The following is a 72,089-nucleotide window of genomic DNA, read 5'->3' on the forward strand; positions in this document are numbered from 1 at the left end:
ATAGAGTAAAAAAAAGTTTTAAAATATGTAAAGATTTGAATCACCCACTCTGCTAATCCAATAAACTCAAAGTTATATATTTTTTAAATAACCATATTTTCCATTACTGTGTCTGTGAATATATAAAATATATTGACCCTACACTGTAAAAGCCGTAAGAATAAATTAAATGTCAATGCCAGAATTACCGTAGAAAAACAAACAACCAGCGCCTCCTAGTGTTGACCCACAGAAATACACAAGAAGTAGAGGTTCCATTTTACGGCTCATATCAGACAGTTGTGCTGTCGACACAAAAACAAAACCTACATCAGGATTCCACAAAGGAGTTCTGCTGCGCTTCTGCGCTTTCACTCTTTGTTTCATTGCAGCCATTTGGTAAATTAAAAAAGTTCATTTTTTCTCATTAATGTACACTCTGCACCCAATCTTGACTGAAAAAAACAGAAATGTAGAAATTTTTGTAAATGTAATAAAAAAGAAAAACTGAAATATCACATGGTCATAAGTATTCAGACCCTTTGCTCAGACACTCATATTTGAGTCACATGCTGTCCATTTCTTTGTGATCCTCCTTGAGATGGTTCTATTCCTCCATCTGTGTTTAATTAAACTGATAGGACTTGATTTGGAAAGGCGCACACCTGTCTATATAAGACCTCACAGCTCACAGTGCATGTCAGACCAATGAGAATCATGAGGCCAAAGGAACTGGCCAAGGAGCTCAGAGACAGAATTGTGGCAAGGCACAGATCTGGCCAAGGGTACCACAGAATTTCTGCAGCACTCAAGGTTCCTAAAAGCACAGTGGCCTCCATAATCCTTAAATGTAAGAAGTTTGGGACCACCAGAAGTCTTTGAAGACCTGGCCGTCCAGCCAAACTGAGCAATCGTGGGAGAAAAGCCTTTGGTGAGAGAGGTAAAGAAGAACGTCAAAATCACTGTGGCTGAGCTCCAGAGATGCAGTAGTGAGATGGGAGAAAGTTCCACAAAGTCAACTGTCACTGCCGCCCTCCACCAGCCGGGCCTTTATGGCAGATTGGCCGGACAGAAGCCTCTCCTCAGTGCAAGACATATGAAAGCCTGCATAAAGTTTGCTAAAAAACACATGAAGGACTCCCAGACTATGAGAAATCAGATTCTCTGGTCTGATGAGACGAAGATAAACCTTTTTGGTGATAATTCTAAGCAGTATGTGTGGAGAAAACCAAGCACTGCTCATCATCTGCCCAATACAATCCCAACAGTGAAACATGGTGGTGGGGGTGTTTTTCGGCTGCAGGGATAGGACGACTGGTTTCCATTGAAGGAAAAATGAATGCGGCCAAGTACAGAGATATCCTGGATGAAAACCTCTTCCAGAGTGCTCTGGACCTCAGACTTGGCTGAAGGTTCACCTTCCAACAAGACAATGATCCTAAGCACACAGCTAAAATAACAAAGGAGTGGCTTCAGAACAACTCTGTGACCATTCTCGACTGGCCCTGCCAGAGCCCTGACCTAAATCCAGTTAAGCATCTCTGGAGAGACCTGAAAATGGCCGTCCACCAATGTTCACTATCCATCCTAACGGAATTGGAGAGGATTTGCAAGGAAGAAGGGCAGAGGATCCCCAAATCCAGGTGTGAAAAACTTGTTGCGTTATTTCCAAGAAGACTCATGGCTGTACTAGCTCAAAAGGTGCTTCTACTCAATACTAAGCAAAGGGTTTGAATACTTTTGACCATGTGATATTTCAGTTTTTCTTTTTTAATAAATTTGCAACAGAATTGAATCAGAAAAAGGGGTCTGAATACTTTCTGTACCCACTGTATATACACAGGGGGAATCTCAAATCATGTTTGATATGGTCTCCCATTCTCCTCCAGCCGCAGTGGAACCTGCTCAGCGGAGACGTCGGTCCCAGCGTCTGACTCAGACTGATACTGTGCAAACAGTTACTGTTGCCTTTCCAGGCTCTGCCATTGTAGCCAGCACTGGTCAGCGGCAAGCAGGCTTTTCTGGGACCAAGTCCTGCTTTTCACGCACTGAGCATGCCCACGGGAGGACCTCTCATTGGAGGTCAGGGGTCACACGCTCAGGCCCTGTAGCAGCTCCTATTGGTCCACCAGGAAGGTCTTGAAGAGCTGCAACTATTAAAGGTTCGCATGGCCGCACGGCCATGTGCTAGTATCAAATGTGTTTGGCTTATGCTAGTGGATACTATACCACTCTATACATATGTGGTGTGAGGCTGTAGCTTTGAGACTGTACACTCAGGCAGGCAGCTAGCGTCAGTGGGGGCAATTAGCCTTGGCTTAGCATCTGGTTCCTTCATGTGTGCGGTTAGCACAGAAGAGTTCCAGAGCAAGCACAACCCATAGTTAGGGTAATAGTTTTGTGTACAGTGCGACTCTGTGAGGCAACAGAGATCGCTTCCAGTTCACACGGGGTGAAGTTTAACCCACTTGTGAGCTCAGAGTTTATCCGCCGTTACTTTGCAGCAGATATCTCTGCACGGTGGACCCCGGGCTGCGACCGCACCTTGTAGCTACCTATCTATACTCGGTGCGGTCCACTAGCCCCTAACAATATATATATATATATATATATATATATATATATATATATATATATATATATATACACTCACCGGCCACTTTATTAGGTACACCATGCTAGTAACGGGTTGGACCCCCTTTTGCCTTCAGAACTGCCTCAATTCTTCGTGGCATAGATTCAACAAGGTGCTGGAAGCATTCCTCAGAGATTTTGGTCCATATTGACATGATGGCATCACACAGTTGCCGCAGATTTGTCGGCTGCACATCCCAAAGATGCTCCATACAAGGCAGGATGGATCCATGCTTTCATGTTGTTTACACCAAATTCTGACCCTACCATCCGAATGTCGCAGCAGAAATCGAGACTCATCAGACCAAGCAACGTTTTTCCAATCTTCTACTGTCCAATTTCGATGAGCTTGTACAAATTGTAGCCTCAGTTTCCTGTTCTTAGCTGAAAGGAGTGGTACCCGGTGTGGTCTTCTGCTGCTGTAGCCCATCTGCCTCAAAGTTCGACGCACTGTGCGTTCAGAGATGCTCTTAGGCCTACCTTGGTTGTAACGGGTGGCGATTTGAGTCACTGTTGCCTTTCTATCAGCTCGAACCAGTCTGCCCATTCTCCTCTGACCTCTGGCATCAACAAGGCATTTCCGCCCACAGAACTGCCGCTCACTGGATTTTTTTTCTTTTTCGGACCATTCTCTGTAAACCCTAGAGATGGTTGTGCGTGAAAATCCCAGTAGATCAGCAGTTTCTGAAATACTCAGACCAGCCCTTCTGGCACCAACAACCATGCCACGTTCAAAGGCACTCAAATCACCTTTCTTCCCCATACTGATGCTCGGTTTGAACTGCAGGAGATTGTCTTGACCATGTCTACATGCCTAAATGCACTGAGTTGCCGCCATGTGATTGGCTGATTAGAAATTAAGTGTTAACAAGAAGTTGGACAGGTGTACCTAATAAAGTGGCCAGTGAGTGTATATATATATATATATATATATATATACACTGCTCCAAAAAATAAAGGAAACACTTAAACAACAGAATCTAACTCCAAGTAATCAAACATCTGTGAAATCAAACTGTCCACTTACTAAACAACACTGATTGACAATCAATTTCACATGCTGTTGTGCAAATGGAATAGACAACAGATGGAAATTATTGGCAATTATCAAGACACCCTCAATAAAGGAGTGGTTCTGCAGGTGGGGACCACAGACCACATCTCAGTACCAATGCTTTCTGGCTGATGTTTTGGTCACTTTTGAATGTTGGTTGTGCTTTCACACTCGTGGTTGCATGAGACGGACTCTACAACCCACACAAGTGGCTCAGGTAGTGCAGCTCATCCAGGATGGCACATCAATGCGAGCTGTGGCAAGAAGGTTTGCTGTGTCTGTCAGCGCAGTGTCCAGAGGCTGGAGGTGCTACCAGGAGACATGCCAGTACACCAGGAGATGTGGAGGGGGCCATAGGAGGGCAGCAACCCAGCAGCAGGACTGCTACCTCCTCCTTTCTGCAAGGAGAAACAGGAGGAGCACTGTGCTACCGAAATAATGATACTTGGCAATGCCATCGAATTAATAAATATTATAACATAATTCCAATTTTATCAAGATTCAACTATAAAACATTAAATATTATGCATCTCACATAGTTTTTATGCTGGACCTCGTGCACAAGCAACATACATATTTAGAGAAAAAAAAATATATATATATATAAACAAAACATGCAGCCACAGGAGATTTAGCTGATTGTGTCATTATTAAGCATGTTCAATATGACCATCTCTATATTAGAGGGATTAAATTACATACTTAAATCAAAAGATCTTTGTCAGGACTTTCTAAGCATTTTTGGACACACATTGTGGTGTTTTGTCATCTCTCAAGTATTTGATCCCTTCTTAATTAATATACCATGTCAATGAATTTACATCATTACCATTATTTGGCCGCGAGGTGTATATGATATACATTGTGACAAAGTCACTGGTAGAGTGCTGGAGGGGAGATATGTTTCACTATGCCTAATAGTGTCAGTGATATAAAACCCATAGTTTTTCCTCCAGCACACTGAAGTGTTGTGTGGGTTAAGCTCATTTGCATTATGGGCTGGCTTTTATCTGGACATCCATAGAGTGGGTGGGAGGGTGTCCACCTTATCTCCACCTGCAGAGACGGCACCGCCTTGTGCTGACGGGACTTGTGTGATATCACAGTCATGTGATCAGTCACATGAGGGAGGAGTCACATGGTCAGGGGCTTAAGTGATTGGCTTCCAAAGGCAAGTGGGTGTTAGTGGCTGGAGAGAAACACTACAGAGAAGTGGTTTGTGCTATTGTTCAAACCTGAACTATGTGTCTTGCTAACCCTGAGTGGGCTGATTCCCACTAATGCAAGAACTCTGCAGTGTTCCTGTGACTACCTCTGTGTGCAGCTGAGTGAGCCAACCTACCACAATACTTATATATCTTTTTCATGTGGTGTTCTTCCTGTAAACATTTATCTATACTAGTTTTGCTTGCATGCAACTTAGTGTTCAATACTTGGCTGTTGCTAATTTTTGCTTGAGCACAAGATTCTACACAACAAATTATGTGGGTATATTTATACTTATAATGTTTTTACTATTTACCTTTGTAGTATTGACTTTACTTAGTTTGGGTGAAGTTGATCACAAGTCTGGGCAGAAACTGTAAACCACAACTCACTGTTGTCAAAAATATCCATGGCTATTTTCCTGCAAATATATACAGTATCATCTCAAATCATAGAAGTGCCCTCACACCTTTCCTAGTTCTCAGAGTGTGGACATTGTAGGCTTCGCTTAAGTTCCTTTACTGGAGTCTCACCTACTGAAACCTCTTAGCCCTGTGTCTTATAAATCTGCACTGTACTAAGTGGTAGTATTAGCGGAATATAATGCATTATTCTCCTTCTTTTACCAATATTGAATTCTTCAAATATCTCCAAAATACTTTGAACAACTGATTACTTTCTTTTTCTTTCCACTTCTTTATGCTTTCTGCTGTCCCTCTGGTTTGTGCGATGTAACGTCCACAACAAATGACCTCAACATCCAAATGTTGCAGTCAAAGTGATGCATCATCCATGGTGATGCCTCCCCAGCAGTCAGTGGCTGACCATGATGATTGGACACTGAGGAGGTAACATTAGGCCTCCTTGTAACCAATGGTTGGTTGTTTACAGTGGTCATGGACTGACCATCGATAGAAAAATGGCATTCCTTGTGTAACAACCCTGCTGGCATCACTGCATGGCCTCCCATCCCCCACCTGCATTACACTCAACTCACTCACTTCTCTGGGCCTTGTTGTGACTTCTCTCTGCTGCCAGCTCCATGCTGTGTGCCTCATGTCTGCTGCTTGCTCTGTGCATGCTCTGTATGTGTGCATAGGGGGCCGGCGCGGCAACTCCTGTGTCTTATTGAATCTGTGTGCACCTTGCTAAGGTGTCCCCGGACAATCGCCATGAGGCTTCCTGTATTTAAGCCATCCCCACCCATTGGTGGAGGCCTATGCAACTTACTCCCTCAGTCAGTTCTTAGCTGCAGAGGTACCAAGCCCTGTCTCTGTTACTCTTTGTAACCCTGGTCTGTGTCCTGTGTTTGCCATCCAGAGGGGCTTTGTACCCTGGCTTGTGTCCATGTCTCTGTGCCCTGTCCTGTTCCTGACTTTGTCTTAGCCTAGTCCTGTTCCTGTGTCCGTTTTTATGTCTGCCTTGGTTTCCTTTCCCTTCTGTGCGTACTCTGTGTCTTGCTTTGCTCTGCTTTTGGCTCTGCTCTCTGTGACCTTGCTTTGCTCCTTGCTCTGCATTCTGTGACCTTGCTCTGTTCTCTGTGGTTTTGCTCTGGGTTCTGCACTCTGTGTCTTGCTCTGCACTCTGACTTTGCTCTGCTCTCAGCTCTGCACTCTGTGGCTTTGCTCTCAGCTCTGCACTCTGTGTCTTGCTCTGCACTCAGCTCTGCACTCTGACTTTGTTCTGCTCTCAGCTCTACACTCTGTGGCTTTGCTCTCAGCACTGCTCTCTGTAGCTATGCTCTGCACTCTGACCATGCTCTGTGGCTCCGCTCAGCTCTCACTCTGTGGCTCTGCTCCTTGTGGTTCTACCTGGCTCCGCTCCTTGCGGTTCTACGTCTCTTACTCTTGGCTCCGCCTCCTGTTTCTGCACTTGGCTCCGCCTCCTGCTCGTGGCTGCGCCTCCTGTGTTTCTGCACCTGGCTCCTTCTCCTGGCACCGCCTCCTACACCTCTGTTCTTGGCTCTAGCTCCTGTGCTTTTGCTCTGCATCCACTCTTGCGGTCTTTCGCTACCTATTCTTAAGTCCTCCTGTCTGAACAGGTTCTTACCTGTTTTACATACCTGCCTGCAGACCGGTCCCTACCGGTTCTTCCAGTGTACCAGCCTTGTCCGCCTGTCCTGCCAGAGAGCCAGCCGTGCCCGCCTGCCTGCCAGTGTCTCTCTTGTACCCGTCTGCCTGCCTGTGTCCCAGCCGTGCCCACCTGTCTGCCAGAGTGCCAGCCGTGCCCACTTGCCTGTCTATGTTCCGTTCTCCGGTGGGATCAGCAGCGACAGCCAGACACCACCCTGGAGTGGTACCTGGTAGCTTCCTGCCGCACAAGCCTGTCCTCACCATCAGAGGCTCCAGCGAAGACCAAGGAAGCTACTTAGTCATGCCCCTTCCAGGGAAGTCTGGTCTGTGGTCCAGTGGGGCCACACCCCCGCACACCAACCAGTCTAGGGCGCGAGCATGACACCTTGTTTTACTTTGTCTCCATTCCCTTTAAAATTTGCAGTTATTCTATCACATTAAGGCTTCAGCAGTTTCAGTATCTGATCATCTAATCTCACAATAAGTCACGTTAACTCAGATAACGATGTACCGCCATGTGAAACACTCCCACCAGAGACTCATAACGAACCAACCAATATTATACTACAAATATTCTCAGTAACACTGTGATGACTTCAGCCATTGAGAAGCATCATCTCTTCAGAAGGAGTAGGTAAGAGATCACTCATACTAATTTGGGTTATTAAAGGGATTCCTTCCAGATACAGCGCATCTGTCCATGGGTTGTGTCTGGTAGTGTAGCACAGTATTATCAATGTTAACAAGGCAAAGCTCATATAAAGGATTTTTGTGGATATTGTCCGTGCTGCTGAACAAATGGAAATCCAGACGTATTGATGAAAAGGAATGGTGGTTTTAGTCTACGCGTTTCAAAGTCTGTATATGACTTCTTCCTCAGGAAATACTGCACACATAATATGATATGTGTGTGGCATTGATAGGCATCAGGATTCTCCCGCTGCGCGGGAGGAATCCAAAGACATGTCTTCTGCACTCTTCCTTTCAATCTCAGCCACAGAAGATCCTGCTCAGCAGAGATGTCAGTCCCAGCGCCTTGCTCAGACTCGAGCTGTGCATCTGGTTGCTGCTGCCTCTACAGGTTCAGCTATAGCAGCCAGCATTAGACGGGGCGAGCAGACGTTCCTGGGACTAAGTCCAGCTTTTGCCATTCTGAGCATGACATTGAGGCAATCACTCATTGGTGGTCGGAGATCACCTGCTCAGGTTCTCAAGTGAGTCCGGATTGGCTCACTAGCAAGGTCCTTGCAGACTGGCATCTATAAAAGGATCTCAGGGCCACACGGCCGTGCACTGGTATAGTCAAAACGTGATGTGTGTACATGTCTCTGGTGCTAGCTCCTAATGATCCCCCTACTCTCTGGTTGTGTATGTGAATAGGATGATTGGAGTTAGAGATAGCGCCGAGTAGTGGCATCGCCAGTGCGATGCCGTGTGCACAGTGAGTCCAGTCAAACTCTACCCCCGTGTCCTAGGGGCTGAGTAAGCGACCGCACTCGTGCCAAATCTGTAGAGACAGCGCCGAATTGTGGCATCGCTAGTGCGATGCCGAGCGCATAGTGGGTCCAGTCAGACTCTAACCCCCGCGTCCTAGGGGCTGAGTCTAGCGACTGCACTCGCACCAAATCTGCTGTGCCCTGTGATAGCTAACAGGGAACAGCGTTATTGTATTTAGTTTGCTGCGACTCTGTGGAGCAACAGAGTTCGCTGCTGTTCACACTGTGTGACGTTTAACCCGCATAAATTTGGTGCCTTGCCACCATATAGTGTCCGCCATTTTGATCTCTGCACATTGTACCCCAGGTTGCGAACGCACCTTTTTATTATATTTTATTTGGTGCATTCAGCCAACCCTAACAGGTATTTTCTGAGAAAGAAGTCATACACAGTGTTAAGGTTGGCGGATCGTACTAAATAAAGATGCGATCGCAACCCAGTGTCCACCATGTGAAGATGTAAAACCGCAGCTAATGAACAAGGGCGGAACCGTGCGGCAAGCAATCTTGAAAGCACATGGGGTTAAATGTCACCCTGTGTGAAACAGAAAGGAATTACTCAGCTCTGTTAACTTCAAAGAGGGGTAGAAACAATAAGGCGCAGCTAGATGCTACGCTAGGGGAAATGGCGCTATGTGAAATCCCCTGTTACTTCACAGGTGAGCGCTACCCTCTCAGGGGCAAGGGAATAGGTAGTGGACACAGTCACAACATATGCACTCACATGAACTCCTCTCCGGAAGAGCCGGAATTCGAAAGGCTATACACCCACCATGAGCACACACAAACAAGTCCACACTGCGGTAGTCTTCCACACATGCACGTAATATAAATGATCTTAGTGCACTGACGGGCACGCCACAGATCCTTTTATAGATTGTGCCAATCAGACAAGACCTTGCTCACGGGCCAATTTGGAGCTGGCACAGGACCTGAGCAGCTGACGGCCAACCACCAATGAGAGGTCGCCTCACGAGCATGCTCAGTGGAGTGATTTCTGAACTTAGACCCAGGAACATCTGCTCGCTGCCGCCTATTGCTAGTTACTATAGCTGTAACTGGAGAGCCAGCAGTTACTAGGCGAACAGCACAAGTCTGAGCCAGATGCTGAGATTGACGTCTCTACTGAGCAGGCTCCACTGTGGTTGAAGAAGCATGGGAGACCGCAGAGGGAGACAAGGCTTGAGATCCACCATGTGCAGTAGGAGAATCCTGGCGCCTAACATACAGATTTTGAAACGTGTTGAATGAAACCACCATTCCTTTTCATCAATATGTCTGGACTTCCAAATTTTTCAGCAGCGCGGACAATATTCACAAATATCTTTTATACGGTTCATGATATGGTCAATCCTTGACCCGTGGATCTGTGGCAGCTGACGTTTATATGCCCTACCAAAAGGGCACTAGGTGGGCAGTTTTCTGAATGACAGATTCTGAAATTGTCAAATAAGACCCTATGTGCACTCTTCTCTCCTATAGTTTTTTGTTTAACAAGGCAGAGCAGCAATAACGCAATCTGTAGAAAAATGGGGCACTGCTTTATGAAGACAGCAAATTTGTTTTTCTTATAGTAAATAATCCCTTTAATTTGTTAGAATTTCAGGAAGTAAAGAAATTAGCAGGTCCTAGAAGAGAAAAAATATATATTTTTTTTAATATCAATCAAATATGCTCCAATGGCTTTGTTAAGCACCGTGATTCTTTCTCTGCACATGAAGAATCCCAAGCCTTGTCTTCTCCTGTGGTCCCCCATTCAGCCTCGACCACAGTGAATGCTGCTGAGCAAAGACACCCGTCTCAGCATCTTGCTCAGATCCAGGGTGTACACTTGGTTACTGCTGTCTCTCCAGGTTCAGCTATAGCAACTAGCAATACTCAGCAGCATGCAGTCACTCCTGAGACTAAGTCCAGGTTTCACTCTACTGAGCATGCTCTTGGGTTGACTTCTCGTTGGTGGTCACCAGTCACATGCTCAGGTCCTGGTCTGGCTCCAGGTTGGCCAGTGAGCAAGGTCCTGTCAGATTGACAGGAACTATAAAAGGATCTTTGGCGCGCTCGTCCGTGCACTAAGTTAATTTATGTTTGAGGAACCTAACGGTAGTGTGGACTCAGTTGTATTGCTCAGGGCAGGCTCAGTGCCTTTAGAATTCTGGCTTCTCCGGAGAGGAGCTTGTGTGGTTGAATTCAGGGCAGGCGCTAGTGCCTTTAGAATACTGTCCCCTCCGGTGAGGAGTTCTGTGAGTGCTTGGAGTCCACTGTCGGTTCCCATGCCCCAGTGGGGCTTGCGCACTCTTGTACGCGTACAGGATACGCGTTTAGCGCCATATTCACTCTGCGGCCGTGTGCCGATTAAACATGGTCTCATATCAGAGTTCCTTTTCGTGTTAGCATCTAATCTCTCTGTGGCTGTGTGCCTATAACACAGCTCTGCTGCCTCTGCTGCAGAGCATCTTTCCATAGATGTGTGCGATTGGCACAGTCACATGCTTCTCCACTGAGTGACGGTAACTCAGTGCGAGCCTGTTACACTCGCTGCAAGTCTCGCCATTGTCTTCTTAGCTGCAGTGTACCATCTCTGCACGGTGGACCCCGGGTGGCAAACGCACTTCATTATTATAATTTATTTAGTGCGTTCCGCCATCCTTAACAGGCTTCCCATAATTATCTGCCTCTTACAGCTAAATAAACTTTCTGCAAAATTAGAAGATATTTTGTCTTCCAGAATACAAAATAGGTGAATTTTTTTAATAAAGAAAAAGAAACACACCCATAGGTAATTTGTCATTTAATGTTGCTAGATTTGGACAAATAAATTGCTACAAATTGTTGATGAGAAAATATTTTATGTAAATGTTTATGCCAGGCTCTTCAAAATTGCAAAAAGTTGTCTAGAAGGAGGCTTGTATGCCTTGGTCTTGTCAACTTTATAAAAGTAAAAGGCAGAAAATGACAAATTTTTCTGAAGAAAAACTGCAGCCAAATTATTGGCTAATTCCACTATGTTAACATACTTAGCAATGTGCAAAGCAGTCATCAAAGCAAAGGGTGGCTACTGTACTTTGAAGAACCTCGAATGTAAGACATAATTTCAGTTGTTTCACACTTTTTTGTTAAGTATATAATTCCACATGTGTTAATTCATAGTTTTGATGCCTTCAGTGTGAATGTACAACTTTCATAGTCATGAAAATGCAAAAAAAATCTTTAAATGACAAGGTGTGTCCAAAATTTTGGTCTGTACTGTATATATAATATGTATTGTGACAAAGTGACTGGGAAAGTGCTGGAGGGGAGATATGATTCACTACGTATAATGACATCAGTGATATAAATCCCAGAGATTTTCCTCTAGCACACTAAGTGCAGTGAGGGCTAACAGCTAATTTGTATAGTGAGCTGAGCTTTATGTGGACATCCAAAGAGCAGGTGGGGGATGTCTACCTTATCTCGATCCCAAGGTGTGGTCTGGCATAAGTAGCTGGCTTCCAGAGGCAGTAGGTGTTCAGTGTCGGGAGAAGAAACACTCCAGAGAAGTGATTGTGTTGGAACCAAACTGAGCCATGTGTGTTCTACTAACGGTCCTAAGAAGTACTGTGCTTTGTTCTTCCATTTTGTTTTGTTTTACCTTTTTGCCCAGAGGCTGTGTTTGTTTTATTACACCTTAGTTTATGCTGCCTATTAGGGTTGAGCGACTTTTACTTTTTTTGTATCGAGTCGGGTTTCGTGAAACCCGACTTTGTCAAAAGTCGGGTCGGGTGAAATCGGCCGATTATTGCAAAAAGTCGGGGGCTGACTGAAACACGAAACCCAATGCAAGTGTAATAATTATAGGGGATAATTCAGGAGACTCTTTGCGTGGAACAAGACAACAGGACACAGTTTTATAAGTGGTAAAGTTTATATTATCACACGGTGATTCAAGCAGGTACAGAGAGAAACTCAAGTCCACAACACTTGGTGCAAATAATAAACGCAGCTTAGCAGTCAATAGGAAACTTCAGAGGTAGATGCAAACAAACAGAAAGTCTATGAAGCACAGTAATTCTTGAGGAAACTTGACACGAATAGATCCTTGACTTAGTCCAGACACAGATAGATATGCTATAAGGCAGTTCAAATCATATCTTAGCTCAACCAGGGAGGCCTGGTTAATAGTCTCAGGTTTTGCAGAGCAGAAACAGCTTACATGTCCAGCAAATGCAGATGGAAGTAACACGAGCAGCAGATGAAGGAGGATTACTGAACACTGGTGTATGCAGCAGGAACTCAGAGAAGAGTGGCAGGATCTCCAACACAGGTTCACAGGAGCAGGTGCAGGGCCAGGGAGTAATCAGGAGCTGGATGCAAAGCAGAATAATCTAGCACAGACTGAAGGCTGGGGTGGAGTTTTATAACAGGAAGACAAGTGCACATGAGACCAAATACGCCATGTTGGAAAAGGGCAGTAATGCACAAAAGGTAAAAAATGTTCAGAGTCCTGACAGCAAGTCAATGGGGAATCAAAGTCGGCAGTGAGTGGAAGACAGGAAAATACCTACAGTGCCCATTTTAATGCCAAAAACATAAATTCTTATTACTTAAGCTTGTCAATCTTAATTTACTTTATAATAATAATTAGGCATTGAAAACTGGAGGTCATTTGGCTAAAGTTGTGGGGGGGTAGGGCTGACTCAAGATTTTCGTGGGCCCAGGAAACGCGGAATACATCACGGCGGTGGAGCAGGGAGAGGTAAGTATTTCAACTTTGCAAGTGCTGTGATCCTGAGCAAGCAGGGGGGGCCCACTCGTTGGTGACGTCACTGGCACAGGGCCCCTCATAGTATGGCAGTGTGTTTGACGGCGGGTGGCGCCTCCCACTGGCAGAGACACTTTTGCGTACTATGAGGGGCCCTGTGCCAGTGATGTCGCCAACGAGTATGCCCCCCCACCTGATGAAGGAACCTGCACTTTCATCTGCACCTTCCTCTTTGTCCCCATGTAAGGTGATATAGTATGCGAAAAGGGGAACCTGACTTTCAGCAGGGTCAGATTCTTGCTGTGTAGAGTGCAAGGGGAATGTAGTGGTCTGGGTCAATGTACCAGCAGACTCATCTAGCAGTGGCTGGGCAATGAGCAGGATGAAGAGGAAACACAGATATAGGCCCAAATAATAAAGTAGGCTAAATGCAGTTCAAAACTGGTAACAGGACTAAACAGGTGGCATTGCCTTGTTCAGTGGAGGACAACTGTAATGAGTGGCAGACACAGTTATTAGGCCCAAATATTAAAGTAGGCTAAATACAGTTCAAAAATGGTAACAGGACTAAACAGGCGGCATTGCTTTGTTCAGTGGAGGACAACTGTAATGATTGGCAGACACAGTTAGTAGGCCCAAATATTAAAGTAGGCTAAATGTAGTTCACAATTGGTAACAGGACTAAACAGGCGGTATTGCTTTGTTCAGTGGAGGACAACTGTAATGAGTGGCAGACACAGTTAGTAGGCCCAAATATTAAAGTAGGCTAAATGCAGTTCAAAACTGGTAACAGGACTAAACAGGCGGCATTGCTTTGTTCAGTGCAGGACAACTGTAATGAGTGGCAGACACAGTTAGTAGGCCCAAATAATAAAGTGGGCTAAATGTCTGCCAAAAAACTGTTCTTAAATAAACAGGTGGCATAGCTAGGTACCGGGGTGGGCTCCTCTGCTGAGTAGCAGATAGGGGTAGTAGGCGCAAAGTATTAACTGGTCTAAATGGAGGCCAGGGCCCCTGTATATTTTAACTATAATCTATCATTTCAACAAATTTATATTGGCAGTGCCATTGAAGGATTTAACAGCACAGACTACACAGTGGTGGAGCAGGGAGAGGTAAGTATTGCAAGTGGTAGAGCACTGTTTGAGCTGGAGGGGAAGACTCTCGTGGGCGGCGGTACTGGCACAGGGCCCCTCATATTATGACGGTGTGTCTGACATTGGTTGTGCACCACCACCGTCAGAGACACTTCATTGTACTATGAGGGACCCTGTGCCAGTGCCGTCGCCCAAGAGTGGGTCCATCCACCTGTCCAGGCAAACAGCACTCGCACTGGTGCTTGCGCCAGGTGGTGACCATGGCCCTGTGGGGGGAGTCAGCCCATTTAGGGAGATATAAAAATGGCCTATGGTAAACATTCAGCAGCTGCAAATGGAGGAATTGGAGAAGTCAGTAAGAGGAGGCCAAAAGCAAGACATTTTTCAGGCAAGCTACGTGTCAGCAGGGGAAGGTGGGGCAAAATAATTTGAAATCCATGATTGGTTCATTTTAATGAAGGTTAGATCATCAACATTCTGGGTAGCCAGACATGTCCTTTTTTCGGTCAGTATTGAACCAGCAGCACTGAAGACTCTTTCTGATAGCACACTAGCAGCAGGGCAAGCGAGCTCCTGTAATGCATATTCTGTCAATTCAGGCCAGGTGTCTATTTTAGATGCCCAGTAATCAAAGGGGAATGACCTGTGAGGGAGAACATCGATAAGGGAGGAAAAGTAGTTCGTAACCATACTGGACAAATGCTGTCTCCTGTCTCTTTGAATCTGACTGCTTTGGCCTTGCGACGATACCTCCACATTTGCTGCTGGTGGTGTCCTAACCGATGGGCTTACAGTGAGGGAAGCAATGTAGCGTTGCTGACTACCTTCATTCTGAGCAGGTGCACCAATGGTACGGGACGTTTGGTAGTTAGTCCAGGCTTGCAAGTGCATGCTGGTTAAATGTCTACGCATGCACGTTGTATTTAAATTTTGAAGATTCTTCCCTCTGCTAAAGGTCTTTGAGCATTTCTTACAGATAACTTTTGACTGATCATTCGGATCTTGGTTAAAAAATTGCCACACTGCACTCTTCCTACTATGGAATACCTCTTCAGGCATTGCACGCTGTGCTACTTTCACCGGATGGCCACGCTGTCCTAAAACCGTTTTTGTTTTTGACAAACATTTTTGGCCTGATACGGGCCTGCCAGATGACAGCTGTTGCGATGTAGATGGCTGTTGTGGATCATCCTCCTCCGCTTCTGAGCTACTGGCAGCGGCACCCTCTTCCCCAATGGCTGCCAATATGGGTCAACAACTGGGTCATCTATCACCTCCTCTTCAATGTCATGTGCACCTTCCTCTGTGTCACCGTGTAAGGTGCTATAGCGTTCAGGACGGGGTCAGATTCTGGCTCAGTACACTGCGAGGGCAATGTAGTGATCTGAGTCAATTGAACAGCATAATAATCTAGCTGTGGCTGTGCATCAGTGCACTCCATGTCTGATTCATCTTTTAATTGGCAGTTAACAATTTCCCTTTATAACCCAGGCACGGTATGTGTAAAGAGCTCCATGGAGTAACCTGTAGTGTCGCCTGATGAATACTTCACTTTTTGTTTGGGTGAAGGACACAAGGAAACGTCTTGTTCCTGACCGGGAGCATCCACTGACGACTCGCTGCTTTTATATTTGGAACTTTCTGAAGAGGAGGTGAAAGAGCTAGAGGCTGAGTCAGCAAGGAAAGCCAAAACTTTTTCCTGCTGCTCCAGCTTTAAAAGCTGTTTTCCTACTCCCAGATAAGGGACCCTCTGAGGCCTTGTGTAGCCAGACGATGACGCTGGCTCAACGCCTCCAGCCTTAGGTGCTATTGTGCTTTTGCCACTACCACCAGATGCACCACCACCACCACCATCAGTACCAGCTGGCAACCACCGCCTACGGCCACGGCTCTTCCACCAGACTTCCTCATTTTTTGGAAAATTTAACCAAAATAACAACCGTTATGTGGTACTGTAAAACAAGGTAGAAGGTGTATATAAACTTGTTGAGAATTTAAATCTCCCTTTTTTTATGAGACTGAACCAAAACTCAGGCCCTGTGCATAAAACAACACAATGTAAGTGGCAGAAAGTGGCTGGCTGATATACAACAAACTAACAGGACTGAAGTATATCCACTTTGTGAGAATTTGAATCTCACTTTTTTGGGGGGGAGACTGAACCAAAACTCAGGCCCTGTGCATAAAACAACACAATGTAAGTGGCAGAAAGTGGCTGGCTGATATACGACAAACTAACAGGACTGAGGTATATCCACTTTGTGAGAATTTGAATCTCACTTTTTTTTGGGGAGACTGAACCAAAACTCAGGCCCTGTGCATAAAACAACACAATGTAAGTGGCAGAAAGTGGCTGGCTGATATACGACAAACTAACAGGATAGAAGTATATCCACCTTGTGAGAATTTGAATCTCACTTTTTTGGGGGGAGACAGAACCAAAACTCAGGCCCAGTGTATAAAACAACACAATGTAAGTGGCAGAAAGTGGCTGGAAGATATATGAAAAAATACAAGGACTGTAGTACAATTTCAATCTCCCTACAATGATCTCAGGACAAGTATGGCAGCAATAAAAAGGACTGCTGCACACAAAAGTGTGGACAAATAAACAAGATAACTGTGCAGAAAGGAGCAACAGGATTTTTGCTTTTAAAAAAGCAGTTGGTTTGCACAGCTGTGTGCAAACAGCAATGCAGCTATCAGGGAGCCTTATAAGGCAGCCTAATAAGCTACAGAGCTGATGCACAAAAATATAGCCTCCACTGTCCCTGCAAAAAAAGGTGGTGTTGGACAGTGGAAATCGCTACAGCACAAGCTGTTTCGGGGGTTAATCTTCCCTCCCTAACTATATCCCTTCTTCTGATGAAGCTGCAGCAACATCTCCCTATGCTAAAATCGGCAGAAGTAAAATGGCGGTCGGCGTGCACGCCCCTTTATAGCCCCTGTGACGCCGCAAAAAGCAAGCCAATCACTGTCCTGCCCTTCTCTAAGATGGTGGAGACCGAGACCTATGTCATCACGCTGCCCACACTCTGCGTCCTCCTTCATTGGCTGAAAAATGGCACTGAAAGCGTCATATGAAACGCGATTTTGGCGCGAAGATCGCCGACCTCATGACCGATCCCACACTAGGATCGGGTCGGGTTTCATGAAACCCGACTTTGCTGAAAGTCGGCAATTTTTGAATTTGTCCGATCCGTTTCGCTCAACCCTACTGCCTATAATAAACCAAAGAAAATTATTAAAGAGACAGTGTTCCCGTGTCTACCTCCATCTAGAGCCAAGTGAGTAAAATTACCACAGGTGGTGTTAGAAGTGCAGGAAGCGCTCTCAGAAAACACGTGTGACGGCTACAAGGGGTACCGCATGTCCTTCATGAAAGAGGCTACAAGCCAGCATACAACATCAGGCAAAATTGAGGACCTGCTTAAACATCTGGTACAAGCGGAGCAGCAAAAGCACCAACAGAATCAGCGCAATTACAGCAGCAACAGATGGTACAACAAGAAACCATTAAGCAGCTTATACCACAACTGCAAAAGCAGCACCAGTAGCAGATTGACTTGCTCGCAGAGGTAGTTTGTGGAAGGCCGGCAGACCTTCCCCCAAGTCCAGATGATGACAAATACGTCCAGAAGGTGGTAAGATGAGCGATGTAAAAAATAACCCCATGTGATGATGTGGAAGAATTTCTGACTGTGTTTGAGTGAGTGGCAGAGCCCTCTAGCTAACTGGTGAACTCCAAAATGCTTATTATGATCTGGCATTACAGGATGCTCAGGAGTATGTCAAATTTAAAACTGAAATTTTGGCACTCGCGAATGTGATCATGTTGGTCAGAGCACAAAGGGTTCCACTGGGCATATTATGGGGGCAGACCGCCTCTATCCCAAATGTTTGACTTACTGCATCTTGTGCAAAATGGTTACAGCAAAATCCTCCACTCCAGCCCAGATGGTTAAGCGGGTTGTCATGGACAGATTCGTTCACTTACTTCCTAGACTGGTGCAGACCTGGGTTACCCATGGATATCTCCGGAATTCAGATGAACTGGTGCATCAGCTGACTGTTGGTGATAGAGTTTCTCTATGGAGACCAGCCTTGCAGGAGCAGTTCTTTGGTGTCAGCCATTTCTGGTGTTTGGAGTCCTGTTGCTGTGCTTTCTGTGGTGTGGAGCTTGGCAGTGGTGTCTGGAAGCTAAGTGCTGAGTTTATTATTATTATTTAGTCCTTGTCCCTTTTGTGTTTGTCACTATCCCCTGTGTGGTACATCTGCATTGGTGAGGCTAATGCCCCTTGCCAGCCAGTGCACTAGCCAGGGCAGTGTGAGGTGACAGTGAGGGATGAGGTTCCAGACGTGGGTGGGAGGAAGGACCCACTTAGGGTGTTTGAGGAGAGCAGGGTCAGGCTCAGGTTTGAGCAGGAGGTGACCATTCCTTCATTTTCCCTATTGATAGGGCCTTCCTCCCCCCTTTTCCATCCCGTTGTGTGTTTGTTGTGCTGTCTGTTGACCGACCACCCGTTGGGTCGTGTCACATAGTGACAACAACATAAGGAGCAGATAACATTAAGGAATCACTAAGTGGATATTAATTGTTAGTAGTCAAAGTTGACATTAATGATTAATATTAGACCTCAATAAAAGGCGCAAGAAAGTCCCCTTTTTATAGCTACAGTATATTTTAGAGAGAATTAGTTCTCCCCTTTTACATAATATTATTTTCTCAAGCAGCCAGCGATGCCATAAGTGAGGTAACCATGGAGTGCTTTTCAAGTCACCTGGATTGTCATGGGACATGTATGGATTATCATTAGATAGGTGGGGTATGTTTTTTTTTGTCTTTTACAGGTGACATGGGCTTCCATGGATTAGTCATAAAGGTGAGTATAATGATTTTTTATTTGTATTTCAAAGAAAAATGTCAGTGTCATTATTTCAATTATAGTACTTTATTCTGGGTGATTTTTTTTTTTTAAACTTGCTATGGGATTAGTAATGGGGGTGTCTTATAGATGCCTCTGCATCACAAACCCCTGGACTTGATTGCAAATAACAACAAGGCTGACGTCAACCCCCAAACCTATTACCCCACTTGCCACCACATCAGGGCAAGTGCGAAGAGCTGGGCAAAGCACCAAAATTGGTGCATCTGATAGATGCGCCTTTTCTGGAGCAGCTGTGGTCTGCTATTTTTAGGTTTGGGATCCAATATCCATGGTCTCATCTCAATTTGAGAATACCAGCCCCAGCTGTTTGCTTTAGTTTGTCTGGTTGTCAAAAAATGCGGAAGACCTCATGCTGTTTTTTTAAAACTATTTATTTAAATAATTAAAAAAAAATGTGTGGACACCTGTATTCCTGATAACCAAACACGATAAAGAGGACAGCTGGGAACTGCAGCCAGAAGCTGTCTGTTTTGCTTGCGCTGGTTATCAAAAATACAAGAGACCCCATGTTATTTTTTTTTATTTATCTATTTATAGCACAGGTTCCGGCTGATGAATACTGCCATCAATAACAGCGGGCATATTGTGATGAGAGTAGAATTCTCCCCAGCCGACGTCTGTCAGAGCTGCTGGCTCACATGCTGTCACACAGATGTCATCAAGGGAAACAGCTGATATTCGGGCTGCTGAACCCGATCAGTAACACGGACCTCCTGGAGTAGTCTGTGTTTGAGGTCTGTGCCCAAACATTAAGGTACCTTCACACGAAACGACATCGCTAGCGATCCGTGACGTTGCAGCGTCCTGGCTAGCGATATCGTTTCGTTTGACACGCAGCAGCGATCAGGATCCTGCTGTGATGTCGCTGGTCGCTGAATAAAGTCCAGAACTTTATTTGGTCGTCTGATCGCTGTGTATCATTGTGTTTGAAAGCAAAAGCAACGATACCAGCGATGTTTTACACTGGTAACCAGGGTAAACATCGGGTTACCAAGCGCAGGGCCGCGCTTAGTAACCCGATGTTTACCCTGGTTACCAGCGTAAAAGTAAAAAAAAAAAAACAGCACATACTTACATGCGTCCCCCAGCGTCTGCTTCCTGACACTTACTGAGCGCCGGCCCTAAAAGTGAAAGTGAAAGCAATAGCACAGCGGTGACGTCACCGCTGTGCTGTTAGGGCCGGAGCTCAGTCAGTGTCAGGAAGCAGACGCTGGGGGACGCATGTAAGTATGTGCTGTTTTTTTTTTTTTACTTTTATGCTGGTAACCAGGGTAAACATTGGGTTACTAAGCGCGGCCCTGCACTTAGCAACCCGATGTTTACCCTGGTTACCCGGGGACCTCGGCATCGTTGGTCGCTGGAGAGCGGTCTGTGTGACAGCTCTCCAGCAATCAAACAGCGACGCTGCAGCGATCGGCATCGTTGTCGCTATCGCTGCAGCGTCGCTTCGTGTGAAGGTACCTTTAGGTTTTTGTTACGGACCCCAAACTTTACTGTTTGGGTTCACTCATCAGTGCATCACTTATGGTAAGAGCTAAAATAACTTTCTACACACACATTACTGATTGCTAACAAAGGGAACAATAGAAATAAAAACAAAAATGCTGGACTGGTCAATTAATAAAGTGACACAATGATTACATAATATTCTGTTGTACTATTGTTATTTTTCTGTAGGTGAATCCCCAGAATGGACACTGAGGATGATAATCTGACCTTATCTAACACAACTCTGAACTACAATAACTGGTAGGTTTATTTTCCTATTTCTTTATTTCTCATGAGACATCAGTGCAGACTTCATTCACATCAATATCAAATCCTCCAACCCCAATCAATATTCATGGGGATAAATCATCTTTACCTGGCTGTAGCATGATTACTCACACCAAAATTTTGAAAACCCATCAAACTAGTCAGTGTCCTCCATCAGGCGTCAGTGGTGTCTGTGGTGCAGAGGATTCGACTCTGCATTGAGACCAGAGCCAGACGTAGACTTTCCACTCCATTTATTTATTAAGAACATACAGTGGCACAGGGCAGGATTTTTTTTAAGCTAAAGATCCCACAAAATACAGCAGACATAAACAGAGCACACAGAAGTGTGAAACATCTGAAAATGTCCTTACTAAAGCACTTTAGATGTTCTCTTTTAAAGAGCTGTCTGGTTGAAATAAAAGTAGGACAGTCCTGTCAATCACCTGCAGTTGCACTGAGAAAATCCATCCGGGGCAGCACCAGACTAGTCTTGTCTCTGACTATGATCTTGCAGCTATTCGTTCTCTGAAATGCCGGAGAGTTTTGAACAAAAATATACCTGTCTGTAATCGTGCTGTCAGCTCTGATTCATGATGCTTATGGTTTGTGCTTGTATGTACCTCATAAGGAAGATCCTCCTTCACTGCCAAGCGTGACATCACTCTCCCCGTGAAGAAAGCAATGCCAATGTAACAACCAGGACCCTGGGGTGTTACAGATACCTTTCAATTTTATCTTGTCTTCCCCTGTATTCATATTTCATTATGTATTTTGTGAATTTTCTCTCTAATAAATTATGATTTATTATATTCTGTAGCTGTGTATAATATTTATAGGTATTATTAAAAAAAAATGTTTAAAAATGTAAAGTAGACATGTGGGAACTGTTATTTATGAACTATTTTGTGTGGCATACCAAATTAATTTTTGCCCTATTTCTGATTTTTCACAAATTTACACAAGAAATATTGAACAAATTTTACCACTATCTTGAAGTACAATATGTATAAGCATTCCAGAGTTCTTACCACATAAAGTTCCACTCGTCAGAATTATAAAATTTAGCCTGATCATGAAGGTGAAAGCAAGCTTGGGAGCAAAGTGGTTAAAGTTTGCTTAAAGTTTAGAATAAAGACATCTGTAGGTATGAGATCTCATATATCTCTCTGAGTTCATGTATGTATGGTCATATGTATTGCAAATTAGTCTACCTACATTATCCTACAAGAATTTTAAAAAGGTTCCTATGGTTTTTCTGGGCAAATAAAGTCAAAATGACAAAAGAGTTCAGTGACTTCCTGTTCTCGAAGGGAGGAATAGTATGGTGCGATCTCTAGCACCACAGTGTGATCCTACTTTTATATCAGCCATGTGTTCCCCTCCAGATGTGGTCAAAATACTGTATATTAAACAAATCCCTCATTTCCATAACATCTACCATATCCTGTCTTCTCAGGTCACCTAATGATTATTACAACCGTTATAATAAAATTACTCAGAAGACGGTTATTACCTTATACAGCATTGTTTTTGCTCTCGGGATTATTGGTAATGGATTAGTCATCTGGATTGCTGGATTCAGGATGAAGAAGACAATCAGTGCCGTGTGGTTCCTGAACCTGGCCATCGCGGACTTCCTGTGCTGTGCTTCTCTGCCTTTGAGAATTGCTAACTGGGATATATTTTTCATAAGTTTTGCATATTGCGTTTTGAACATGTTTCTGTTTAATCTAAACATGAGCGCCAGTGTTCTTCTCCTGACGGCCATGAGTATTGACCGCTGGGTCTCCGTCATGTGGCCATTTTGGGCCAAAGTTCATAGAACTTGTAAACTGGTGAGAATCACTGCAGCCATCATTTGGGGTCTGAGTTTAATTGTGGCTTGTTTAGTGTTTTACGTGTATGGAATGTATGTAGGTGGTATAGATGAATGGTGTTTTTTTCCATTGTTAATAAATTATTATAGCTTTAAGCTTTATCAGCCAATTCAGTTGATCAGATTAGTCATAATGTTTGTGTTCCCTTTTCTCATAATCTTCACCAGTTATGTCACCATTTTCTACAAACTTAGAAAAGGTAAGAGATCTCAGAGATCCTCCAGGATCATCACCTCTGTTATATTGTGTTTCTTCATCTGCTGGTTTCCATATTACATCTGGCCATTAACAGCCCGGGATAAACTGCATGACTTTCAATATTATACAGTACACACTGTTGCTATAATTCTGGCTTGTCTTAACAGTTGCATCAATCCAATCATTTATGTATTTATGGCACCGGATTTCCAACAAGGTTTCTTCAGATCCATTCCCTCACGACTAGAAAGAGTCTTCGGTGACCATCCTAATGACCTGTGCCGAGAACGAGAAGATACTGGAAATACTCGCTCTACTTCTCTGTAATATATTCCTGCTATCTGTTGTATGTGAAACCTCTTAACTCCTTGGAGACTTGATCATTTTATTTTATTTTTTTTTGCTTTCTTTCGTTTTTACTTTCATTCCGAGCCAGAACATTTTAATTTTCCATCAACACAGCCCGTTGAGTGATTTTTGCACAAAGAGTTTTATTTTTGAAAGACGCCCTTCATTTTACCATCTAATGTGCTGAAGAATGGGTGAAAAAGTAGAGGCAAATGGTGAAAAAAAATGCAATTCCACCATATTTCTCATTAATTCTGTGAGGAGTAAAACTGACCTCACTAACCAAACATGATCTCCCTGGTCACTGCAAATATGGCAAGTAGAGATGAGCGGATTGATCTGCGGAGGATCGAATGTGAATCCAATTGTCTGAAACTCAAGTTTTCACGTGAATTTGAAATACTATTAGCAAATCACAAAAAAGAAACTTGTTTAGCCCCATTTCCCACACTACTTAAGCATCAGAGAGTTGGATAATGTATTTTAACGTGGACATGTGGCCCTTACCGTAACGCCCTAGAGCTGTGACATCTAGCTGATTTGTATAGCTTGGACAGATGTGGTTGGTACCGGGGCCATCACAGATCAACAATACCCAATGGAACAATACGGCAAAAAAAATCATATTTATCAACTGTGGGATTCCCAAGGGGAACGGAGCAGTGACGTTTTATTCTTTCTAATAGAATTTATTTTTTTCTAAATAAAAGCTTTTTCAGCAGTTTGGTGAGTGCCAAATTTTCCTATTTTTTATTTTTTATGTTTAGTCATTCTATTGTTTTTTTAATAACTTCATGTAAGTTTGTTCTAATTTTTGAAGACCCAGACCTTTTTCATTCTTTCTGCTGAAGGTTATGTTCTTACATTGCGTTTTTGTAGCTTTTTTAATGCAAATTTTAAGCTGTGTTTTACAATAACAGCAAAGTCTATGAGATTTCAGAAATCCCTTGCCCACACTTTTTTTTCCCAAATTTGATGCATTTTTGCAAACTGTAGCAGTTTATTGTAGCATTTTTTCATCCATAGGAAACAATGGGTAAGTGCAAAAATGCAGCGAAAAAGGCAGGTATCAGTATTTGCTGCAAAAACTTAAAGTCAAATCATGTATTTTTGGGGCCAGTAAACTTTTACCAACATACACAAGAGACAACAAAAACGCAGCAATAAAAACACAGTAAAACCTACTTTTTGTAAGCAGTTTCTTTTTGCCTGCGGAAAAAAAATACACAGCAAAAATGCAAAGTGTGAACATAGTCTAAAGAGGAACTAATTTTTTTTCATTCCAGTCTGTAATTTATAATCGTACTATTTTGGGGCACATATAACGTTTTGATCATTTTTTTATCACATTATTTATGGGAGGTGTAGTGACCCAAAAATTGGAATATTGCCATTTGCATTTATTTTTTTTATTTTCTGTCTTTTACCTTTCACGTTAAACATTTTTATTTATTCATAAATCAGACTTTAACTCCTTTCTAAAATCAAAAATGCTGTGGGGTGCAGGTAGATTGCTATTGCAGTCGTGTGCCCATTGAATGCCCCCATTGCCTACTTGGAGAATACTCTGAAGCTACAGGTGGTATTGCCACATTAATAAGTGATAAGATGGTCACAGGTTCAAGTCCACCAAAGGGACTAAAAATTAAAGTAAAAAAAAAGTTTTAAAAAATTTTGAATTAGCCTCACTTTTGCCTCAACAAAATCAAAATTCTTTTTTTTTAATTACCATATTTCCTATCGTGGCTGTAAATAATTAAATCTAAAATATACTCACCCATACTGTAAAAGCCTTAAGATTTAATAAAATTGAAATTTCATAATTGTCTTCTAATAGGCACTATAACGCCTCCAAAGTATTGTAATAAAAAACAAGAAGATGATGCTCTGTAGACATTACATCGGTGGAAGCCACAGAGTCGACGGCAGCAGCGGTCTGTTACTGCTTTGTGCCGGCAGAGATCGGCACTGATCACAACCGGCAGGTAGCTAGCAACTATCTGCCTGTTAGTTCTTACTAGAGATGAGCGAATTTTTCAGTATCCGGCTCGGATTACGATTGCCGTATTTGCAATATATGCCAAACATAGTCTAACGTCATTGGAGTCAATGGGAGTAGAGATGACCAAATATGTTTGGAAATAATCGTCAAAAACAAATTTGGCAACGAATAGGGTACCAATATGGCAAATTTGACGATCGTTTTCCAAACATATTCGCTCATCTCTAGTTCTAAGTCCCAGACAACAACTTTAGTTTCATTCCTTTTTCCACTCATTTTAAAATGTTCTGCCATATATAATCTTAAATGGCTGCCACCTGAAATTAATTTTGATAAATGATAAAAGAATTGCATGTGCAAAATGTATTAAATTTATCAATAAGATGTAATTATACAAATGTTATCATGGAAAAAATAACAAAAATAAATTGATGACAAACCTGATTTGAGATTGCAATGTGATGTTCAATCCCAATTAGATGTGAGCAGATCTTTTAAATTCGATGATTTGAAGGAAATTTTCCCAAAATTTTGATTTGTGGTGAAAACATTTACGTAAATTTCAATACTGAAAGCTTGTAACTGCTCGGAAAATGCACTTGTGGGGGGATACTTGCAGATCATAAGAGTTGCTTTCACTTTACAGGCATGAGAGAGAGGACCCCACTGACCATACAAGCTTACTGTCTACAGAAGAGTGAGACTTAGGCCGGTGTCACACATGTGAGTGCAATGTGAGAAACTCGCGAGCGTCTCTTGCCTCAATACCCGGCACTGCCGCCAGCACTCCGGACCGGAGCGTTCAGCTGCATAGAAATACATGCAGCTGCACGCTCCGCTCCTGAGTGTCGGTGGCAGTGCCGGGTATTAAGGCGAAAGACTCGCGTGAGTTTCTCGCATTGCACTCGCAAGTGTGACCCCAGCCTTACCCAGTGACTCAGTAGATGGAAAATGACTCTGCCGTACAAACTGTACTCGATTGGGAACCACTGATCTGTGACCTCCCCGGTGCTGACCACCACTGTACAAGATATGATAGCTTGCTAGATATTATAGCAGCAGGTAGGGTTGAGCGAAACGGGTCGATCATTTTCAAAAGTCGCCGACTTTTGGCTAAGTCGGCGTCTCATGAAACCCGATCCGACCCCTGTGCTTGTCGGCCATGCGGTACGCGACTTTCGCGCCAAAGTCGCGTTTCAATGACGCGAAAAGCGCCATTTCTCAGCCAATGAAGGTGAACGCAGAGTGTGGGCAGCGTGATGACATAGATCCTGGTCCCCACCATCTTAGAGAAGGGCATTGCAGTGATTGGCTTGCTGTCTGCGGCGTCACAGGGGCTATAAAGGGGCGTTCCCGCCGACCGCCATCTTACTGCTGCTGATCTGAGCTTAGGGACAGGTTGCTGCCGCTTCATCAGAAGCAGGGAGAGCGTTAGGCAGGGTCCACTAACCACCAAACCGCTTGTGCTGCAGCGATTTCCACTGTCCAACACCACCTTCGGTGTGCAGGAACAGTGGAAGCTATTTTTTTTTTTTTTTCCCCTCAGCGCTGTAGCTCATTGGGCTGCCCTAGAAGGCTCCGTGATAGCTGTATTGCTGTGTGTACGCCACTGTGGAAACCAACTGCTTTTTTCAAAGCACATATCCTCTTGTTCCTTCCTTTCTGCACAGCTATCTTTTTTGTTTGTCCACACTTTTTATTTAATTTGTGCATCAGTCCACTCCTATTGCTGCCTGCCATACCTGGCTTACATTACTGCAGGGAGATAGTAATTGTAGGACAGTTTTTTTTTTTTTTTTGTTTTTTTTTTGTGGGAGATTAAGATTGGCATTTCTGCTACAGTGCCATCCCTGTGTGTGCCATCTCTCACTGAGTGGGCCATAGAAAGCCTATTTATTTTTTCCGTGATTTGTGTTCTAAAATCTACCTCAACACAGAAACACTACATCAATCAGTGGGAGAAAAATATTGGCCTCAGTCAGGGCTTGTGTGCCACTGCTGTGTGTGCGCTATCTCTCATTCAGTGGGCTATAGCAAGCCTATATTTTTTTTTTTTTTTTTTTTTTAATATTATTTGGTTTCAAAAGTCTCCCTGAAAAAAAAAAAAAACCTAAAAAAACAGTGGGAGAGTAATATTGCCCTTTCAGCTTGTGTGCCAGTCTTGACTCCTGGGTGTGCCACCTCTCTCCCTCTCATTCAGTGGGCCATAGAAAGCCTATTTATTTTTTTTTTTAAATATTATTGGGTTTCTAAAGTCTCCCTGAAAAAACAAAAAATACATAAAAAAACAGTGGGAGAGTAATATTGCCCTTTCAGCTTGTGTGCCAGTCTTGACTCCTGGGTGTGCCACCTCTCTCCCTTTCATTCAGTGGGCCATAGAAAGCCTATTTATTTTTTCCGTGATTTGTGTTCTAAATTCTACCTCAACACAAAAACACTACATCAATCAGTGGGAGAAAAATATTGGCCTCAGTAAGGGCTTGTGTGCCACTGCTGTGTGTGCTATCTCTCATTCAGTGGGCTATAGCAAGCCTATTTTTTTTTTTTTTTTTTTTTTTTTAATATTATTTGGTTTCTAAAGTCTCCCTGAAAAAAAAAAAAAACCTAAAAAAACAGTGGGAGAGTAATATTGCCCTTTCAGCTTGTGTGCCAGTCTTGACTCCTGGGTGTGCCACCTCTCTCCCTCTCATTCAGTGGGCCATAGAAAGCCTATTTATTTTTTTTTTTAAATATTATTGGGTTTCTAAAGTCTCCCTGAAAAAACAAAAAATACATAAAAAAACAGTGGGAGAGTAATATTGCCCTTTCAGCTTGTGTGCCAGTCTTGACTCCTGGGTGTGCCACCTCTCTCCCTTTCATTCAGTGGGCCATAGAAAGCCTATTTTTTTTTTTTTTAATATTATTTGGTTTCTAATTCTCCCTGAAAAAAAAAAAAAAACCTAAAAAAACAGTGGGAGAGTAATATTGCCCTTTCAGCTTGTGTGCCAGTCTTGACTCCTGGGTGTGCCACCTCTCTCCCTCTCATTCAGTGGGCCATAGAAAGCCTATTTATTTTTTTTTTTAAATATTATTGGGTTTCTAAAGTCTCCCTGAAAAAACAAAAAATACATAAAAAAACAGTGGGAGAGTAATATTGCCCTTTCAGCTTGTGTGCCAGTCTTGACTCCTGGGTGTGCCACCTCTCTCCCTTTCATTCAGTGGGCCATAGAAAGCCTATTTATTTTTTCCGTGATTTGTGTTCTAAATTCTACCTCAACACAAAAACACTACATCAATCAGTGGGAGAAAAATATTGGCCTCAGTAAGGGCTTGTGTGCCACTGCTGTGTGTGCTATCTCTCATTCAGTGGGCTATAGCAAGCCTATTTTTTTTTTTTTTTTTTTTTTTTTAATATTATTTGGTTTCTAAAGTCTCCCTGAAAAAAAAAAAAAACCTAAAAAAACAGTGGGAGAGTAATATTGCCCTTTCAGCTTGTGTGCCAGTCTTGACTCCTGGGTGTGCCACCTCTCTCCCTCTCATTCAGTGGGCCATAGAAAGCCTATTTATTTATTTTTTTAAATATTATTGGGTTTCTAAAGTCTCCCTGAAAAAACAAAAAATACATAAAAAAACAGTGGGAGAGTAATATTGCCCTTTCAGCTTGTGTGCCAGTCTTGACTCCTGGGTGTGCCACCTCTCTCCCTTTCATTCAGTGGGCCATAGAAAGCCTATTTTTTTTTTTTTTAATATTATTTGGTTTCTAATTCTCCCTGAAAAAAAAAAAAAAACCTAAAAAAACAGTGGGAGAGTAATATTGCCCTTTCAGCTTGTGTGCCAGTCTTGACTCCTGGGTGTGCCACCTCTCTCCCTCTCATTCAGTGGGCCATAGAAAGCCTTTTTTTTTTTTGGTTTTTTTAATATTATTTGGTTTCTAAAGTCTCCCTGAAAAAAACAAAAAAAACATAAAAAACAGTGGGAGAGTAATATTGCCCTTTCAGCTTGTGCGCCAGTCTTGACTCCTGGTTGTGCCACCTCTCTCTCTCTAATTGTGGGCCATAGAAAGCCTTTTTTTTTTTTTTTTTTAATATTATTTGGTTTCTAAAGTCTCCCTGAGAAAAAAAAATAAATAAATTAGGTGGGAGATTAATATTGACATTAGTGCTTGAGTGACAGTCCTGCGTGTGTGTCATCTCTGTGATTTTGTGCCACAGAAAACAGAGTGTGTAACATTGTGCCTGATTTTCCTTGTGGTCTCACCAACCTGTTAAGGGATATTGAAATCATACTGAAGTTATAGCTCACCGTGTAAGTTGTTTGATAGCAACAAATAAAGTTACTTTGGTTAAGATTTTAAAACAATGAGGAAGTCTGGTGCAAGAGGTCGTCGTGGGCGTTCATTGTCAGCTGGTAATGATGGTAGTGGTAGTGGAGCATCAGGTGGTCGTGGGGATAAAAATATTCCACCTAAGTCTGGAGCTGTGGAGCCAGTTTCGTCGTCAGGCTACACAAGGCCTCGAACGCTCTCTTTTCTGGGAGTAGGAAAACCGCTTTTAAAGGCGGAGCAGCAACAGCAAGTTTTGGCTTACATTGCAGACTCAGCCTCTAGCTCTTTTGCCTCCTCTTCCGAAACTGGTAAATGTAAAAGCAGCGCGTCGCTTGTGGATGTTCACGGTCAGGGACAAGTCGCTTCCTTGTCCTCCTCAGCAAAAACTACAACAAGAGAGAAGGATGCAGCAGGCGACACAACGGGTCACTCCATGGAGCTCTTTACACATACCGTCCCTGGCTTAGAAAGTGAAACATTTAACAGGCCATGCCCATTACAAGTATATTCTGACATGGAGTGCACTGATGCACAGCCACAGCCAGAGTACTATGCTGCTCCTTTGACTCAGACCACCACATTGCCCTCTCAGGGTACAGATCCACAATCAGACCCTGATGAGACTATGTTGCCCCGCCACGAACGCTATACCACCGACCGACACAGTGACACAGACGAAGTTGCACACGAGCTCGAAGAGGAGGTAATAGATGACCCAGTTATTGACCCCGATTGGCAGCCATTGGGGGAACAGGGTGCAGGCGGCAGTAGTTCAGAAGCGGAGGTGGAGGAGGGGCCGCAGCAGGCATCAACATCGCAACAGGTTCCATCTGCCGGGCCCGTATCTGGACCAAAACGCGTGTCAAAGCCAAAACCTGTTGGAGCACAGCGTTGCCATCCGGTTAAAGCTCAGTCTGCAATCCCTGAAAAGGGATCAGAGTCTAGGAAGAGTGCAGTCTGGCATTTTTTTAAACAACATCCAACTGATCAGCGCAAAGTCATCTGTCAAAAATGTTCAACTAGCTTAAGCAGAGGTCAGAATCTGAAAAGTCTAAATACTAGTTGCATGCATAGACACTTAACCACCATGCATTCTCAAGCCTGGACTAACTACCAAACGTCCCTCAAGGTTGTAGCACCCTCGGCCAATGAAGCTAGTCAGCAACGCAACATCCCTTCCGTCACTGTAAGGCCACCATTTTCCGCACCACCGGCAGTATCTGTGCAGGTTTCTTTGCCAGCCAAAAGCAGTCAGGGTCAGGGAATCACCAGTTTTGTAGGAGGAAATATTGCATGTAGGGCACCGGCGGAAACAATACCGTCTCCAACCGTCTCTCAGTCTGCCATGTCCACCGGCACACCCGAAAGTTCCACGATCTACAGCTCTCCAGTCCAGCTCACCCTACATGAGACTCTGGTTAGAAAAAGGAAGTACTTATCCTCGCATCCGCGTACACAGGGTTTTAACGCCCACATAGCTAGACTAATCTCGTTAGAGATGATGCCCTACCGGTTAGTTGAAAGCGAAGCTTTCAAAGCCCTGATGGAGTACGCTGAACCACGATACGAGCTACCCAGTCGACACTTTTTTTCCAGAAAAGCCATCCCAGCCCTGCACCAGCATGTTAAACAGCGCATCGTCCATGCACTCAGGCAATCTGTGAGTACAAAGGTGCACCTGACTACAGATGCATGGACCAGTAGGCATGGCCAGGGACGTTATGTGTCCATCACGGCACACTGGGTGAATGTGGTGGATGCAGGGTCCACAGGCGACATCAATTTAGGGACAGTTGTGCCTAGCCCACGGTCTAGGAAACAGTTGGCTGTAGGCGTTCGCACCCCCTCCTCCTCCTCCTCGTCCTCCTGCAGAAGCTACAGCTCTTCCACAGAACGCAGTCGGCCAACCACTCCATCGGCAGATGACACTGTTGCACACCAGTTGTCCCATTATGGGCCAGCTACTGCCAAGCGTCAGCAGGCTGTATTGGCTATGAAGTGTTTGGGCGACAACAGACACACCGCGGAAGTTCTGTCCGAGTTCTTGCAACAAGAAACGCAGTCGTGGCTGGGCACAGTAGATCTTGAGGCAGGCAAGGTAGTGAGTGATAACGGAAGGAATTTCATGGCTGCCATCTCCCTTTCCCAACTGAAACACATTCCTTGCCTGGCTCACACCTTAAACCTGGTGGTGCAGTGCTTATTGAAAACTTATCCTGGGTTCTCCGACCTGCTCCTCAAAGTGCGTGCACTTTGCTCACATATCCGACGTTCGCCTGTACACGCCAGCCGTATGCAGACCTATCAGCGGTCTTTGAACCTTCCCCAGCATCGCCTAATCATAGACGTTGCAACAAGGTGGAACTCAACACTGCACATGCTTCAGAGACTGTGCGAACAGAGGCGTGCTGTTATTTATTTGTGGGAGGATACACGGGCAGGCAGTAGGATGGCAGACATGGAGTTGTCAGGTGTGCAGTGGTCGAAGATACAAGACATGTGTCAAGTCCTTCAGTGTTTTGAGGAATGCACACGGCTGGTTAGTGCAGACAACGCCGTAATAAGCATGAGCATCCCCCTAATGCGTCTGCTGATGCAAAGTTTGACGCACATAAAGGAGCAGGCGTCTGCACCAGAGGAAGAGGGAAGCCTTGATGACAGTCAGCCATTGTCTGGTCAGGGCAGTGTACAGGACGAGGTAGCGGGCGAAGAGGAGGTGGAGGACGAGGAGGATGATGGGGATGAGTATATTTTTAATGCGGAAACTTTCACGGGGGCACAGGAAATTGGTTGCGTGTCACGGCCGGGTTCTGGTTTTTTGAGGGACACAAGTGACGTAGATTTGCCTGCAACTGCCCCTCAACCAATCACAACCGGAGATTTGACAAGTGGAACTTTGGCCCACATGGCGGATTATGCCTTACGTATCCTACAAAGGGACACACGCATTACGAAAATGATGAACGATGACGATTACTGGTTGGCCTGCCTCCTTGATCCACGCTATAAAGGCAAATTGCAAAATATTATGCCACATGAGAACTTGGAACTAATATTAGCAACCAAACAATCAACTCTTGTTGACCGTTTGCTTCAGGCATTCCCAGCACACAGCGCACGTGATCGTTCTCACACGAGCTCCAGGGGGCAGCAGACTAGGAGTGTTAGGGGTGCACACATCAGAAGTGGCGTTGGACAGAGGGGTTTTCTGACCAGGTTGTGGAGTGATTTTGCTATGACCGCAGACAGGACAGGTACTGCTGCATCAATTGAAAGTGACAGGAGACAACATTTGTCCAGTATGGTTACTAACTATTTTTCATCCCTTATCGATGTTCTCCCTCAACCGTCATTCCCATTTGATTACTGGGCCTCCAAATTAGACACCTGGCCAGAATTGGCAGAATATGCATTGCAGGAGCTTGCTTGCCCGGCAGCAAGTGTCCTATCAGAAAGAGTATTCAGTGCTGCAGGGTCAATATTAACCGAAAAAAGGACTCGTCTGGCTACCCAAAATGTTGACGATCTAACATTCATTAAAATGAACCACAACTGGATTTCAAAATCTTTTGCCCCACCTTGCCCGGCCGACACCTAGCTTTCCTATGAAAAGCTCTTGCCTGTGAATTACTTTTCTAATGTCTAATTTGCTGCTGCAGATTGTACAGCATACGACATGTTTACACCTCCCTAAATGGCCAAACTCCCCACACGGGGCCGTGGTATCGCGACTTGGCGCAAGCACCCGTGAGACTGCTGTTTGTCTGAAGAGGTGGGTGTGCTCGCTTTTGGTTGACGGCATTGCTACTGGGTCCCTCATAGTACAATGTAGTGTCTCTGGCGGTGGTGGTGCGCACCCAACGTCAGACACACCGTTGTAACATGAGTGGCCCTGGGGCGGTCCCGCCGGCCTCAAGAGAGTTCCCCCCTACCCCAGCTCAAACTGGGCTCTACTACGTGCAAAATTATGTCGCACAGCTCCACCAATCTTTAGTCTATTCGCTGACATCATTCAATGTCTGGCACTGACAATACAAATTTGTAGACATCTATGATGCAACTTAAAGTAGTCTGTGTCTGTGTCCTATATTGGCACCATTAAATAGTTACTGCCAAATTACTATGTCAGAAACACAGCAGATGAGCCCACCCCTGTACCTAAGTATGCCATCTTTTTTTTTGTTTTGGTTGTTTTGCGAGACATTAACATCTATTTATATTTTGGGAGTACTGGGACAGACACTCCTTGCACTACTCCTCCACTCAGCACCAAGCTGCCTGCCCGTGTATCCATGTAACCGCTGTAAAACTGCCATGAGCCTATTGTTTGTTATTTTAGGCCTTTGATAGCCTGTCTGCGGTCCCTACTCCTCCACTGACCACCAAGCTGCCTGCCCGTGTATCCATGTAACCGCTGTAAAACTGCCATGAGCCTATTGTTTGTTATTTTAGGCCTTTGAAGCCTTTCTGCGCTCCCTCCTTCCACTAGTCCTCCACTGACCAGACCACTGCTGCCCGTGTACCCCTGGAACCAATTTTAAAGTGCCTACAGCCAGCCCATTTTATTGTGTTAGGCCTTCGAAGCCTGTCTGCGGTCCCTCCTTCCACTAGGCCTCCACTGACCAGACCACTGCTGCCCGTGTACCCCTGGAACCAATTTTAAAGTGCCTACAGCCAGCCCATTTTATTGTGTTAGGCCTTCGAAGCCTGTCTGCGGTCCATACTTCCACTAGTCCTCCACTGACCAGACCACTGCTGCCCGTGTACCCCTGGAACCAATTTTAAAGTGCCTACAGCCAGCCCATTTTATTGTGTTAGGCCTTCGAAGCCTGTCTGCGGTCCCTCCTTCCACTAGGCCTCCACTGACCAGACCACTGCTGCCCGTGTACCCCTGGAACCAATTTTAAAGTGCCTACAGCCAGCCCATTTTATTGTGTTAGGCCTTCGAAGCCTGTCTGCGGTCCATACTTCCACTAGGCCTCCACTGACCAGACCACTGCTGCCCGTGTACCCCTGGAACCAATTTTAAAGTGCCTACAGCCAGCCCATTTTATTGTGTTAGGCCTTCGAAGCCTGTCTGCGGTCCATACTTCCACTAGTCCTCCACTGACCAGACCACTGCTGCCCGTGTACCCCTGGAACCAATTTTAAAGTGCCTACAGTCAGCCCATTTTATTGTGTTAGGCCTTCGAAGCCTGTCTGCGGTCCATACTTCCACTAGGCCTCCACTGACCAGACCACTGCTGCCCGTGTACCCCTGGAACCAATTTTAAAGTGCCTACAGCCAGCCCATTTTATTGTGTTAGGCCTTCGAAGCCTGTCTGCGGTCCATACTTCCACTAGGCCTCCACTGACCAGACCACTGCTGCCCGTGTACCCCTGGAACCAATTTTAAAGTGCCTACAGCCAGCCCATTTTATTGTGTTAGGCCTTCGAAGCCTGTCTGCGGTCCATACTTCCACTAGTCCTCCACTGACCAGACCACTGCTGCCCGTGTACCCCTGGAACCAATTTTAAAGTGCCTACAGCCAGCCCATTTTATTGTGTTAGGCCTTCGAAGCCTGTCTGCGGTCCCTCCTTCCACTAGGCCTCCACTGACCAGACCACTGCTGCCCGTGTACCCCTGGAACCAATTTTAAAGTGCCTACAGCCAGCCCATTTTATTGTGTTAGGCCTTCGAAGCCTGTCTGCGGTCCATACTTCCACTAGGCCTCCACTGACCAGACCACTGCTGCCCGTGTACCCCTGGAACCAATTTTAAAGTGCCTACAGCCAGCCCATTTTATTGTGTTAGGCCTTCGAAGCCTGTCTGCGGTCCATACTTCCACTAGGCCTCCACTGACCAGACCACTGCTGCCCGTGTACCCCTGGAACCAATTTTAAAGTGCCTACAGCCAGCCCATTTTATTGTGTTAGGCCTTCGAAGCCTGTCTGCGGTCCATACTTCCACTAGTCCTCCACTGACCAGACCACTGCTGCCCGTGTACCCCTGGAACCAATTTTAAAGTGCCTACAGCCAGCCCATTTTATTGTGTTAGGCCTTCGAAGCCTGTCTGCGGTCCCTCCTTCCACTAGGCCTCCACTGACCAGACCACTGCTGCCCGTGTACCCCTGGAACCAATTTTAAAGTGCCTACAGCCAGCCCATTTTATTGTGTTAGGCCTTCGAAGCCTGTCTGCGGTCCATACTTTAAATACTCCTCCACTCAGCACCAAGCTGCCTGCCCGTGTATCCATGTAACCGCTGTAAAACTGCCATGAGCCTATTGTTTGTTATTTTAGGCCTTTGATAGCCTGTCTGCGGTCCCTACTCCTCCACTGACCACCAAGCTGCCTGCCCGTGTATCCATGTAACCGCTGTAAAACTGCCATGAGCCTATTGTTTGTTATTTTAGGCCTTTGAAGCCTTTCTGCGCTCCCTCCTTCCACTAGTCCTCCACTGACCAGACCACTGCTGCCCGTGTACCCCTGGAACCAATTTTAAAGTGCCTACAGCCAGCCCATTTTATTGTGTTAGGCCTTCGAAGCCTGTCTGCGGTCCATACTTTAAATACTCCTCCACTCACCACCAAGCTGCCTGCCCGTGTATCCATGTAACCGCTGTAAAACTGCCATGAGCCTATTGTTTGTTATGTTAGGCCTTTGATAGCCTGTCTGCGGTCCTTACTTTAAATACTCCTCCACTCACCACCTAGCTGCCTGTGTATCCATGTAACCGATGTAAAACTGCCATGACTGCCTACTGTTTGTTATTTTAGGCCTTTGATAGCCTGTCTGCGGCCCCTACTTGCAATACTCCTCCACTGACCACAATGCTGCCTGGAGTGCCTGCCTGTGTATCCATGTAACCGATGTAAAACTGCCATGACTGCCTACTGTTTGTTATTTTAGGCCTTTGATAGCCTGTCTGCGGCCCCTACTTGCAATACTCCTCCACTGAGCACAATGCTGCCTGGAGTGCCTGCCTGTGTATCCATGTAACCGATGTAAAACTGCCATGACTGCCTACTGTTTGTTATTTTAGGCCTTTGATAGCCTGTCTGCAGCCCCTACTTGCAATACTCCTCCACTGACCACACCAATGCTGCCCGTGTACCCCTGGAACCTATTTAAAAGTTCATAGAGCCTAGTTATATATTTTATTTACTATTAATAAGGCCATGATGGACTACGCTGTACCACGCTACAAGCTAACCAGTCGACACTTCTTTTGCGAGAAAAGCCATCCCAACCCTCCACCAGCATGTAGAAGACCGCATTGTCCATGCACTCTGGCAATCTGTGAGTACAAAGGTGCACCTGACAACAGACGCATGGACCTGTAGGCATGGCCACGGAAGATTACGTGTCCATTACGGCGCAATGGGTTAATGTGGTGGATGCATGGTCCACAGGGGACAGCCTACTAAGTCTGTCTGCAGTCCCTAATTCAAATTGTCCTCCACTGTCTAAATCGGAACTTCCACCTTCTGGCTTTCGGCCTATAGTATCAGAAATTAAACTGCATTTGGCCTTCAACTTTGGTTAGGGCCTACTAACGGCTTCTGCCCCTCCCTGGTGTTGTCCTCAACTAAATAAAGCTGAGCTTCAACCTTCCGGCTCTCATTAAGTGGTTTTAAAAAAAAAAAAAATGGTGGTTAGGGCCTACTAACGGCTTCTGCCCCTCCCTGGTGTTGTCCTCAACTAAATAAAGCTGAGCTTCAACCTTCCGGCTCTCATTAAGTGGTTTTAAAAAAAAAATGGTGGTTAGGGCCTACTAACGGCTTCTGCCCCTCCCTGGTGTTGTCCTCAACTAAATAAAGCTGAGCTTCAACCTTCCGGCTCTCATTATGTGGTTTTAAAAAAAAAAAAAATGGTGGTTAGGGCCTACTAACGGCTTCTGCCCCTCCCTGGTGTTGTCCTCAACTAAATAAAGCTGAGCTTCAACCTTCCGGCTCTCATTAAGTGGTTTTAAAAAAAAAATGGTGGTTAGGGCCTACTAACGGCTTCTGCCCCTCCCTGGTGTTGTCCTCAACTAAATAAAGCTGAGCTTCAACCTTCCGGCTCTCATTAAGTGGTTTTAAAAAAAAAATGGTGGTTAGGGCCTACTAACGGCTTCTGCCCCTCCCTGGTGTTGCCCTCAACTAAATAAAGCTGAGCTTCAACCTTCTGCTCCAAATTACCATTTTAAAAAATGCAATAGGCTTTTCCGGCCTACTAAAGGTGTCTGCCCCTCCCTGGTGTTGTCCTCAACTGAACAAAGCTGAGCTTCCACATTCTGGCTTTCGCCCTATACTATCAGATATTAAACTGCATTTGGCCTACTAGTGTGGTTAGGCCCTTGAAACAGTGTCTGCTGCTCTTGGGTTTGCTACTCCACTGAACAAAGCAATGCCGCCTGTTTAGTCCTGTTACCAATTTTGAACTGCATGTAGCCTACTTTATTCTTTGGCCCTATATCTGTTTCCTCCTCATCCTGCCCATTGCCCAGCCACTGCTAAATGAGTCTGCTGGTACATTGACCTAGACCACTACATTCCCCTTGTACTCTACACAGCCAGAATCTGTCCCTGCTGAAAGTAAGGTTCCCCTTCCCGCATGTTATACCACCTTACACAGGGACAAAGAGGAAGGTGCAGATGAAAGTGCAGGTTCCTTCATCAGGTGGGGGGGCATACTCGTTGGCGACGTCACTGGCACAGGGCCCCTCAGAGTACGCAAAAGTGTCGCTGCTGGTGGGAGGCGCCCCCGCCATGCAAACACACCGCCGTACTTTGAGGGGCCCTGTGCCAGTGGCAATGCGAACGAGTGGGCCCCCCCTGCTTGCTCAGGATCACAGCACTTGCAACTTTTAAATACTTACCTTTCCCTGCAACACCGCCGTGACGTAGTCCGCATTTCCTGGGCCCACGAAAAACTTGAGCCAGCCCTACTCCCCCCACAACTTTCCCCCAATTCCCTATGCCCAACTATTATTATACAGTTAATTAAGATTGGCAAGCTTCAGAAACAAGAATGGATGTTTTTGGCATTAAAATGGGCACTGTAGGTGTTTTCCTGGCCTCCACTCACTGCCGACTATGCTTCCCCATTGACTTGCATTGGGTTTCGTGTTTCGGTCGATCCCCGACTTTTAGCGATAATCGGCCGACTGCACTCGACTCGACTCTGGACAAAATCGGGTTTCCCAAAACCCTACTCGATCTTAAAAAAATGAAAGTCGCTCAACCCTAGCAGCAGGGCATTATGGAGAAGCATGTACAGAAATGCCACATGGTGATAGCTTGCCCTCTGATACTTGTGTAGTGTGGGAAATATTGATTGGCAACTTTTTTTTCTTGCAAATCACAAATCATATCTCAAAATATTTGAATTTGCGTTAAACAGCCAATTTCAGGAAATTTGAAAATTGATAGTATGCAAATTGATCTGTTCATTTCTACTCCCAATTTTTTAAAACTTTATCATTTCTCAAGCCAACAGCAGGCAATGTGACCCTTTATACAGTGTCCTGTCATCCAAACTGTGTCATAAAGAAGATTCCAGTGGGAGTAAATACCCGAATTTAACGGAACTCTTTAAGTGTGGTGCCTAGTGATGAGTGAATGTGATTGGATAACATGTTATGCTCGGGTTTTATCTAAGTATCTTGGACGTGCTTGGATGATATATTTGAGTCTACTGTCACAAAACATGCAAGGGCTGGGACTCGAATATATTATGCAAACACGCTCAAGATGCTCAGAAAACACCCGAGCATAACACGTTATCCGAGCACGTTCGATGCGAATTGAATACTTCCAGCCACAATTTGACTAAACTTGTGCTGCTTCACTTAATTCACTTGGATTGAGTGAGGCCACGCATGTCTAGTTGGCATATGATCGCATGTACTGGCAGGCAGTGGGAAATCCTGACAGCGCACAGTACTCACACTGTGAAGGTTCACAAGTCTGCAGTCAAATAGAAAGACCACAGACTTTAACCCCAAATCGGGACAATTTATTTAATGTCTTATATATATAGCAATGTCTGTACTTGTTGTTTTAAACGAATTGAATGTACCGCTGTGAGGTTTTATCTATGAACTGACTTTATTCAATACGAGATGAATCTTACTCTTCTGGACCAAAAAGCCATAAATCCTATACTATCAAAAAGTGCTGGATCTCACTTTGTGCTAAATGTATCATTGCTTAAATATTGTTATCATTAAGAGCTTGTTGAAGAGTGAATACATTTTCTACAAAATTTTTTATAAAATATGTAAAACAAATATCTTAAGTAACCACATATGTTTCCAATGTTGCATTAAAAAATAGGAAATAAAGAGAACAATTTTTCTGTACTTAGTAATCGTTTGCGTTTAGCAGAAGAATTTGTTGGATTGGGGAAGAGAAACATATATATAATGTGTATATGCATATGTGTGTGTGTATATATATATATATATATATATATATATATACAGTGGGGCAAAAAAGTATTTAGTCAGTCAGCAATAGTGCAAGTTCCACCACTTAAAAAGATGAGAGGCGTCTGTAATTTACATCATAGGTAGACCTCAACTATGGGAGACAAACTGAGAAATAAAAATCCAGAAAATCACATTGTCTGTTTTTTTATCATTTTATTTGCATATTATGGTGGAAAATAAGTATTTGGTCAGAAACAAACAATCCAGATTTCTGGCTCTCACAGACCTGTAACTTCTTCTTTAAGAGTCTCCTCTTTCCTCCACTCATTACCTGTAGTAATGGCACCTGTTTAAACTTGTTATCAGTATAAAAAGACACCTGTGCACACCCTCAAACAGTCTGACTCCAAACTCCACTATGGTGAAGACCAAAGAGCTGTCAAAGGACACCAGAAACAAAATTGTAGCCCTGCACCAGGCTGGGAAGACTGAATCTGCAATAGCCAACCAGCTTGGAGTGAAGAAATCAACAGTGGGAGCAATAATTAGAAAATGGAAGACATTCAAGACCACTGATAATCTCCTCGATCTGGGGCTCCACGCAAAATCCCACCCCGTGGGGTCAGAATGATCACAAGAACGGTGAGCAAAAATCCCAGAACCACGCGGGGGGACCTAGTGAATGAACTGCAGAGAGCTGGGACCAATGTAACAAGGCCTACCATAAGTAACACACTACGCCACAATGGACTCAGATCCTGCAGTGCCAGACGTGTCCCACTGCTTAAGCCAGTACATGTCCGGGCCCGTCTGAAGTTTGCTAGAGAGCATTTGGATGATCCAGAGGAGTTTTGGGAGAATGTCTTATGGTCTGATGAAACCAAACTGGAACTGTTTGGTAGAAACACAACTTGTCGTGTTTGGAGGAAAAAGAATACTGAGTTGCATCCATCAAACACCATACCTACTGTAAAGCATGGTGGTGGAAACATCATGCTTTGGGGCTGTTTCTCTGCAAAGGGGCCAGGACGACTGATCCGGGTACATGAAAGAATGAATGGGGCCATGTATCGTGAGATTTTGAGTGCAAATCTCCTTCCATCAGCAAGGGCATTGAAGATGAAACGTGGCTGGGTCTTTCAACATGACAATGATCCAAAGCACACCGCCAGGGCAACGAAGGAGTGGCTTCGTAAGAAGCATTTCAAGGTCCTGGAGTGGCCTAGCCAGTCTCCAGATCTCAACCCTATAGAAAACCTTTGGAGGGAGTTGAAAGTCCGTGTTGCCAAGCGAAAAGCAAAAAACATCACTGCTCTAGAGGTGATCTGCATGGAGGAATGGGCCAACATACCAACAACAGTGTGTGGCAACCTTGTGAAGACTTACAGAAAACGTTTGACCTCTGTCATTGCAAACAAAGGATATATTACAAAGTATTGAGATGAAATTTTGTTTCTGACCAAATACTTATTTTCCACCATAATATGCAAATAAAATGATAAAAAAACAGACAATGTGATTTTCTGGATTTTTTTTTCTCAGTTTGTCTCCCATAGTTGAGGTCTACCTATGATGTAAATTACAGACGCCTCTCATCTTTTTAAGTGGTGGAACTTGCACTATTGCTGAATGACTAAATACTTTTTTGCCCCACTGTATATAGCAGCAAGTTGTCTTATGTTGATTTTAAAAGATATTTCACATCAAGTTGTCATTTTAGAAAAGGCCACAAAAGCCAAAATAAATTCTGAGATCCAAACAGTAGATGTTTAAGTTAAGTACTGAATCTTATTTGTAATTTATTTCTATTTAGGGTTGGAGATGGAATTATAAAAAAGTTTGTTTTTTTGCCTTACAAGACAGTCAAAATTTCACCAATGTAAAGACCCAAGAACAAAATATTACTGCAGCATAAATTCAAACTCTCCATGAAGATGTACTGATCTTCCAACAATCCTAAAGTTAATTAGCATAAGTAGGTGTGCAACTCGTGCCCATGGCAGTTCCCTTGTAATGAATTATAAATACAAGTGCTTCTCACAAAATTAGAATATCATCAGCAAGTTAAATTATTTCAGTACTTCAATGTATCAAAGCAGGGTGTGATTATCACTTAAAAATTAGCTTTTAATATCTTAATTTTTAAAATAGTGTTAATATCCAAAGAAAAAAACACAAATACAAAAAAAGGACTCGCAAAAAATCACATTCATAGGAATGTTTCAAAATAACCACCATATCCCTGAGACCCTTAGAACCGAAATCATATACAGGTCTCTAGGGGAATGATTCTTCCAACACGAGAATCATGAAACAAGTCACATTAACAGTCACAGACCGCATATCCCATATCACAAATGTCGATTATTGGGTGCATCGCAGTAGCAGTGATTGATATAAATCGGAACGATCTCACCTCTGGACTTCCTTCCTCTAATGAGGTTGTGACCGCTCAGTATTGGCGCTGTATCCGGGAAGGGGGTGCATTCCGGCCATACACCAACCCACGCTGCCAGTGTTTTTAATTAACCCCAGAAACAAAAATACATTTCCCTACGCTTTTCGTCTTATTCACTCATCAGGGGAAACTTGTATTGTCCCTCCAACTATGTGGGGGACTGCTATACGCGGGGGTAATCAGCTAATCTGGTACTTCAGTACTTCAACACAAAAAGTGAAACTCATATATTATATAGAATCATTACAAACAGAGTGATCTTTTTCACATATTTATTTCTGTTAATGTTGATGATTATGGCTTACAGCCAATGAGAACCCAAAAGTAATTATCTCAGTAAATTTCAATAAATGAACTATAAACAGCAAAGAGTGATGATAAGAGTGGATTTATTAAGAGGAAGGTAATGAACATAAGGTGCTGCAGCTGAGAACTCAAGCTTCAAGTTCATGGTAAATGATACACAGATCCTAAAGAGGGCCTGCGATCTATTAAACATTGTGACCTTTTGATCCCAGATCCTTCAGGAGTCACATCAGGATGTGACACACCCATGATAGTAATTTCATTATTACTTACATGATTGCATCATTAATTACAACAAGAAGAAAAACAATTGTATTGTACTTTTCTCATAATGGACTCAAAGTGCAGATACTTGCATAAAAGTGAAAAAAAGCATTACAAATTATATATAAAATATGCATAAACCAACACATTTGGATGTCTATGTAACAATCAAGTAAGTAATGTAAAAAGTAATAATCTCTACTTTGATAATTGTTTGTACTTAGCAGAAGTGTCTGATGGTTGGGGCAGAGTAGCGTATATTCATATATATACAGCAGTAATGTGGGTTACAGATAAAGGATCTGCTGAACTAACTGACCAAAGAGAAGGGATCCTGGCGGAAAAGAAAGGAAGGTAATAACATCTATCTATTATCTATCTCTCTCTATTATCTATCTTCTATCTATCTCCCTATATAGCATCTATCTATCTCTATCTATCTATTATCTATCATCTATCTATCTATTATCTATCTATCATCTATCTATCCTCTGCTTATTATCTATCTATCGTCTATCTATTATCCATATATATCCATCTTTCTAGCAAACTTAATAAATACAATGTTGTAAATAAAAAATAAAATAAATAAGGCAGCACTCTGTAGCATCATAGCTTGCAAACATGAAATATGAAAATTGAATTGCATTACTGCACTGCCTTATTTATTTGATTGTATATGAGTTGGCGACTCTAGGTTCAGCACCAGTTCACACCTAGTCTGTGTTTGGATGTGATGGTCAGTTTTTTGAAATTTGTATTCATTAGCCTTTTGACTGAGCACTACGTCTCTAAGGGTACCGTCACACATTGAAATTTTCATCGCTGCGACGGCACGATTCGTGACGTCGCAGCGTCGTATAATCATCGCTCCAGCATCGTAGACTGCGGTCACACATTGCAATCACGGCGCTGGAGCGATGCCGAAGTCCCCGGGTAACCAGGGTAAACATCGGGTAACTAAGGGCAGGGCCGCGCTTAGTAACCCGATGTTTACCCTGGTTACCAGCGTAAACATAAAAAAACAAACAGTACATACTCACCGCTGCGCTCTGCTCTCACTTTCCGGCCGGCACTCAGAGCAGGAAGCAGACGGCAAGGGACCTGAAGGACACCGACGGGTGAGTATGTACGGTTTGTTTTTTTACGTTTACGCTTGTAACCAGGGTAAACATCGGGTTACTAAGCGCGGCCCTGCGCTTAGTTACCCGATGTTTACCCTGGTTACAAGCGAAGACATCGCTGGATCGCTGTCACACACAACGATCCAGCGATGTCAGCGGGTGATCAAGCGACGAAAGAAAGTTCCAAACGATCTGCTACGACGTACGATTCTCAGCAGGGTGTCTGATCGCAGTAGCGTGTCAGACACAGCGATATCGTAACGATATCGCTAGAACGTCACGAATCGTAACGTCGTAGCGATGGAAATTTCAATGTGTGACGGTACCCTAAGCCTCAGGCATTTTAAATCACAGCAGGACCCTACCCCTCCACAGAGATATACAGTATATTATAGTCTAAAAGAGGATTCACAGGTTCCCATTCAGAGGAAGATTTTATTCTAAGTGAGGATTGGCATAATTAGGTCCTGGTAATAAGAAATGCCTTACTGTGGCTTCCAGGAACACATGAATTGGCCAATTTATGCACTAAGCTTTCTAAATTTTTCATATTTCTAGTGCAGTAATGCAATTAAATTTTCATATTTCATGTTTGCAAGCCATGGAGCTACAGAGTGCTACCTTATATATTTGATTGCATATGAGTTGGTGACTTTAGGTTGGCACCTGTTGAAACCTAGTCTATGTTTAAATGTGACGGTCAGTTTTTTGAAATTTGTAAATAAAAAATAGTTATTGGCAATTTGCTCTATCAATCATTTTTTCTAATGTTACTATTTTTACTGATCAGTGATATATCATTACTGTAATTTGCTCCTTATGGGATTTCTTGTCTTATAGGGAATCTATCAGAACCATTCCCCCACACCCTCACATACGGGGTATATGGTCATATTTTATCTTTATTTCCAGAGAGTAACATGACCATTTAAACAGTTTGGGGAGAGGATTATGCTGACAGAGATTCCTTGTTAGCCAAATCCAAGATATTGACCTTATGGTTTTGGGTGTTATGCCTTGTGCGATGAGTGATAGTAACATAACTGTAGTAAATGATGCTAGAAAATAATGTCTGTATCAACGGTGGGATTCAATTTTTCTTTGGAGATATACACTCACTGGCCACTTTATTAGGTACACCTGTCCAACTTCTTGTTAACACTTAATTTCTAATCAGCCAATCACATGGCGGCAACTCAGTGCATTTAGGCATGTAGACATGGTCAAGACAATCTCCTGCAGTTCAAACCGAGCATCAGTATGGAGAAGAAAGGTGATTTGAGTGCCTTTGAACGTGGCATGGTTGTTGGTGCCAGAAGGGCTGGTCTGAGTATTTCAGAAACTGCTGATCTACTGGGATTTTCACGCACAACCATCTCTAGGGTTTACAGAGAATGGTCCGAAAAAGAAAAAAAATCCAGTGAGCGGCAGTTCTGTGGGCGGAAATGCCTTGTTGATGCCAGAGGTCAGAGGAGAATGGGCAGACTGGTTCAAGCTGATAGAAAGGCAACAGTGACTCAAATCGCCACCCGTTACAACCAAGGTAGGCCTAAGAGCATCTCTGAACGCACAGTGCGTAGAACTTTGAGGCAGATGGGCTACAGCAGCAGAAGACCACACCGGGTACCACTCCTTTCAGCTAAGAACAGGAAACTGAGGCTACAATTTGTACAAGCTCATCGAAATTGGACAGTAGAAGATTGGAAAAACGTTGCTTGGTCTGATGAGTCTCGATTTCTGCTGCGACATTCGGATGGTAGGGTCAGAATTTGGCGTAAACAACATGAAAGCATGGATCCATCCTGCCTTGTATGGAGCATCTTTGGGATGTGCAGCCGACAAATCTGCGGCAACTGTGTGATGCCATCATGTCAATATGGACCTAAATCTCTGAGGAATGCTTCCAGCACCTTGTTGAATCTATGCCACGAAGAATTGAGGCAGTTCTGAAGGCAAAAGGGGGTCCAACCCGTTACTAGCATGGTGTACCTAATAAAGTGGCCGGTGAGTGTATTTGCAGCACATGATATAGGTGATTTGTAGCAATTTGTCCCTGTGCTGCTGTATAAATAATAAAATATAACTATTTTATACATGTTATATAATTTACACAGCACCAGTACGTTACCAATAACTATATAGTGTGCAGCTCATTTTCTTTGTCCCCTCTGTTAGTGATCAGTAATGTGTGTAATGTATTACAAACTTACCTGTTGCCATCTTCTGCCGTTTCCAGCACTTCTCCAGTCTACTGTAATCACAGTTCTGACCTGCCGGTTCACTCGGCGTCTGCTGTTTGGACAGGAAGCCATTTTTTCACTGTTAGTATATCAGACTCAAAACAAGGCTAGGAAACATAGAAATGGCAAAATGCGGAGACTGATAAGTTTTGTAGTACATTGTATGCACACGTTACTGTTCTTAAGAAAGGAAGCAGTAAAGAAAAAGAAATAGAGAGCTTCTTAATAAAATTACAGAAATGCACAAAAACTATGGTTACATAATAGTCTGTTGATTTATTAATACAAATAAAAATGATTCCATTATTATTTATCTTGTAGGTAAATCCTCAGAATGGACACTGCGGATGATAATGTGATCACATCTAATATAACTCTGGAAGACAACTACTGGTAAGTTTCCTAAATATTAATTTCTTATGAGATATCAGTGTGGGCTCCATTCACATCTATATCTGAGTTTCCAGCTCCGATTACCAAAATGATAGAAACTCTGGTGAACCCATCAAACCCCACTACATATCAATGTCATCCAGTTCTCTGGATAAAATAAATGGGAAAGTCCTGTCAATCACCTGGAGCTGCACTGGGAAAAGCCGTCCTGGGGCAGCACCAGACTAGTCTTGTCTCTGGCTATAATCTTGTAACTATACCTTCTCTGATTCTCTGAAATGCCGGGGAGTTTTAGAAAAAAATTACACTTGGCTGTAATTATAAAGCCATGCCCTGATTAATGCTGCCCGCTGTTTGTGCCATATGAATCGACTGGCAGGTTCCCTTCAAAAAGTTAGAGTACTAAAAGGAGCAAGATGTGTTTCCCTTGAGCTCTTCTGCTGGCTATAATAATCTGCCTAAATCTACGGTTTTGATGACCTATCCACTGTTTTATTTGACACTGACTAGCAGCCCTTCACCCAGAGAATGCTTCCTGATTGTCCGGTATTCGGTTCTGTGACCTGGACACAGTGAAAACCTTAGACTCACAAGCGGTTCTCAGGGCCCGCCGGAAAGCCGCCTTTCCCGCCAGCTGGTGCCGGATCTGGTGGGGGAGACGTACCGGAGTGTCCTGCGGGGGTGAAGCCTCCTCATACCGTGGAGCCCTGGGACCTTTCTGGACCGGACTGTGACCCTCGTGGAGCCGCTTTTCCCCTGCTCCCTGGCCGGTGTGAGAGGTGAGCGGGGTGTGGAGGCACCATCTTGAGTCCTGCCGCGCTGTGGAGGGAGCCGCTGTGCGGACGAGCCACCTCTGAGAGAATCCCCCACTCCCTCAGCCCAGGACCGAGAAACGTTGATCCCTCAAACCTGCGGTGTGAGCTCCGGACCTCTGATCCCCGCAGGTACGACCGCCGCTGTCCCTCGTGGTCTCACTCTCACACACCTCGGCTTTTCTACGCCGGCGGCCCCGGAGAAATCGGCGAAGCACGGACATCTGAGGCGCAGGTCGGTGGTCTGCTTGGTCCGGTGTGGGTTGCCTCCTGAGTCCGGCGCTGGTCCCTGGCTGGGGTCGGCTTGCAGAGACTTGGGGACCCCTCCTTCCTCTCCGGTTCACCCCTTCCCGCCATTAGCCACCATCTTGTATTCTCACAGCAGGAGAGCTGGTGTCTGCGAACCACAGGGGTGAGAGTCCTGTTGTTCTTGGACTGAGTGCCTGTCTCCTGCTGTCCCATACCCAGTATAACAATAAGCAATCCCCTATTGCCTGACCTGTACCCCCTGCTGCCCCACACCAAGTAAAATAAGACACTCCACTCTCTTTTGTTGTGACAAGAGACTGACCACTGTGGCCACTTTATATTTTAAACTTTTCACCAACTATATCACAAGGACTTTACATTGTTTTATTCAACTGCTCTACAAAGCTTTATTTTTCTAACTTACTTCTGGAGTGCCATATATTTCTTATATTGCAACAAACTGCCCCACATATTATTGAGGACAAAAATTCTTCACTGCCACCTAGTGGACACACAATAGAAGTTCTCATCCAATTCTCAATCCTATTCAGTTTATTTTTATTTCTTTTTTTTTCTTTTTCTTTGCATAATTCTATTTAGATTTTATAGACTTCCAAACAGCTCAACATTGGGGTAACATCTCTTGACAAGCTCCAGAGAATCACCTCACACAAATAAATGAATAACTGATCTTTCTCTGAATGTTCAAGTGGTGATCATCGCACATCACGCTTTCAGAAGCTTCAACATGGGTAAATCAAATAAAGAGAGTGAAAAAAGTTTGATTAAATCTTTAACGGAAAGCCAGAAACGCAACACACATGGTGACCTTGATAAATATCTCAAAAAGAGACCTGATGCAACCCAGACTCCTTCAAAAAAAGCACCTAAAAGGGCTATCTCTCTTGACAACTTGGACGACACAAATTCTAGCGGGGATGGTTCTGAGTGCGAATCTAATCTGGAAGACTCTGTACCAATTTCCAGAGCCTTTATGAAAAAGCTGATGGCTCAAAGCATGCAACCACTCTTGGAGGAAATAGCTGGCTTGCGAGCCGACATACAACAAATGGGCCAGAGAGTGGAGACCTTGGAAGCGGCTAATGTGGAAGCGACAGAAGCAATAATTTGCCTACAAGACCAACTCCTTCAACAACAACACCAGCTAAACACAGCCCTATTGGCAGCGGAGGACCAAGAAAACCGCAGCAGGAGAAAGAATATCAGAATGAGAGGTATTCCTGAGTCCTTTGCTCGCGAATCCCTAGACAAGGTTTCCAGAGAAATTTTTTCTAACCTTCTTGGCAAAGAGAGGGCTGACACAATTGTCATCGAAAGAGTTCACCGTGCTCTTAAGCCCAGACCTAAACAGAACGATCCTCCAAGAGATGTCATATGCGGCCTCCTGAGTTTTGTAGACACCGCAGCCATTCTAGCCAATGCAAAAGAGCAGGACAGTCTCTTATATGAAGGCTCTCAGCTTCAAATTTTTCAAGATCTGGCCCCATCCACCCTCGCAAAGAGGCGAATTCTCAAACCCCTTCTGACGGAACTGAGAACTAAAGGCCTGTTATATAAGTGGCTTTTCCCGTTCGGTCTTGCCATTACATTAGGGAATCGCCAGATTACAATACGCTCCCCTGCTGACCTGGAGGACGCCTGGAAAGCTCTCAATATTGCTCCAATAGACATTCCTTCCTGGATGCCAGTTGACACAGGTTGGAGCCTCCCCCAGCTGTCAAAACCACAGGAGTGGATTGTCAAGAAGAAGTATGCCTCCCCAAAATCAAAAAAGACCGTCTCAAAAAATCATCCCACCTGAACTCTTTAAAGCGAATATCTTGGATTATATTTAATAGACTGCCTTGAATAGGCGCAATTCATTGCCGTTAATACTATTTTTCACTAGGTCATTTTCGCCTGTAATGGAGACTGACTTATACAGAGTTGAGAGGTCTCCTCCTGTTGTTTATCTTGGTATTATATTCTTCTTTATTTTTGATTCACAGGTTTTTCGGGAACAATTCCCCATTTTCTGTTTTGATTTCTCCTTAATCTTTTTTCTAAAGATCACCACTTGAACAAATCTCGCTCATGTTTGGGTCTTTATACCCCCCCCCCCCCTGCAATGGGCGAGTACTATATTGTACAAAGTTGGTTATTTACCTTGTTATATTGTTTTTTCAGGCTCTACGGTGTGACGGAGGACCTTGAGGACAGGACTGATGGCTGAAGGTGGGTCTGATGTGGGCTCGGTCACGGTGGCATCCTTTAACGTGAAAGGCCTTAACTCTCCCGCGAAGCGCAATCAAACCCTTTCATTGCTGAAGAAATAATCTGCACAAATAGTTTTTCTACAAGAAACACACTTTAAAATAGGTAGAGCTCCGAATATGTCATTCTCTTCTTTCCCCACTTGGTATAATAGTTGCTCCTCCTCTGCTTCTAAAGGTGTGAGCATAGCGCTTAAAAAGGGATTTCCCTTTACATTCGGGGACAGTTTGGCAGATTCGGGAAGCAGATATATTTTTGTAAAAGGTCTATTGGCCAACACGAAAATTACCCTAGCCAATCTATACGCTCCCAACACCAACCAAACTCAATGGCTCATTAGAACTCTAGATACCCTCCATCTTTTCCAGGAAGGGTTACTGATCGTGGGGGGCGACCTAAACTTAATGCTACAACCAAATATAGATGCTTCCAGTGGTTCCTCCCTCATACCTCAGAAATCGAGACAAAAATTCCTAAATAAACTAAGATCTCTTCAATTAGTTGATCCTTGGCGTAACTTTTTCCCCACCACAAAAGATTACACCTTTTTTTCACCTCCACATAATTCATACCACCATATAGATTATTTACTTGTGCAATCCCGCACTCTACACTTAATCAAATCTTCCCGTATTGGAGAAATTACAATTTCGGACCACGCACCTATTTTCCTGGAGATACTAATCTCCACCTTACCTAGAGCTACCATGACCTGGCGACTAAACGAATCACTGCTCGACAATCCAAAACATGTGAGCAGCTTAAAAACCTCCATTTCTCGATTCTTTGATGAAAATATTAACACTGGGCATATCTCTCCCATCATCTGGGAAACACATAAGGCCGTCCTCAGAGGGGAACTTATCTCATTAAGTTCGTACATCAAAAAGCAGAGAGATAAAGAGATTCAGTCTCTTTTACATCAAATCAACTTATCAGAACGCACCCATAAAACTACTAGATCGAGTGAGTCTCACCAAGAACTTATTTCCCTCCGCAACAAACTCAAAGATTTGTTAAACGTGAAATCAGCAAAACTGTTCATGTATTGCAGACATCGCTTCTACATGCATGGAAACAGGAGTAGCAAACTCATTACAAAGCTGCTTAAACAGCAAAAAGAAAAGAAATTCATTAAACACATTCTCACTAAGACTAACAAGAGAGTTGTGGACTCTAAGGAAATTGCTGAGACTTTCCGCCATTATTATGAATCTCTTTACAAGCTGCCCCCCTCTGACGACATGAAAGACTGCTCAATGGCCATAACCAAAATTCAAAATTTCTTGGCCCCTCTCTCTCTCCTGACAATCTCCCCTAGGGACTGCAATACACTTCTTGCTGAAGTCACACTAAAAGAGGTAGAGGACACTTTAAAAGACACCCCCAACGGTAAATCCCCTGGCCCTGATGGGTTCCCGGTAGGATACTATAAAAAATTCTCTGACATCCTTCTACCCCATCTAGTAAATCTTTTTAACTCCTTTTTTGGAGGGATGACCCCACCCCGCCAAGCACTGGAAGCTTACATTGCCATCATACCAAAAGAAGGGAAGGACGACAGCCTCTGCAATAATTACCGTCCCATATCGTTACTAAATACGGACCTCAAACTGTGGGCTAAGATATTGGCCTCAAGAATCAATAAAATATTAAGCGGGATTATTCGCCCTGACCAAGTGGGGTTTGTGAGAGGCCGTGAAGGCAAAGACAATTCTGTAAAAGTTCTACATGCTATTTCTTACGCCAGGATGACCAGGACGCCGCTAGCCATCCTGTCAACTGATGCTGAAAAAGCGTTTGACAGGATCAGTTGGCAAATGGCAATATATGGTTTGTGCATTACAAAAATTTGCCTTCCCACCCCCTTTCATAGACGCCATTATGTCCCTTTATGTGGATCCATCTGCTAGAGTCAGGGTGAACGGGATCTTCTTGGAACCTTTTAAAATACGTAATGGCACCAGACAGGGCTGTCCTCTTTCCCCTTCCCTTTTTATAGTGGTAATGGAAACCCTGATGGAAAGGTTAAGGCAAGACAATGGTATTAAAGGCCTTAAGGTGGGTGAGACACAAGTTAAGGTGGCTGCTTTTGCTGATGATCTCCTACTTCTAACCACTAACCCAAGTTCATCTTTCCCCAGACTTATGTCACTATTTGCAGAATTTGGTGAGATTTCTAACTTTAAAATAAATATGAATAAGTCAGAAGCTTTCAATATCTCGGCAAGCACCACAGATGTCTCAATATTAAAAAAGGACACCCCCTTTAACTGGCCTGTAGACAAATTAAAATACCTTGGAATCTACTTAACGGCTGACCCTTCCTCCATTTATAAGTATAACTACATTCCCCTCTTAGCCAACCTACAACTAGACTTAAAAAAGTATGACCTTCCATATCTATCTTGGATAGGTAGGATAAATGTTATAAAATCCTACATCTTTCCTAAAATTTTCTACATCATGAATATGGTCCCTATAACTCTTCCTAACTCTTTCTTCATTTCAATTAACCAATTGGTCTCTCAGTTTGTGTGGAAATATAAAAAAGCTAGACTTCCTCTAAAAATCCTCTCTTTACCCAAAGGTGAGGGTGGTCTTGGCTTGCCTGATTTTCGCACCTATCACAAAGCAATCCACCTTGCTAGATGGATAAACTTAGTTAAACCTAACCCGGATAACCTAAACACGCAACTCGAATTGGCCCTTTTGGGTAAAGGGGCTGATCGGTATATCTGGACATCTACCATCCCCCCGCAACAAAAATTCGACTACATACTTTTTAACACCTTATCTATTAGACGTACCCTTATCCCAAACCGTCCTCCATTGTGCCATTTTCTCGATAATATTCCGCTCAAAGTTACTCCCTGGCTAACAGACCCTAAATACGTAGATGCCTACGGACTTTGGGATTCCCTGCCTAATGTCACAATCTCTCAATTTCTGTCCAATCAGATTCATTGCACCGACAATTGGCCGTCTAACGCGACTAAACAACCCTCCAACCTTCTTCAGAAAAACCATATTCGACATATCATGTCGAAACTCAAATCAATCCAGAAACAACCCCCGGACTGGTTATGGCTAGAATTTCTGATTAGGCTGAAATCGCCAATTACCAGATTAGATTCTAAGTTATACGCTAATCTCTTAAAATCCCCAAACCAATTTAAGCCACTTTATCTCTCTTTCTGGGAGACAGAATTAAAAAGTACACTATCCCCCCGAGAAACTAAACAGGTACTTGCCAACTGCCACGGGTTTTCTAGATGTATTTTACTACAAGAGAACGCGTTTAAAATTATTTCTAGGTGGTACAGAACCCCAGAGCGACTTTTCCACTTTGGGGTAACGGACTCCCCATTATGCTGGAGATGCTCCCAATCTACAGGGACTCTTCTGCATATCTTTTGGTCCTGCCCGGAACTAGCACAATTCTGGACTGACATCAATAAATCTCTTCACAACATGGGTCTAATGTCGCGAAACCTGACTCCCCAGGATGTATTGCTTTCCCTCCCTTCCACAACTTTTAATCCAGGGAAACATGAGCTGCTCCCCATACTAGTTGCAGCTGCCAAACATTTGATTTCTACACATTGGAGGCAATCAGCTTCCCCAACGCTGAAAGAATGGACCTCAAAGGTCCAAGACTTATTTCGCTTGGAAGAACTTTCTAGCTGGGAAACTCGTTCACACGAGAAGTTTCATAACTCTTGGCTTCCCTGGATTGAATTTTCATCCCATTCAGGTGGACTTGGCTGCCCCTCCCCATACCCCCCACAAACCCATTTTCACCTGTATAGACATTCATTGCTATAAATGACTTCTCCCCCCCTCCCTCTCTTCTCCCCGGGGTTCTATGATGCAATGCCGTAGCCGTGCCCACCACCTTGGCTGTCCTGCCTTTTTGACTGACTTACCTTCTATATGAGCCTCATGTCCTTCCTCACTTCCAGAAATGAATAAAATGTTTGCGAAAACTTCCTACCGTCACACCCTGTGGCCTTTACTTACTCTATATGTTTAATAATCCAATTTTAGGCTATCTTTTCCAGGCCTGAACCAGTTTGATTTATGTTTTTTATGCTCACTTGTCTACTTCAAGCTATGTCTGCACTGAACTCCTGTTGCTTTCAGTGTTCCATGTCTCTCTTGTATCTATATATAATAGAGATGTATTTGTGAGCATAAATGTATTGATATTTTGTTTATGTTACTTGAAAACTTAAATAAAGAATTAAAAAAAAAAAAAGTTAGAGTACTTAAAATTTGGTAGGAAGATAAGGATGAGCATATCTATAAGTAAGAGCTATTTTGTATCACTCTGATCACTGGAAATAAGGTCATATGAATTTCAGTTTCACCTCATAAACTTAGTAAAGCTGCTTTCAGGGTTTGAACCCAGCAGCTCCTGTGCACAAGATGGCAGCTCTTCCCTCTGAGCTATTCAGCTGGCTGGACAGTTCCATGCTAACCAAAATACTTGTACCTATGTTGTTGCTGATGTCTCCACCCTGAGTTCCTGTTGGTTACCATCCTGAGTTTCTGATTGGCTTCATCCTGATTCAACACCCTACTTAAAACTGGCCTTGCTCTCCCTTCCTTGCATGATTATTGAGCTACCAGCCTCTAGTCAAGCTTCCTTCCACTTGCTGCTTTTTCAAATGACATTGCTGCTCCTGATATCGACCTCTGGCTTCCCTGATTCCTGCTTATTCCTTCAAACCATTGCAGCTCCTGGTAATGACCTCTGGCTTCCCTGACTACGATTCCTGCTTATGGAGTGCCCCCACTGCCGCAGGGCCGAGGGGCACCCGGTACCGGGCCTCTCTGTCTCGGTTCTGGGGTTGTCACGGTGGCTGGACCCGGTCCGTGACCCTGCTGTGGGGCGTCCAGTGAAAGTTGCCGATGTGCAGATGTTGTGGTGTGGTGTAGGTCGCGGTAAATAACGAGGACACCAGGTTGCAGTTTCTTTACCTCTTTACTGAAGGCTTCAGGATCCTCAGTCCGGAATACGGTCAACCGGGCTACCTGAGTCCGGCCGGTCCGATGGCACCTCCAGAGTTCCCTTTGCAGGTGGAAATCTGTGCCTACCTTCTAGCGCTTGTGTGTTGCAGTCCTTCACTGCTGTGCTTACGGGATAGTCCTCACAACTGTTGTGTGTTATGACCCCAATGGCGAGGGTCTCAGAGGTACGTGGAAGTCTGCAGAATACAAAAATCCAGCTCATAGGGCAGTGGTAGCTGGGTTGACCATATATCTACTCCTAACGCCAACACTAGAAGTAGCCGGGGATCATTCCTACGTTGATTCTAGATGACACGCTCCAGCCGGAGAATCTAGCTACCCCTAGTAGAGGAAAACAAAAGACCTTTCTTGCCTCCAGAGAAGGGGACCCCAAAGCTGGATAGAAGCCCCCCACAAATAATAACGGTGAGGTAAGAGGAAATGACAAACACAGAAATGAACCAGGTTTAGCACAGAGAGGCCCGCTTACTGATAGCAGAATAAAGAAAGGTAACTTATATGGTCAACAAAAACCCTATCAAAATCCACACTGGAAATTCAAGAACCCCCGAACCGTCTAACGGTCCGGGGGGAGAACACCAGCCCCCTAGAGCTTCCAGCAAAGGTCAGGATATAGATTTAGAACAAGCTGGACAAAAATACAAAACCAAAACAAATAGCAAAAAGCAAAAGGCAGACTTAGCTGATATAACTGGAACCAGGATCAGTAGACAAGAGCACAGCAGACTAGCTCTGATAACTACGTTGCCAGGCATTGAACTGAAGGTCCAGGGAGCTTATATAGCAACACCCCTAACTAACGACCCAGGTGCGGATAAAAGGAATGACAGAAAAACCAGAGTCAAAAAACTAGTAACCACTAGAGGGAGCAAAAAGCAAATTCACAACAGTACCCCCCCCTTAGTGAGGGGTCACCGAACCCTCACCACGACCACCAGGGCGATCAGGATGAGCGGCATGAAAGGCACGAACTAAATCGGCCGCATGAACATCAGAGGCGACCACCCAGGAATTATCCTCCTGACCATAGCCCTTCCACTTGACCAGGTACTGAAGCCTCCGCCTGGAGAGGCGAGAATCCAAGATCTTCTCCACCACATACTCCAACTCGCCCTCAACCAACACCGGAGCAGGAGGCTCAGCAGAAGGAACTACAGGCACAATGTACCGCCGCAACAAGGACCTATGAAATACATTGTAAATAGCAAACGACACAGGAAGATCCAGACGAAAAGATACAGGATTAAGGATTTCCAATATCTTGTAAGGCCCAATAAAACGAGGTTTAAATTTGGGAGAGGAGACCTTCATAGGAACAAAGCGGGAAGAAAGCCATACCAAATCCCCAACGCGTAGTCGGGGACCCACACCGCGGCGGCGGTTGGCAAAGCGCTGAGCCCTCTCCTGTGACAACTTCAAGTTGTCCACCACATGATTCCAAATCCGCTGCAACCTATCCACCACAGAATCCACCCCAGGACAGTCAGAAGGCTCCACATGACCCGAAGAAAAGCGAGGATGGAAACCAGAGTTGCAGAAAAAAGGCGAAACCAAGGTGGCGGAACTAGCCCGATTATTAAGGGCAAACTCAGCCAACGGCAAGAATGTCACCCAATCGTCCTGATCAGCAGAGACAAAACACCTCAAATAAGCCTCCAAAGTCTGATTGGTTCGCTCCGTCTGTCCATTAGTCTGAGGATGGAAAGCAGACGAAAACGACAAATCAATGCCCATCCTACTACAAAAGGATCGCCAGAACCTGGAAACGAACTGGGATCCTCTGTCTGACACAATATTCTCAGGGATGCCGTGCAAACGAACCACGTTCTGGAAAAACACAGGAACCAGATCGGAAGAGGAAGGCAGCTTAGGCAAAGGAACCAAATGGACCATCTTAGAGAAGCGATCACATATCACCCAGATAACGGACATGCCCTGAGATAGCGGAAGATCAGAAATGAAATCCATGGAGATATGTGTCCAAGGTCTCTTCGGGACAGGCAAGGGCAAGAGCAAACCGCTGGCACGAGAACAGCAAGGCTTAGCTCGAGCACAAGTCCCACAGGACTGCACAAATGACCGCACATCCCTTGACAAGGAAGGCCACCAAAAGGACCTGGCCACCAGATCTCTGGTGCCAAAAATTCCCGGGTGACCTGCCAACACCGAGGAATGAACCTCGGAAATGACTCTGCTGGTCCACTTATCCGGAACAAACAGTCTGTCAGGTGGACAAGACTCAGGCCTATCAGCCTGAAATCTCTGCAACACACGTCGCAGATCCGGAGAAATAGCTGACAAGATAACTCCATCTTTAAGAATACCAACAGGATCAGCGACTCCAGGAGCATCAGGCACAAAGCTCCTAGAAAGAGCATCGGCCTTCACATTCTTTGAACCTGGTAAATACGAGACAACAAAATCAAAGCGGGAGAAAAACAATGACCAGCGGGCCTGTCTCGGATTAAGGCGTTTAGCAGACTCGAGATACATCAGATTTTTGTGATCAGTCAAGACCACCACACGATGCTTAGCACCCTCGAGCCAATGACGCCACTCCTCAAATGCCCATTTCATGGCCAACAACTCCCGATTGCCCACATCATAATTTCGCTCGGCAGGCGAAAACTTCCTAGAGAAAAAGGCACAAGGTTTCATAACAGAGCAACCAGGGCCTCTCTGCGACAAAACGGCCCCTGCTCCAATCTCTGAAGCATCCACCTCAACCTGAAAGGGAAGTGAGACATCGGGCTGGCACAAAACAGGCGCCGAAGTAAACCGGCGTTTCAACTCCTGGAAAGCCTCCACGGCAGCAGGAGCCCAGTTAGCTACATCGGAGCCCTTCTTGGTCATATCCGTCAAAGGTTTCACAATGCTAGAAAAATTAGCGATAAAACGACGGTAGAAGTTAGCGAAACCCAAGAACTTCTGAAGACTCTTAACTAACGAGGGCTGAGTCCAATCAAGAATAGCTCGGACCTTGACTGGGTCCATCTCCACAGCAGAAGGGGAAAAAATGAACCCCAAAAAGGGAACCTTCTGTACACCAAACAGACACTTTGAGCCCTTGACAAACAAAGAATTTTCACGCAAAATTTTAAAGACCAACCTGACCTGCTCCACATGCGAATCCCAATTATCAGAAAAAACCAAAATATCATCCAGATAAACAATCAAAAATTTATCCAGATACTTCCGGAAAATGTCATGCATAAAGGACTGAAAAACTGAAGGCGCATTGGAGAGCCCAAAAGGCATCACCAAGTACTCAAAATGACCTTCGGGCGTATTGAATGCGGTTTTCCATTCATCACCTTGCTTAATGCGCACAAGGTTGTACGCACCACGAAGGTCTATCTTGGTGAACCACTTGGCACCTTTAATCCGGGCAAACAAGTCAGACAACAGCGGTAAAGGATACTGAAATTTGACAGTGATCTTATTTAAAAGCCGATAATCAATACAAGGTCTCAAAGATCCGTCCTTCTTTGCCACAAAAAAGAATCCCGCACCAAGAGGGGAAGAAGACGGACGAATATGTCCTTTCTCCAGAGACTCCTTGATATATGAACGCATAGCGGTATGTTCAGGTACCGACAGATTAAACAGTCTTCCCTTAGGAAATTTACTGCCTGGGATCAAATCTATAGCACAGTCACAGTCCCTATGAGGAGGCAGTGCACTGGACTCAGACTCACTGAAGACATCCTGATAATCCAACAAATACTCCGGAATTTCCGAAGGCGTAGAAGAAGCAATAGACACAGGCAGGGAATCCCCATGAATACCCCGACAGCCCCAACTTGAGACTGACATAGCCTTCCAGTCCAGGACTGGATTATGGGTCTGTAACCATGGCAGCCCTAAAACAACCAAATCATGCATTTTATGTAAAACCAGGAAACGTATCACCTCGCGGTGTTCAGGAGTCATGCACATGGTAACCTGTGTCCAATACTGCGGTTTATTTGCTGCCAATGGCGTAGCATCAATACCCCTAAGAGGAATAGGATTTTCTAATGGTTCAAGAGTAAAACCACAGTGCTTAGCAAATGACAGATCCATAAGACTCAGGGCAGCACCTGAATCTACAAACGCCATGACAGGATAAGACGACAGTGAGCAAATCAAAGTTACAGACAGAATAAATTTAGGTTGCAAATTACCAACGGTGACAGGACTAACAACCTTAGCTATACGTTTAGAGCATGCTGAGATAACATGTGTAGAATCACCACAGTAGTAGCACAAGCCATTCCGGCGTCTATGAATTTTCCGCTCATTTCTAGTCAGGATTCTATCACATTGCATTAAATCAGGTGTCTGTTCAGACAACACCATGAGGGAATTTGCGGTTTTTCTATCACATTGCACCGAATTAGGTGTCTGTTCAGACAACACCATGAGGGAATTTGCGGTTTTGCGCTCCCGCAACCGCCGGTCAATTTGAATAGCCAGTGCCATAGTATCATTCAGACCTGTGGGAATGGGAAAACCCACCATAACATTCTTAATGGCTTCAGAAAGGCCATTTCTAAAATTAGCGGCCAGTGCACACTCGTTCCAATGTGTCAGCACGGACCATTTCCGAAATTTTTGGCAATACACTTCAGCCTCGTCCTGCCCCTGAGACATAGCCAGCAAGGCCTTTTCTGCCTGAATCTCAAGATTGGGTTCCTCATAAAGTAAACCGAGCGCCAGAAAAAACGCATTAATATCAGCCAATGCCGGATCTCCTGGCGCCAGCGAAAAAGCCCAATCCTGAGGGTCGCCCCGTAAGAACGAAATAACAATTTTTACTTGCTGAGCAGAATCTCCAGATGAACAGGGTCTCAGGGACAAAAATAATTTACAATTATTCACGAAATTCCTAAACTTAAACCTGTCTCCGGAAAACAGTTCAGGAATCGGTATTTTAGGTTCTGACCTAGGATTACTGATAACATAGTCTTGTATGCCCTGCACACGAGTAGCCAGCTGGTCCACACTTGTAATCAAGGTCTGGACATTCATGTCTGCAGCAAGCATAGCCACTCTGAGGTAAAGGGGAAGGAGAAAAAAAAAAACTCAGAATCTTCTTTCTTATAATCCCTCTTCTGCAATGCATTAAACATTTAATACTGGCCTGGCAAACTGTTATGACCCCAATGGCGAGGGTCTCAGAGGTACGTGGAAGTCTGCAGAATACAAAAATCCAGCTCATAGGGCAGTGGTAGCTGGGTTGACCATATATCTACTCCTAACGCCAACACTAGAAGTAGCCGGGGATCATTCCTACGTTGATTCTAGATGACACGCTCCAGCCGGAGAATCTAGCTACCCCTAGTAGAGGAAAACAAAAGACCTTTCTTGCCTCCAGAGAAGGGGACCCCAAAGCTGGATAGAAGCCCCCCACAAATAATAACGGTGAGGTAAGAGGAAATGACAAACACAGAAATGAACCAGGTTTAGCACAGAGAGGCCCGCTTACTGATAGCAGAATAAAGAAAGGTAACTTATATGGTCAACAAAAACCCTATCAAAATCCACACTGGAAATTCAAGAACCCCCGAACCGTCTAACGGTCCGGGGGGAGAACACCAGCCCCCTAGAGCTTCCAGCAAAGGTCAGGATATAGATTTAGAACAAGCTGGACAAAAATACAAAACCAAAACAAATAGCAAAAAGCAAAAGGCAGACTTAGCTGATATAACTGGAACCAGGATCAGTAGACAAGAGCACAGCAGACTAGCTCTGATAACTACGTTGCCAGGCATTGAACTGAAGGTCCAGGGAGCTTATATAGCAACACCCCTAACTAACGACCCAGGTGCGGATAAAAGGAATGACAGAAAAACCAGAGTCAAAAAACTAGTAACCACTAGAGGGAGCAAAAAGCAAATTCACAACAGTTGTGTCTGTTTCTGAAGTTCCCTCACAACTCGATTATGATGTTCTTCTTCGTCCCCCAGATGATATGGCTAGGACGCACCCGTATGACGGGTAGGCTCGGACTTCTTCCGGGACCCTAGAGTCGCCCCTCTCCAAATGTTGCCCCCTGTGTCTGCTTAGGTGATGTTGGGTGAGACAGCCCGCCTATAACTGACTGTCCTGCCGTAGGTTTGAAGTAAGGCCTGGAGCTCAATACTTCCTCGGCGTTTCCGGCCACCGGTTGCGCGCCTCAGTAGGATGTTGCCTCGTCTTACAGCACAACTCCTACTGGTGTTTCTCCTTGTTGCGTTGATCTCGTTTCTCACTCAGCACAATAAACCTCGCTTCTTGTCCTTTCTTGGGGTACCGCCGCAATGAAGTGCAGGCACGGTCCCGTAACATTCTTTCTGTTCGCTAGGCCTCTGTCAGGATCGCACCCCTGACAGGGACCCCCCTGAATCTTCCCCTGCAACACCCTCTGCCACAGGATGTTGCCTGGTTCCAACCCAGTTAGCTTCTCTCTAACTTCCTATCTAACCCCCAGTTTTACCAGACTGTGAGGAGTGGCCTAATACATAGCACCCTTAGCTCCCCCTGGAGGCCAGACTGTGAAGTGTATTGGTCTCTGTGATACCTGGTCAGGTGAACTCCTTCAGTGCCATCAGACGTACCATAGCCCCCCTTAGTGGCGGAGCATCAGTACTGCAACAACCAGGACTCTGGGGCGCTGCACTTACTCCTTCAAATTACATTGCTGTTCCTGTGTACCGACTCCTTGGCTATCCCTGACTATGCTACCTGTTGGTGCTGCCCCTAGCGATTGCAATATCACTACTCCAAACCAGGTCAGTCCATAACAGCTGCCGTAATCAATACTTTTCAAATAATCCACAATAATATAAAAGCTTATCATGGCCTGAAGTTCATTGCATAATCTAAAGTTTTAAAAAGGAAGAAAACGTCATAACATAATAAAGAAAAAAAGTAAAAACACAAGTACTGTGCATACTTGTACCCTCCTGGTAATTCCTCTGCTGCTCCGGTGCCATCACTTTGCTGCTCCTTCTAAGGTGTTAGGATCTTCCCCTTAGTGATAATGCGCTGTACTGCACATATGCACATGATTGCTACAGCTAATCACTGGCCTCAGTAGTGATGGCTCCATTTAGGCACATGTCTTCTGAGGCCATGGCAAATTGATTTTCTGTTAAAGATCGAGCCATGTGGTGCAGGTAGATATCGTTGCAAGAGAGGATAAAAAGGAAACTCAAACAGATAGTCTTGTACATATTAAGCTTCCTCCCTGACTAATGACTGACAGCTTTCCCAATAGAAAGTTAGATCAATACTAGTGTTGAGCATTCCGATACCGCAAGTATCGGGTATCGGCCGATATTTGCTGTATCGGAATTCCGATACCGAGATCCGATACTTTTGTGGTATCGGGTATCGGTATCGATACAACATTCATGTGTAAAATAAAGAATTAAAATAAAAAATATTGCTATACTCACCTCTCCGACGCAGCCTGCACCTTACCGAGGGAACCGGCAGCGTTGTTTGCTTAAAATTCGCGCTTTAACTTCCTTACGCGAAGTCCCGGCTTGTGATTGGTCGCGCGCCGCCCATGTGGCCAGGACGCAACCAATCACAGCAAGCCGTGACGTAATTTCAGGTCCTTCAGGATTTTAAAATTACGTTCCGGCGTTGTGATTGGTTGCGTCGCGGTCACATGGGCGACGCGACCAATCACAAGCCGTGACGTCACGGGAGGCAGGAGACGCGCGCATTTTAAAATGCGCGCGTGTCCAGCCTCCCGTGACGTCACGGCTTGTGATTGGTCGCGTCGCCCATGTGACCGCGACGCAACCAATCACAACGCCGGAACGTAATTTTAAAATCCTGAAGGACCTGAAATTACGTCACGGCTTGCTGTGATTGGTTGCGTCCCGGCCACATGGGCGGCGCGCGACCAATCACAAGCCGGGACTTCGTGTAAGGAAGTTAAAGCGCGAATTTTAAGCAAACAACGCTGCCGGTTCCCTCGGTAAGGTGCAGGCTGCGTCGGAGAGGTGAGTATAGCAATATTTTTTATTTTAATTCTTTATTTTACACATTAATATGGTTCCCAGGGCCTGAAGGAGAGTTTCCTCTCCTTCAGACCCTGGGAACCATCAGGGATACCGTCCGATACATGAGTCCCATTGACTTGTATTGGTATCGGGTATCGGTATCGGATTAGATCCGATACTTTGCCGGTATCGGCCGATACTTTCCGATACCGATACTTTCAAGTATCGGACGGTATCGCTCAACACTAATCAATACTCTTCAATGGTCACTTACTAAGTCATGCCGAGACAAATATATGAGTTCAATACCTTTCTATGAGCTTATTCTTATCATCATAGACACATTACTGCAGTTCTGGCCGTATCAGCTTGTGTTTGGCCATTTCTTGGAATTGGCACTGTGTAGTTTGGACACAAGCAGGGTGTGGTAACGCCACTAAATTTATCTTTCATTACACCCAAAGAAATTCAAACAAAAAAGGAGTCTTAATACAAAGTAAAATGGCTGTTGAGTAGTGATGTGTGAACGTGCTCAGATAGCGTCTTCTCCAAGCATGCTTGGGTGTTATCAGAGTATCTTGGGCATGTTCGTACATTATTTTCATGCCCCCATGACTGCATAATTTGTGGCTGTTAGACATCCTGAACACATGTGGGGATTTCCTAACAAACAGACAATCCCTGCATGTGTCAAGGCTGTTTAACAGCTGCAAATCATGCAGTCGTGGGGGCGCAAGAATATTGTACCTACACGCCCAAGATACTTGGACAACACCCAAGCATGCTCAGAGAAGACGTTGTCTGAGTGCGTTCTCTCATCACTACTGCTGAGCAATAGTAGGCCTGAGGCCTTCTTCATCACCACTGATTGGCTGCAGCAGTCATGTGCAGTACAGCACGTCATCACCGAAAGAGAGAATAATAATATCATATTTTGAAATATATGGAAAATGTGTGGAAAGTTAAGAATGAAGACATTTATAGGTACGAGCTCTTAATTATCACTCTGAACTCATGTATGTATGGTAATATGTACAGCAGATTAGCCTCATAACTAGTGTTGAGCATTCTGATACTGCAAATATCGGGTATCGGCCGATATTTGCTGTATCGGAATTCCGATGCCGAGTTCCGATATTTTTGCAATATCGGAAATCGGAATCGGAAGTGTGCGGTGCGTATGGTTCCCAGGGTCTGGAGGAGAGGAGACTCTCCTTCAGGCCCTGGGATCCATATTCATGTAAAAAATAAATAATAAAAATAAAAAATATTGATATACTCACCCCTCCGGCAGACCCTGGCTCTTAGCGGTGCCTCCGTTCCTAAGAATGCAGGGAGTGAAGGACCTGCGATGACGTCACGGCTTGTGATTGGTCGCGTGAGCGGTCACATGAGCGGTCACACGACCAATCACAAGCCGCGACGTCATCGAAGGTCCTTCACTTGCATTCTTAGGAACGGAGGCAGACGCTTGGACCGGTGAGAGCCGGGGCCATCGGAGGGGTGAGTATATCAATATTTTTTATTTTTATTCTTTATTTTATACATGAATATAGATCCCAGGGCCTGAAGGAGAGTTTCCTCTCCTTCAGACCCTGGGAACCATTCCGATATTTTATGTCCCATTGATATGCATTGGTATCAGGTATCGGTATCGGCGATATCCGATATTTTTTGGATATCGGCCGATCCAATCCGATACCGATACCTTTGCATATCGGAAGGTATCACTCAACACTACTCATAACCCTTCTAAAAAAAATTCCACTAGATTTGCAGAAGGTTTATAGGGTCTTTCTGGACAAATGAAGCCAAAATGATCAATGAGTCCTGTCACTTCCTGTTCTACAATAGCGGAATATGGTGGTATAACCTCCAGCTCCACAGTGTAACCACATGTGGTAGTTATGCCCAGTCCTCCATATAACCCCATTGTAAGCAAGGTAGACATTAGTGATGAGCGAGTATGCTCGTTACTCGAGTTTCTCTGAGCACGATAGGGTTGTCTCTGAGTATTTTGGCGTGGTCGGAGATTTAGTTCATGTTGACACTGCTGCATGATCTGCAGCTGCTAGACAGCCTGAATACATGTGGAGATTGCCAGTTTGTTAGGGAATCTCCACATGTATTCAAGCTGTCTAGCAGCTGTGTCGACAAAAACTAAATCTCCGAGCACGCCAAAATACTCAGAGAACCTGAGCATGCTCGGAGAAACTCGAGTAACGAGCACACTCGCTCATCACTAGTAGACATTTAAGGAACTACAAATTCTTCCCTAAGGTCTACCCTATCCTGTCTTCTCAGGACATCATATGGATATGACGAGTCACAATATTACTGGTACATTATGCAGAAGGTGGCTATTACATTGTACAGTATTGTTTTTGCTCTTGGAATTATCGGTAATGGATTAGTCATCTGGATTGCCGGATTCAGGATGAAGAAGACAATCAGTGCCATGTGGTTCCTCAACCTAGCCATCGTGGACTTCCTGTGTTGTGCATCTCTGCCACTAAGAATTGTTAAGTGGGCTGCGGTTGACTCGCTTCACACACATTTTCCATATTGCGTTTTGAACATGCTTCTGTTTACTGTAAATATGAGTGCCAGTGTTCTTCTCCTGACGGCCATGAGTATTGACCGCTGGGTCTCCGTCATGAGGCCATTTTGGGCTAAAGTTCACAGAATTTCTAAACTGGTGAGAATCACTACAGTGATCACTTGGGTCTTGAGCTTAATTTTAACAGGTTTTGTGTATTATGTATATAGATGCCGTGTAGCTGATCTAAAGGAATGGTGTGTATTTTATTATACACATCATTACAACTCGGAGGTATATCGGAACATTCAGCTGATCAGATTTGTTCTAATGTTTTCCATCCCTTTTCTGATCATAGTCACCAGTTATGTCACCATTTTCTGCAAAATTAGAAAAAGCAAGAGATCCCAAAGATCTCCGAGGACCTCCAGGATCATCACCTCTGTTATATTGTGTTTCTTCATCTGCTGGTTTCCATATTACATCTGGCCACTAATATCTGGATATTATGAATATAGCCTTCCATTCCCTATTGTACACACTATTGTTAAAATCATGGCTTACTTTAACAGTTGTATCAATCCAATCATTTATGCTTTCATGGTACAAGATTTCCAACAAGGTTTCTTCAGATCCATCCCCTCCAGGCTAGAAAGAGCCTTAGGGCCCCTTTCCACTTGCAAGGAAAACGGACGAGTGCAATCCGATAAAAAATCGGATTGCACTCGGACCAATGTTAGTTAATAGGTGTCTTTTCATTTGCGATTTTTTTCTCAGCCGAAATCGGACTGAGAAAAATCTGGATCGGCTGAGAAAAAAATCGCAGCATGCTGCGTATTGCTGCAATTCTCGGACGAGACTCGCCAATGCAAGTCAATGGGTGCGAGAGAAAAATCGCACAGCACTCGCACCATGCGAGTTCTGTCCCATTTTTACGCACCGGTGTCCTTTGAAAAGCCAGTAATTCAGCGCAGTGTACAGTAAAATCACACTGACAGGTTAGAATAGAGTAGATACAGTGCCTACAAGTAGTATTCAACCCCCTGCAGATTTAGCAGGTTTACACATTTGGAATTAACTTGGCATTGTGACATTTGGACTGTAGATCAGCCTGGAAGTGTGAAATGCACTGCAGCAAAAAAGAATGTTATTTCTTTGTTTATTTTTTTTTTAAATTGTGAAAAGTCTTTTCAGAGGGTCATTTATTATTCAACCCCTCAACCCACCAGAATTATGTTTTGCTCCCCTAAAGTATTAAGAAGTAGTTCAGGCACAAAGAACAATGAGCTTCACATGTTTGGATTAATTATCTCTTTTTCCAGCCTTTTTCTGACTATTTAAGACCCTCCCCAAACTTGTGAACAGCACTCAAACATGGTCAACATGGGAAAGACAAAGGAGCATTCCAAGGCCATCAGAGACAAGATCGTGGAGGGTCACAAGGCTGGCAAGGGGTACAAAACCCTTTCCAAGGAGTTGGGCCTACCTGTCTCCACTGTTGGGAGCATCATCCGAAAGTGGAAGGCTTATGGAACTACTGTTAGCCTTCCACGGCCTGGACAGCCTTTGAAAGTTTCCTCCTGTGCCGAGGCCAGGCTTGTCCGAAGAGTCAAGGCTAACCCAAGGACAACAAGGAAGGATCTCCGGGAAGATCTCATGGCAGTGGGGACATTGGTTTCAGTCAATACCATAAGTAACATACTCCACCGCAATGGTCTCCGTTCCAGACAAGCCCGTAAGGTACCTTTACTTTCAAAGCGTCATGTCAAGGCTCGTCTACAGTTTGCTCATGATCACTTGGAGGACTCTGAGACTGACTGGTTCAAGGTTCTCTGGTCTGATGAGACCAAGATCAAGATCTTTGGTGCCAACCACACACGTGACGTTTGGAGACTGGATGGCACTGCATACGACCCCAAGAATACCATCCCTACAGTCAAGCATGGTGGTGGGAGCATCATGCTGTGGGGCTGTTTCTCAGCCAAGGGGCCTGGCCATCTGGTCCGCATCCATGGGAAGATGGATAGCACGGCCTACCTGGAGATTTTGGCCAAGAACCTCCGCTCCTCCATCAAGGATCTTAAGATGGGTCGTCATTTCATCTTCCAACAAGACAACGACCCAAAGCACACAGCCAAGAAAACCAAGGCCTGGTTCAAGAGGCAAAAAAACAAGGTGTTGCAGTGGCCTAGTCAGTCTCCTGACCTTAACCCAATTGAAAACTTGTGGAAGGAGCTCAAGATTAAAGTCCACATGAGACACCCAAAGAACCTAGATAACTTGGAGAACAGCTGCATGGAGGAGTGGGCCAAGATAACTCCAGAGACCTGTGCCGGCCTGATCAGGTCTTATAAAAGACGATTATTAGCTGTAATTGCAAACAAAGGTTATTCCACAAAATATTAAACCTAGGGGTTGAATAATAATTGACCCACACTTTTATGTTTAAAATTTATAAAAATTTAACTGAGCAACAAAACATTTTGGTTTCTAAGATTTATGCATCTGTTAATAAATCCTGCTCTTGTTTGAAGTTTGAAGGCTCTAACTTATTTGCATCTTATTAAACCTGCTAAATCTGCAGGGGGTTGAATACTACTTGTAGGCACTGTATATACACATAGAATGTGTATATATACATATATATATGTCAGTGAGACACCTATATATGTATATTTATATTTAATGCAGCGCTAGATAGCATAAAAGCCGCTAATTCAATTGCCGGCTTTTGCTCTCTCCTTCACAAACCCGACAGGATATGAGACATGGTTTACATACAGTAAACCATCTCATATCCCTTCTTTTATTACATATTCCTCTTCACTAATGTTAGAAGTGTCTGTGTGTCAAATTTGGGGGCTCTAGCTATGAAATTAAAGGGTTAAATGGCGGAAAAAATTGGCGTGGGCTCCCGCACAATTTTCTCCACCAGAGTGGTAAAGCCGGTGACTGAGGGCAGATATTAATAGCCTAGAGAGGGTCCACGGTTATTGGCCCCCCTGGCTACAAACATCTGCCCCCAGCCACCTCAGAAAAGGCACATCTGGAAGATGCGCCTATTCTGGCACTTGGCCACTCTCTTCCCACTCCCGTGTAGCGGTGGGATATGGGGTAATGAAGGGTTAATGTCACCTTGCTATTGTAAGGTCACATTAAGCCAGAATAATAATGGAGAGGCGTCAATTATGACACCTATCCATCATTAATCCAATTGTATGAAATGGTTAAAAAAACACACACATTATTACAAAGTATTTTAATGAAATAAACACACAGGTTGTTGTAATATTTTATTGCTCTCTCAATCCACCTGAAGACCATCGTTCTGTAACAAATTAAAAATAATAAACCAACAATATACATACCTTCCGTAGATCTGTGACGTCCCACGATGTAAATCCATCTGAAGGGGTTAAAATATTTTACAGGCAGGAGCTCTGCTATAATGCAGCTGTGTGTTATGATCCTAGTGGCAAGGATCTCAAGTAGGACTAGCTAAGTAACTAAACCGACTACAAACTCTGGGGAAGTGGTAACTGAATTGACCGCAACCTGATCCTATCCGCAAACAACTATAGGCAGCCGTGGAACGTTACCTGAAAATCCTAGACGTCTCTTCACGGCCTGAGAAACTGACTATTCCTAGAGGGAACAAAAGTCCTCACTTGCCTCAGTGAAATGACCCCAAAGATATAGAATAGCCCCCACAAATATTAACGGTGAGTTAAGGGGAAAGCACAAACGCAGAGATTAAATTAGATTTAGCAAATGAGGCCCGCTAACACTAGAAAGCAGAAAATAGAAAGGGAACTGTGCGGTCAATTAAAAACCCTATTCAAAATATCCACGCAGAGATCGCTCGAGCCCCCGCACCAACTAACGGTGCGGGGGAAGCAACTCTGTACCCCAGAGCAAACCAGCAGAAGAAATCACATATTAGCAAGCTGGACTAAACTCATCATACACAGAAATCATATTGCAGACTGATGAGCAAAAAATAATTAAACAGAACTTAGCTTCTCCTGAAGAGACTGAAACCGAAGATAATCAGGAGTAATCAGAATAGCACTGAGTACATTGACAGCCGGCAACAAGTGGAAGTGAAACAGAGCTAAATAGGAAACTCCCAAGTGAATAACGAGGCAGCTGATCAGCCACAGACCCGCAGGATAACAAACAAAGCCACCAGGGGGAGCCCAAAACAAAAGTCACACAATACCACCTGTGACCACAAGAGGGAGCCTGAAAACAGAGTTCACAACAGTACCCCCCCCTTGAGGAGGGGTCACCGAACCCTCATCTAAACCCCCAGGGCGATCAGGGTGAGCCACATGGAAGGCACGAACCAAATCGGCCGCATGAACATCAGAGGCGACAACCCAGGAATTATCCTCCTGACCATAGCCCTTCCATTTTACCAAATACTGAAGCCTCCGTCTAGAAATACGAGAATCCAAGATCTTCTCCACCACGTATTCCAATTCTCCCTCAACCAGCACAGGGACAGGAGGCTCAACCGGAGGACCCACAGGCACCACATACCTCCGCAACAACGACCGATGAAACACATTATGAATAGCAAACGATGCTGGGAGGTCCAAACGAAATGACACAGGGTTAAGGACTTCCAAAATCTTATAAGGACCGATAAACCGAGGCTTGAACTTAGGAGAGGAGACCTTCATAGGAACAAAGCGAGAAGACAACCACACCAAGTCCCCAACGCGAAGTCGGGGACCCACACAGCGACGGCGGTTGGCAAAGCGCTGAGACTTCTCTTGTGACAGCTTCAAATTGTCCACAACATGATTCCAAATCTGATGCAACCTATCCACCACAACATCCACTCCAGGACAGTCAGAAGGCTCCACCTGACCCGAGGAAAAACGAGGGTGAAACCCCGAATTACAAAAAAAAAGGAGAAACCAAAGTAGCAGAACTAGCCCGATTATTAAGGGCAAACTCGGCCAATGGCAAAAAAGTCACCCAGTCGTCCTGATCAGCAGAAACAAAACATCTCAAATAGGTTTCCAAGGTCTGATTAGTTCATTCGGTTTGGCCATTCGTCTGAGGATGGAAGGCCGACGAAAAAGACAAATCAATGCCCATCTTAGCGCAAAAGGTCCGCCAAAATCTAGACACAAACTGGGATCCTCTGTCGGAAGCAATATTTTCAGGGATCCCATGCAAACGAACCACATTTTGAAAAAACAGCGGAACCAACTCGGAGGAGGAAGGCAACTTAGGCAAGGGCACCAAATGGACCATCTTAGAAAAACGATCACACACCACCCAGATGACAGACATTCTCTGAGAGACAGGGAGATCCAAAATAAAATCCATGGAAATGTGCGTCCAAGGCCTCTTCGGGACAGGCAAAGGTAACAGCAAACCACTGGCACGAGAACAGCAAGGCTTAGCCCGAGCACAAATTCCACAAGACTGCACAAAGGAACGCACATCCCGCGACAAGGAAGGCCACCAAAAGGACCTGGCCACCAAATCTCTGGTACCAAATATTCCAGGATGGCCCGCCAACACCGAAGAATGAACCTCGGAAATAACTCTGCTGGTCCATCTATCCGGGACAAACAGTCTCTCCGGTGGACAATGGTCAGGTCTATCCGCCTGAAACTCCTGCAGCACTCGTCGCAAATCTGGGGAGATGGTAGACAAAATCACCCCCTCTCTGAGAATACCAGCTGGCTCTGAATCTCCAGGAGAGTCAGGCACAAAACTCCTAGAAAGAGCATCAGCCTTTACATTCTTCGAACCAGGCAGGTACGAGACCACGAAATCAAAACGAGAGAAAAACAATGACCAACGAACCTGTCTAGGATTCAGCCGCTTGGCCGACTCGAGATAAATCAGATTCTTGTGATCAGTCAAGACCACCACACGATGCTTAGCTCCCTCGAGCCAATGTCGCCACTCCTCAAATGCCCACTTCATAGCCAACAACTCCCGATTACCGACATCATAATTCCGCTCGGCAGGCGAAAACTTTCTTGAAAAGAAAGCACATGGCTTCATCACAGAGCCATCGGCGCTTCTCTGCGACAAAACAGCCCCCGCTCCAATCTCGGAAGCATCAACCTCGACCTGGAAAGGAAGAGAGACATCTGGCTGACATAAGACCGGAGCCGAAGAAAACCGGCGCTTCAGCTCCTGAAAGGCCTCCACAGCCGCAGGAGATCAGTTAGTAACATCAGAACCTTTCTTGGTCAAATCCGTCAAAGGCTTAACAACACCAGAAAAATTAGCGATGAAGCGACGGTAAAAATTAGCAAAACCCAAGAACT

General features: G+C 44.5%; 1 protein-coding gene across 1 annotated transcript; it reads left to right on the forward strand.

The window, feature by feature from the left end:
• Nucleotides 1-20,567: 20,567 nt before the first annotated feature.
• Nucleotides 20,568-25,296, forward strand: LOC143768677 (C3a anaphylatoxin chemotactic receptor-like). Its single transcript, XM_077257319.1, has 2 exons — nt 20,568-20,974; nt 22,440-25,296. The coding sequence occupies exons 1-2, from the start codon at nt 20,916-20,918 to the stop codon at nt 23,383-23,385; spliced, it is 1,005 nt and encodes a 334-aa protein (XP_077113434.1). The 5' UTR covers nt 20,568-20,915; the 3' UTR covers nt 23,386-25,296.
• The last annotated feature ends 46,793 nt before the right edge of the window (nt 25,297-72,089 follow it).

Source organism: Ranitomeya variabilis, chromosome 4, assembly GCF_051348905.1.
Source record: "Ranitomeya variabilis isolate aRanVar5 chromosome 4, aRanVar5.hap1, whole genome shotgun sequence".
Taxonomy (NCBI): domain Eukaryota; kingdom Metazoa; phylum Chordata; class Amphibia; order Anura; family Dendrobatidae; genus Ranitomeya; species Ranitomeya variabilis.

Excerpts from the sequence above, each read along its gene's own strand:
- LOC143768677 (XM_077257319.1), top strand. The coding sequence starts at position 20,916 with ATGGACACTGAGGATGATAATCTGACCTTATCTAACACAACTCTGAAC. Across the intron at positions 20,975-22,439 it reads ACTCTGAACTACAATAACTG|GTCACCTAATGATTATTACA; the intron begins GTAGGTTTATTT and ends CTGTCTTCTCAG.